Raw genomic sequence first — 72,089 nt, forward strand, 5'->3', positions numbered from 1 at the left:
CATCACTTCAATAAAACTGGTAGGAAAAAGTCTATGTAGATGGAAACCGGCAGAATCTGGCAACCCTGTGCACGGGCATTAGTAGATGAACTGTCTCCTAGGACACATATAGAACATCAATGGGCTGCATGCAGCCCACAGGCTGAAGGTTGCTGACCACTGGAGGACAAAGTCATATTGAGGTAAAAAAAAATCCCTCCCTTCTCCTTGATAAAACAACTGGGTGGAAGCTGCAGGAGCCGAAAATAATTGTCTCCTACTCCCATTGTGGGGCTTTTCCTGACTAGGTGAACACTGTAACAATGTAGAAGACAACAAAAAAGAAACCTTCTTTATATGGGAATATTTGGTCTAGGGTGGGTGGGATTGACTGTATAGAGAGGTGAGGGGTTCCAGTCGATGATATAATGAATAAACACAGATCTCGGGCAGAATCATGATCAGAATCATTAAAAGCTTAGTCTAAATCCAATGGATCAGACCCCTAAGAATGGGTCAAAGATTGGGGCACTCAGATTAGACAAGGCGGTTTGACTCTTAGACAAGGCGGTTTGACTCATGCCCTGTTTATGGAGAGGGATGTCCTGCCCAATGGAATAAGATGCCCTATACAAAGGTCAGAGGATGGTGTTTTTTAAAGGCTGTTATCAAAGACAGTGGTGAACATCGTTGGCCTCTTGTATTTCCCTCTGTTGAATTAATTATTCTACAGGGACTTTTCCCCCTTCCCATAATAGCTGTAATGTCAGATATTGGATAGTAGGTGGGAGGTTGAGAAGATGCAACAAAACTTACCAGCAATAAAGAAGGACTATGAACAGCTACAGAGAAAGAACGAGATTGCTGTCCCTAGGCAGCTGTTTAAAATACAGCCTCAGCTGCTACTAGACTTTTCCATCAGGAGGACACAGAGAGGTTAGAGAGACAACAAAAGAAGCATGGCCAATGGTGGGAGTAAAGGATGTGGGACTTTCACTTATTTCTTGTTCAAGAAGAAACAGAGACACACTATCCAGTGGTTTGTAGATACAATGTTATTCCAGTAAGTTCTGAAACATTTGATATGCAAACATAACTGCCCTCCAACAGACTTGAACCTGGGACCATCTACAGTTTGAGCTAATGGCCAGCTGGCTTTCAGCATAAGCTGTAGAGGATGCTTATTCTTAATCTGTGAAGTGGTCTAGGTGCCACTACATGGGACAGTGAACCGCACATAGGTGTGTGTGTGTTATACAGCATAGAAAATGTAAAGAAGACAACATATTTTCCCTGTTGAACCCATGTTGGCTTTCAAGTCCATTGCTCTAACCCATAGAAAATCTCAGAGCAATGAGGGGCATGATGGAAAACAAAAGTCCCTGTTTACCCCAAAGAACTACATGTGTTTTCTCATCTTTGCCGCCACAGCCTGGATGTGGTGATAACAGAGGACAATTCCTGCCGGAGCAGCTGTTTTGCAAGCACCAGATCCTGAAGTCTTACACAAGCCAAAGTCCTGGGGAATTTTGCTGGTGTTAAGCCCAATGAAACAGACAGTTTCCATATTCTGTAGCAGCAGCAGGCATTTGTTTTTCAGTTATGGCAGTTTTAGCATTAAAACACGAAGATTAAAGGTCTAGGCCCCTTGGGTTTGGCTGAGGAGTGCACACTACAACCAAGGAAAATGAAGGCAGAGAGGTTGGTATGCATCCTTGATCTTTGGCCAGATAGGTGTCGAACTAGTCCTGAGCGTAACACACAGCTGCCATTTGAGATGCTGAAGTTACTCTGTGTTCCAATGGCAAGAGGCCAATGTGACAGGAACAGCAGAACATAGAATACTGCCAACAGGCATTGATCCCTCGGTGACACCCCATAATAGCAAAAGGCCTAGAACTTGTCCACAGATAACAGGCTTTATCAGACATGTACAAAAACTGATTTTGTTGCTATTTCTTTTTTATAATAAAACTGATGGGAGGTGCCACTGGTGTACATAGAGTGGCTGAGTTCCTCACTGCTAAGTGACTAGAGGTGTCCTTTATACGGCAGACATCAGGGTTGAAAAAGAAGATCCCTGTTTGTTCCAGTGCTGGTATCTCTAATGATTTTGTCATGAGACTCACAATAACCAATTCCTGGGGTCCAGCGGGTATGTGATGATATCAGCTGTCATTCTTAAAGAATGTGTAAACTCCTAGCACTCATAGCTACTATGAAAACTTCAAAATGTGACCTCCATGCACCCTAAAGGCAAACAAAAATGATTGCAGATCTAAATTTTTGACAGTCTCATGATTTTTAAAGCCAATATCATGAGTTTGGACCATTTGGGGTTGGCGATACTATGGTTAGTTCAGTCACAGATAGAAGACCCAGAAATCTCAGGCTCACGTTAAGGCTGAGAGAACATCCATGATGCTAAATTATTCTAATCTGAACAGAGTCTTTTGAGGTTTACTCTGTGTTGACCTGGAGTTAGAGCCATTTTCACAGAAGATAAGTAATCCTGACACAGAGTCAGACTCTTATTTCCAGCAGGATCAATCTGAAAGGAGCACATGCTTTTTTTCTAAGACCCCCTCCAACTTGCCTCAGGAACGGTTTTAAACAAGGAAATGGACTCTCCCTGCTGTTGCCCTGCTACACTCTCACCCACAATAAAGAAAAGGCAGGAAAAATCCAGATTCTTGTATCATGTTCCATGTGCTACAAAACCTGCCTTTCCGCGCCATGCTAAATTCACCCTTGTTCTCCCTCAGCTTGGAACAGATGCCGTAGGGGTGTTTGGGGTGCTAAACTGGCAAAAGGTAAGGGTTGTCATGTTTCATTTATCTCTCTACTCCTGCCTTTAACATGCAAATCTTGTCTCTTACTCATGCATATATTATTTATTATTATATCTATTGTGCACAAAAGTCCCAATCATGACCCCGCATCCCTCTGTATTCCATGCTGTGCCACCAACACAAAAGAAGATGACAAAGAACTTGCACTCAGACAGGAAGCCTCTTAACATCAGCAACATCCAACAGAACAGATCCCGCAGCTTCTACTTTTTGTCTGCAATGCTCTAGACAGCTTTAGGTCTCAGTTATGGAAGAAAATCCTTTTTCAGTACAAAGCCATGAGGCCAATACAACACTGGCTTAATGCCAGTCAGTTCTAACTGGGTAATGAAAGGTGAAACCATAACTTCCAGATGCAACTTTGGGGGTTTTCAAATCATTGTCACTGTAGCGTTGCTACTTGGAATTTCTCCCTTGCAGTCCTGAGTGTGCTCTCATATCCACCAATGGAACTCAGGAGGTTGGTGTAGTTTAAAAGATAAGTGAATCTGGCCCTTCCTTAGCTCATTGCTCCTGCACCTTATTGCACAAAGAGTTCTACCTCTTGTCCACAGACTCAGTAAGAGGTCCCAGAGGCATCCTTATAGCTGTCTTTCTCTTCGAGGTTGATTTGAAAGTGGAAAAGATAGCTAGTATTGTCATAATCCTCCTTTAATATCCATCACCATGAGAAATAACAGTATGCATCTCGCACATGATTTATTAATGCACATGTATTAAAGAAACGTGATCATAAATCATGTGCCTTATTTCAGCTGTAGTCCTCAGCCATCTGGTCACTTTGCTTTCTATGGACATTATTTTGTTTCTGTCAAGTCTTGTTGATATATTTAACAGATATTTGTCTTCACGCTTCAAATGCTCCTCTAATTTTTCCTGTCAAAGTTGTTCCCCACTCTGACCCTTTGAGTGGAGGTGAGGGCCTGCAAGAGACCTTAAAATACGTTGACACCAGAGGCTTGCGTTAAAAATTTTTCAAGGTCACAGATTCCCTGTTCTTGGGTTGGTATCGCTGGCACCATTCAAAAGCAAAAACCCCTTTAAAAGCCAGGAAGACACACTTAGGAATTCCTTCCTCTGAGGCATCCTCTCTTTTTAAACTCTCCCTTCAAAAAGAGCTTGAAAACTGAAAAGACGTTTATCAGGCTGTCATAATACCATGAGTCCACAGCTAAAGGCTCGCTGCTCCCACTTGGAAATTCTCAGCCTCTTCCTGTTACTGAAGAGCAGTGGCCAGAGTGGAGCATTGGCAGGGGCATTATGGGTTGTATACAGGACACCTGTGGAGACTAATAAATTCACTTTTAAGACGTGGCACTTCCACACTTGCATTTAATCAGACTTCTGAATTTGAGCTTCAGGCTCTACCCATCACGTAACTGCAATTTTGTAATCTTGAGATTATTGAACCCAAAATCGGGCTAATTGGCTTTACAGTGAAGACAGTCCTATGGTAAAATTGAGTTAAATGAATTAAATTTGATTTTATCTCATAGCGTAGATGCAGCCTTAGTAGTTTGGCTTTGCAGTGTTAGGCACAGACACACACATCCTCACACCTTTTAGGACACAAGAATCACATCATGGTCTTAAACAGGTGACTTTTAACAACAAAAAAGAAAAAGAAAACATGCCGAGTGAAACAGTCCTGTAGCACTTTAAAGACCAACAAACTTATTTATTAGGTGATAAGCTTTCGTGAGGCAGACCCACTACCTGCCACCTAATAAATTATTTTGCTAGCCTTTAAAGTGCTAAAGAACTGCTGGTTTGTTTCGTTAGAGTGCAGATGAACACAGCTACCTCTCTGTTACGCTTAGTGAAACATGACTTGGCTCTTAGGTGTTACAGAGTAAATAATAATTAAAAAAGGATTAAAATGGAGCATTGCTTCCATGGGATTCAGTTTGGAAAGTTGCAGCGTACAGGGGTGGTTACATGAGCTCAGCACAGAGAAGTCCAACAAATCCCAAAATAAAGAAAACAACCTGATTGTGTCTAACTAAAGAATTTCCTGTTGCACTCACTCGCATATCTGCTGTTTCAAGATTTAGTATGTGCCTATGTATTGATGTTGCTTATTTCTCCATGCCTGGCTCTCTGTTTTAACTCTTCCCCTCACCCCACCCCCCGGCTCTGCTCTGGTTATGAAACAGGAAGAAGGGCACCATTTTCAATTCAAAAGCCCACACTCTGTTTCCATTGGTTCCCCTAGCCTGCTTCCATCTGACTTCTTGCTTCCCTCACATTCTAGGGTGCCTTCCAGCTATGTCTACGCTACAGTGTCCCAAAACAGCTGCCTGAATCTATGCAACTCACTGATTGTCTCAAAAAAATTTTTTGAGATATCAGGCATCCCTGTAAACCTAACCGCATGAAGGGTATAGGGATGCCTTGAAGCAGGGCTTTATTTGGGCATGTGGCACTGGTTAGATACTGCCACATGCTGAAATAGCCTATTTCAAAGTAGCTTATTTGCGTAGCTTGAATTGTGTAGCTTATTTCAAGGTTATGCTGTTGTGCAGACATATCCTCTATACCCATTGTCTCTGGCTTTAACCCTTACAGGCAAGAAAATTAGGCTTATGTCTCAAGAGTGAACTAATGTGAAGAGATTTTCATTAATTGAATAGCTGGAATGTCCAGAAAAGGGTATCTCCCCATTCGTTCATTAGCATAGCAGGTTGGCCATTAGAAAAAATTTCCTAACTGTCAGGGTGATTAAGCACTGGAATAAATTGCCTAGGGGGGTTCTGGAATATAACTGGAGATATTTAAAAGCAGCGGGAATTTTCGTTCATATCTGAGCATCACCAAACCAGAAAGGCTTTCCCAAACAGGAAGGAGGTCAGAGGGTAGCTCATACAATTAGACGGATAGGTGGATTGATGTATGAGGAGAGGTAAAGTGTTAGTCTTGTACAGCTGGGTTAAGCAATTAATAAGATGGCAATTTAGTCTACAAATATTTCAAGTTCATACAAGAATGAAGCAGAATTATTTAGATTCCTGCAACTCAGAGCAATGAGCTGAAACACAGAGAGAAAAATTAATGAATTGCAGGAAGTCTCCCTGATTTGAGATAGATTACAAAAGACCCTGAGTAAAGAGCAATGCACAACACACCAGGAGTGAACTGAAAAACACACTGTGACTTTGGGAGTCCCTCTGTTTTGCTTCCCTTGCCTGGGGGAAGCATATTTACATATAGGCTTTTGGTGAAGCTGCTTACTCTTATCCACTGCCACCTGCCACACACTACTCTAGCCAGAGAGGAAGTGGGGAGGCATCTGGGCCACACCCATTTAAAAACCACTCCGTGGCCCCTTCTCATGTTCTACTTACTTTTAACAAGATGAAGCTAGAGATTAGCTTCCACTATCCTGACCACAGGGAAGTCAGTTTCTGAACAGATGAGTAACAAGGACTTGCCTTTAGGAAAAGTGATTTTCAAACCCAGAGTTAATTGAAGTGAATGTTACATAGATCCTGTAAAAAAGTACAGGTTGTACCTCTCTAGTCCGGCACTCAGGACCTGACTGGTGCCAAACAAGAGAATTTGCTGGACCATGGGAGGTCAATATTGTCCTGCACGTTACCAACAATTCCACCGCTTAGTGGGCTCTTAGCAGACACTGAGGGGGCAAATTACAGCTAAATAACAGCACAGAATACTGAGAAACAGGACTGGTGGCTGGTGGTAAACTTTGTGGGACCATGGGAAACTTGGCCACACTCATGATAAGTGGTAGTCTGGCTAACTGAAATCACACTGAATTACTGATGCTGCTAGATAAGAGAGTGCTGGACCACAGAGCTCCAACCTGTACAGCTCTTAAAACGCATGGGGAAGTAGAGGCTTATTGCATAGCCCCAGCAATAATCCATATAACACAAAATCAAATATATACATGTCAAACCAGCATTTCTGCATCAGTATTGACAGTTCCACCTTCCCAGTCCCTACTGTTTCATTGCTCCTAATTTACAGGATTCCAAGAATATCTGGGGAGCCTTAGAGCAGAACTGTCAAGTCCTCACAGCATCTTCCTCTTCCTAGGTTGATGCAAGGAAAAAGGCAGCTGGCTCCCCTCTGACCCAGTCACTTCCTGCAATGGCAGGCATTGGCACAGGCTGGTCCAGCTGCCCCTGGGTTTAGAAGACCCATCCAGGTGCAATAAGAGGCAGCCAAAGAAACAGTTTTGCCTCCTGGTGTGCGTAGTGCATGCCTTCTTTCCCACTTTAGCCCCAGGCTGCAGGAACAGGAGACAACTGTAAAAAGAGGCCCCTGTTTTTGCAATTGTCCTTTGAATATTATCCTGCTCCTGAATGGATGAAGTATGCTGTACTAGGTTCACATTTTATGTAAATCTGCCTTTCTAAAAAGCAAAAGAAACCACCCAAACCCCAACAACACTCATATAGCACAAGAAGCAGCAGCCTGTTTTCCACTGCATGGAGGAACCTCATAGGAAGACAGCAACACCCCTTTAAAATGGTTAATAATAAGCTGCTTGTTTATGTATTTCAAACAACTTGTGCGAGGCACAGTCCTAACAAAATCTAAGAGTCCTTCCCAGACCCTCACTAGCTGATCATTCTGTCCTGAGCAACGAAGATCCCTCTCTCCTGTTACAGCCTTTCAGCCTCACTCAAAGCAAAAATTTTCCAGTGCATCAGAATTAGAAAAAAAGTGCCCGCTCTACTGCCTATTGAAGTCAATGACAACACTCTGGGCTTGTCTACACTACCACCTTCCTCTGAAGGAAGGATGGTAATTAGGGTGTTGGGAGTTTACTAATGAAGTGCTGCCATGCATAGGCAGCACTTCATTAAGCAAATTCTCCCATCCCCCCCAAGGCAACTTTGAAGTACCAGCATGCGTCTAGCTGTGGCTCACCTGCCAGTACTTCGAAGTGCTGGAGTAACGTCGAAGTCCCCTTACTCCTCAAAATTTTGAGGAGTAAGGGACTTCAAAGTTACCTCAGCTCTTCAAAGTACTGGCGGGTGAGCCGTGGCTAGATGCGTGCTGGTACTTTGAAGTTGAAAACTTTGAAGTTGCCTCGGGAGGAGGGGAGAATTTGCTTAATGAAGTGCTGCCTATGCAGGGCAGCACTTCATTAGTAAACTCCCAACACCCTAACTCTCATCCTTCCTTCGAAGGCATGTGGTAGTGTGGACAAGCCCTGCGATTTCTAGCAGGCTTCAGATCAGGTCACTTGGCACAGCAGTTGAGCCTTTGGTCTGCAAGAAGAGAGTGCCTTTAAAATAAACAAACACCCTCCCTCCACCCCCTGCCAAAAAACCCCCAACCCTTATGAACTTTAATAGTGTTCAGCAGAATCCATTCAGTACTGAGGAAAAAGATCTCCCAGAAGACAAATTGTAAAGTTCCAACACCATAGATACAAAAGAACCTAATTCCTATCCACCCTGAAAATGTATGTTGGTTCCACTAGTTATTGATACTATGGCGACCACATACAAAATGCAGGAGCAGCAGTTTAAAAGGAAGAAAGGTTTACTGTGTGTGTGTTCTCCATGGAGAAGCTATTACAAGCCGTGTTTTAATCATCATTTGCCTCCACCTACATTGCTTCATTTATAATATATTTTTTTCTTCTGTTTTCCTATTTGCAACACTTCATCTGTTAGTTTCTTATAGCCATCAAACCACCAGCCATGTAAATACAGTGGCTGACTTTTTGGATGACACTAAAAATTAAACCCCAGCAGAACTGTAAAGCTCAAAAGCACAGATTGTTACAGACTGAACTAAACAGTCACACCATGGAAGTAAGAGTGCAACAGAGATATAGACCCTGCAGATCAGGCAGCAAGTTGAAAAATACACTGAGATCAGTGGGTTGCACTAACACTCAGAGAAACACTTTCCTGTTAATGTATTGAGCTAGGGAAAAGTCACAAACATGACCCAGTGAGAGTTTAGGTCCTAATTTTTTTAAACTTTTTAAAACTCTACTCTCTAATTAAAAACCTGCAGCTGTCCACACCAGCTGTGGTAGAGCTAAGGGGCTGTGGAGACCTTTGGGTTCAGACTGCAGCCTAAGTTCTGGGCCCCTCCCACCTTGCAGGGTGAAGCATGAATGTCTACACTGCAACTCAACAGGCCCTTAGTTTGAGCCTGTGAATGCCCAGGTAGGTGACTGCAGACATGACCAGAGAGTCCAGTTTTTCATAGGTAATTTTGGCTCAGCCAGAATTTAGCTTTTGCAATTACCTGCAGACCCTAATGATGATAATCTGCACTTCTAAAGAACTGTCTGAACTCACGAGTGAACAAACACTCAAACGTCATTTACAGGCACAGAATTGCTCTGTTAAAACTGGAAGCCAGGATAATGTTTTTCACCCCGAGCCTGCCACAAATTCCAAAAGAGGAACCTAAAATTTGTGTAAATCCCACTAAGATCAATGGTGTTCAGTATAGCCCTGCAAATCCACAGATATCTGCTTTATATGTACAGGTATCCACATCCACAGATGTCAATGTGGGTAGCCACAGCTCATTTTTGCAGATATGGATGAGGATTTGGATACAAATTTTGTATCTAGAATGCTGCAAATTTGCAGAGATCTGCTCTATATCCTTGGGTATTCACAGATGTGGATGTGGATATCCACAGGCCATTTTTGCAGAAAGAGTTGTGGATATGGATACATATTTTGTATCTACACAGGGCTGTAGTGTTCATCACAGGTGCAGGAGTGTAGCAATGTGGTTTTCTTTGCAGAATCAGAACTTGGCATGGAAATTGTTAAACACTGATACCAACCTTGTCTGAACCTTCCTATCCAGAAGTCTGAAATAACCATAGAAAAATAAGTATTATTTGGATTGGAGATGGTATTTTTGTTACGTCAATTAGGACAGATTGCAAAAATAACCTTCAGCTTGTCATTGGAATTTGATTTTCACTGAACAACGCACCATATGTAAAATTTACACTTGAATTGATCAGTGACAACAGCAACAACAGTGTTAATGATCTACAAAATATGCCAGTCTGAAAAGGGGTTGGGGGAAGGGAATGTAAGCAACTGCAGAGTGAGGTTACAATCTTGAAATGGCATATGACACACTGAGTTGGAATTTGATGGTAAACATTTATAAAAGAGGTGCTGATACTAGCAAATGTAGCTGTACACAAAGGAAAATAACATTGCAGCAAACTGCAGATATTAAATGGAAAGCTCTGACAGAAAGATAAAAACATCTGCTGCGATAAAGAGAAGCTAGAATATATTATGAGTGTGAGCACAGAATCAGGAAACCAGAGATCAGCAGTGCAGGTACAATGATTTGGGGAAGACAAGGAAGTCACAAAACCCAGCCCATGCTGCAGGACATCGAGGGAAAAATAAAAAAGATGGCAAAGCAAACAGTCTGCAAGGACATGTTAGCTCCAAAGTGTTCATTTGAGCTTGCAAAAGAACAGGCAGGGTCCCAGTTCTGCTTCCATAGCAATCACAGGCAAAATTGCCACCAACTTCAAGAAAAGCAGGTTCAAGGCCATAAGATAGATCTTCTCACTCGGAAAAAGCTGTGTTACAGTGCCAATGTAATTTCAATCCCCATTCACGGGCTGGGTTAAGAGGTAAATCATAGTTCAGAGTCCTAAAAACTACAGTTGCCTGATAACACAGGTGAGTTAACATGGGTTAAAAAACATTGGTTCCGAGTGAAGATAGAGCCATGTGCAGAGCAGGTCTTCTTCATTAGCAAAGGTTTGCCTTGCTTTGGAAACTGCATCATAAAGTCACAGAACTTGCGGTTTGACAGCAGGGTGACAGAGAACTGCTCACATATGATTAGCTGGTGACTGATGACCACAAAGGTGACTCATAGTGGTGTAAATTATTTATATCCTAAAATCCATTTTGGATTATGCAGGAAAAGAAACAGGCAAAGAACATCTTTAATACCAAGGAGCAACCCAGATTCAATCTACATACCCTACTTAGTGTACAGGAAGCCAAACATTACCATACCCAAAGGCTCAGAATGAGTGCAAAAGCTATTACAGAAGCACCTCATAATATGTCAGCTCCATAAAAATGTGAAGCAGAGAAGGCAAGTTTCTCAGCCTCTCCTGCTAAATCCTTTGCAGGGAAGAAGCCCTCTCAAGCACTGAAACGCCATTCAGAACAGAGCATGCCGCTGTCTGCAGACTTGGTCCACACATCCTGGCAGCCATGTGGTGTGTAGGGTGTGGGGGAACTTGATTTTCACCTGGCATAGCTATGCATCCCTGGTGTTTACTCAGCACAGATTCCACCCCCTCCCCCCCAAGAAAGCAGATCCTGGATCTCCTGATGGCTCAGTGCTTAGATGGCTCATGGCTTAGATGCAATCACCTCATTGGCCAGAAAAACAATGAATTCAAACTGCTGGGCTTCCTGTTTTTCTACTTCATGCACACCTGGAGAGCAGCGGAGGTGAAACGGGCCAGAATGGACACAATTAGGGCATTGTGGGATGCATCTGGAGGGTGATAAAATCAATTTAAAGTAATGCTGTTTCCCTTCTAGCATTAATTTGACCTTGTAAATTCAAACTTGGCATTACACCACATCAGAGAGGGCATGGTGAGAAAGTTGACCTTAGCACCCCTTAAAATCAACCTAATGGTATTTCAGTGAAGACAGTCACATTGTAAAATCAAGGTAAGTGCCCTAAAATGAACTTTATGGTCAAGTGCAGAGATAGCCATACAGTGTTCTGCTGTTCCAACAGAGCCTCGCACTCCAGTAGAGCCTGCTATCTAGTCTACATTCAGCTTGTGAGTAACACTGATCTAAACTCCTTTTCTTTCAAGTTAGATAAAAAAGTGGGTTTCTTCCCAAGCTGTGTCTACACTTGCATTCCTCTTTCAAAAGAAGTATGCAAATGAGGCAAATTGAAATTGTAACCGAGGTGCAGATTTGCATATCTGGCACCTTGTTTTCACATTCTTATTTCGAAATAGCTTCTTTCAAAAGAAGAAAACCACTGTAGACATCACTCTTTTGAAGGCAAACCCCCATCTTCGAAAAAATCCTTCTTCCCTTTTCTATGGGAAGGATTCTTTCAAAGACGGGGTTTACTTTCGAAAGAGTAGTGTCTACACTTGTCTTCCTCTTTCAAAAGAAGCTATTTTGAAATAAGAATATGCAAACAGATGCCAGATATGCAAATCTACACCTCATTTGCATTTTTGATTTATCTCATTTGCGTGCCTCTTTCAAAAGAGGAATGCAAGTGTAGACACAGCCTAAGAGAAGATCAATACTGTATATAACCCTCACTTAGCTATTTTTATTTCTCTAATCAATATAAAAAGCATCAGTCACAATTTGTCAGTCTACAAAATAAATATTTTTAAATATATTTTTAACCTGTCTAGCAGTCTTTTTCTGTGTTTTATTACATGCATCTATAAACTCCAAACCCTGATATTTTGTACTCTTCAGATTAACTGTGTACGCTAACATTAGCTAAAATTTTATTACAAAATAACCTGCTATCCCAGCAACCTTCTGGTGGCATAAATCCTGAAACATCATTGTGAGATGAATTAATTGCAGGACTGAATTTAAAATAACTACTTCATGTTCTTATTTTCTCTGAGACAATAATTCCTTTAGACTGCAGACTGTCTTATCATTTAGTTAGGGTGGCAGATAGATGTATGACAGAGCCCCCATTTTCAGCAGCCCTTTCACCTTACAGTAGGAATAATTTAATACGTGAATATTTGTGTTAATTTGCAAGGCTGACCTGCAGCAATGGAAATATTCAATCACACTGGCAGGAACTGCTTACGTAAAGAATATTTTTCTACTGATTTACTGTATACCGGTAACAAAATCTATGCCAGAATTTTACCCAAGAGTGTTTTTTCTTAAATCAGCATCATCTTCATCATTCCGCAAGAGTGATATTATGCAGACATATTATGAGGTGGGTTTTCTATAGCATTTGCACTCATTCTGAGCCTCCAGGGATAAAGATGTATTTTTTGTGTTTAAGTCTCACTGTAATGACCGTGAAATTCAATGAGGGGAGAAGAAAGGTGGTAATACTCAGCAATTACTAATTTATCCTCACAGCCTCCAAGTGAGTGGGGCTGGGAAATTAGAAGAGTTTTAAAGGTGGAGAAATTAAAATGGGAAGTTTAAGTGACTTGGCCAAGGTCACACAAAGCATCAGGGTCTTAAGCAAGTGGGTATGGTAATGATGGCTACTGCTGTATGGAATAGATTGTAATTATATGCTGCTTCCCCTGCCCCCACCAATAGCATCCAAAACTACCTGCTGTCAGTCTTCTTTTTAATACCACTGCAATGTTCTCAATTATTTTCCTTGTCCACCATTTCTAATGCAGTCTTATTTATGGAACAGCCACAGAAGTACTACAAGTCACATGTCAGATTGTGTGGGTGTTCTATAGATGCCACTGTACTATGTAACTCAGAGGTGTCTGGCTGAGTTGTCTTCTTTAAGACCCTTCACTTTACAATTACTAGTTGGTGAAACTAGGATGTACAGGAAAGTTCCAGCAATACTGGCAAAATAACATTGGCAGAGGGAAAATAAATAAACTGAAAGTGATACTTATTCTAAAGGTCAGAGTTATTGGTATTAAAGAGATATCTTCTGTCTATATTGATCAGTGATTAGTTATCAGAATTTCACAGTTACAGCAGCAAATTTCTGGTTCATAAGGGTTGTGCTCATGGAAGTTGTTTTGTTAATATTTCCCTTTTGTCAGGTCCTTTGCCCCTTTTATTTCTTTAAATAAAACATATAATTTGTTTCAATATTAAATTACAATGTCTAATTCAGCTTTCCACCAAAAATGTCCTACCTCCCCTCACAGTCAACAAACTGAATTTCTTTTGGGTGGGATAAATTCAACAAAAAGGATTGGGGGTAGATTATTTTTCTGTTTTTCTATTCCCGTGCCCCCTCCCACCCCTGGCACATGAAGACTTTCAGAGTGCATGGCAGAGAAGCTAAACATGTACTAAAGCAACATAGAAGCTTGAGTCAGATTGATTTCTCATGGAGAAGGTCTGAGCAAACAGGGATGATGAGGTTGTCTTAAAGGCTGCAAAGATGACATCATGGCCATAGACTGATTCTGATATAAGAATAGAATAGAGATGGGGACCCAGCTGATGGAGTTTGTAAACTGATTGTAAATACAGCAGTGATCACCAGATGAAACACAATTGTGTGGCCTAAAACAGTGTAATGGTGCTACCCCCATTTGGCTACTGGGATGTCGTAGTAAGGATTCCCCTTGAAATGTCTCATTTTGATTACAAGTGGCAATTTCCTTGGAGGACTCCTGGTTTATATGTATTTATGCACAGTGTGGAGGAAGGAATACAACATCATTCCAAAATATCCGATTGCTATTACTTTCCTTTTGCCTCATGCAGAGCAATTTCAAACCCAGTAGCTGTGGGAAGAAAAATCCACAGACACCTATTTGTTTACAACAAGCTGTTTCAGCTATGCGTGCAGATTAATCAGATGCTCTGTTAGCTTTGAACGCTTCACATATCAAGAGATTCTGGTTAAAATTCTATAATCTTTCATTAGGTGCTGGCAGTGTCATGCAAACAAGAAGTAGTGACGACTCCTTTTAAACCCAAGAAATAGCTAATCTATCTGGGTTATAGAAATGGGTTTTGAAAACAAAAACAAACATAACATTTACCTTTTGTAGCCAAGAGCAAGCTATAATTTTAAGATTGCAAAGAGAATGGATCAATTTGGAATCATTAACCTATGGGTGTAGCATTTGTTACTGCAGTGCCTTGAAATTTATATAATTTTTCTTACCTAATTATAATCAGTCAGGAGTACAGCAAATTATGGCACTATGATCAACAAGGTGACCTTTTTTTCTTTTGTGAACTTTAGTTAACTCACAACTAAAGTCTGAAGTAAGGATAACTGAGAAGTAATCTTTCTTGTGGTAAGCATCAGGAGAGCAAGGAAGAAGATAGGCAGGTACTTTTTTTTTCCTCCAAATTGCAGCTTTAAGATGTCTCGGCTGAAGCCTCAGTCTGCTAAATTAGGCTAGGTTTGCAAAAGAGTGTTCTGATTGTTAATCATGAAATGTACTATAATCTTCTGCAAGGCAGTTCTAACTTTCTCAATCAGCAGCCTTTTCTTACTTAATTACATGATTTCAAGCACATCTAAGGAGGTGCTGTCAGATTTACATTAAAATTATTTTAAATGTTACCACTGTAGTCATGGTGATGATATATATAAATGGACAAAATGCCAGAGACCTGAGAAAATGTCAGATTTATGGTACACCCACAGCTGCTCTCTGACTGGGAGTTTGTTCAACACTTCTCAAGTGCTTTGAAACGGGAAATGATTTCATTTGGTATAGCAACATAAGTGGAACAAGCCAGTACAATTAGCTAATATCTAATCTTATTAATTAACACATGTACCTTAATCATTTTTATATACAGCTTCTATAATTAATCTTTACATTGGTCTCTAATGTAGGGAAGTATTACAGGTTGAACCTCTGTCTCTGCGTACCCTTAGGACCCGACCGGTGCTGAATGAGAGAATTTGCTGAACCACAGGAGGTGGATATTGTTTAGCACATACCAGTACTGCCATTGCTTACTGGGCTCTTAGAACTCATTTAGGGATAATTTGCAGCTAAGTGATGGTGCAGAACACTGAGATCCAAGACTGGTGGCTATAAACAAATTTTGAGACCACAGGAAACCTGGGCACACCCAGAAGTGATCGTCCAGCTAACTAAATTCATGCCGGATTACGGATGTTGCCGGATGAGAGAATTCCAGATTAGAGAGGTTCAACCTGTATGACCTCTATATTTGGAAAGGGTTGGAAAACAAGCTGGGGAGAGGAAAGGAAATTACAAAACAAAAGGTGTTATGAGATTTTGCTATATTTTTTCCAACATATCATTTTCCTCACTAGCTCTGTCTATCTCATCTGACTTTGCAACCATGTTCCAGTTGGGTATTGCATACTCAGATATAATAGCTCTGAACCCATTACAACTCACCCAAGTACATGCTAAACATGTAGGTTGTGGAATCAGACTTCACATTTCTTGCCATTTGAGGATGTTTAGCCATGTCTGGTAATCATATGTATTTTATTTAGTTCAGTTTGTCTAACTTAGGATGTCTCTCTTAACTCAAGTACTAAAACCTGACTTCATAACATGAAGGCCTGCTCTAAAGTATAGAGTTAGGGTGACATCAGACAGCTTACATCAACCTAACTTTGTAAGTGTCTGCTTTAAAATGTAGCTCCCACCAATATAGTTCGCCCACTACACCGACTTAATACCTTCATCAACACAAGCCCTTAAGTTGATGTAATCAGGGAGACAGTGCTAATTTGGACACTGCATTGCCCACATTGACTCTTGCTGTCTTTCAAACACTGCCCTACAATGCTCCACGCTGGAAGTTAAATTGGTGTAAATGCTCCTAAGTAAGAACATCGAAATGGCTACTTGGACGCGTATCATCTACACATCCTCCAGGGCCAGTGCCATTGACGTTCAACATCGAAGTAACGACAGAGAATGTCGAAAGGAGCCACCCTGGAAGAAAATGCGGAGTGCCACACACACAAGTGCTCCCCGTCAAAATAAGGGACCAACAAAGCCCCAAGCCCTCCCTTAAAGGGCCCTTCCCAGACACACTTGGCCTGCACAGCACGAGATCCACAGAGCCGACAACCAGTTGCAGACCCCGTGCATGCAGCATGGACCCCCAGCTGCAGCAGCAGCCAGAAGCCCTGGGCTAAGGGCTGCTGCACGTGGTGACCATAGAGCCCCACAGGGGCTGGACAGAGCATCTCTCAACCCCTCAGCTGATGGCCGCCATGGAGGACCCCACTATTTCGAAGTAGTGGGACGCGGATCGTCTACACACGCCCTACTTCGACATTGAATGTCAAAGTAGGGTGCTATTCCCATCTTCAGATGGGAATGACGATTTTGACGTCTCGTTGCCTAATGTCGATTTCAACGTCGAAATAGCACACGGTGCATGTAGACACAACACGTATTATTTCGATGTTTTGCCGGCTACACTGAAGTAGCCGGCTACTCTAGACACACCCAGACTGTAGACCCAGGGGTATAGTGGGATGTGTAAAACTGATTCAATTGCTGCAGTGGCTGTATGTCAATGGAACTTAGGTTGAGTTAATTTTGTCATACTGACTTCTGTGAGCTCATATGGGAATAAACAAGAACAGAACTGTGTTCCTGACTTCTTGTGGCTGGTTTCAACAAGTATTTGTTAAATCCCAAGGCCAAGATCCAAGCTGATTTACATTTTCATAGTTTCATTGCCAATGGAGGCAATTTATACCATCTCCCTAATTTATCCAAGAGAGACAAATAATTGATTAACCACTGGCCCTATTTTGGCTGGTCCTGTACTGAATTCTTGCATGGACCCAGTGCCATCTGACATTTCTCTTTACAAAGCCAGCAGTTCAAGTTTAGTGACTGAGCTCTAATCACTGTGTTATGGTAGCAGCTGAAAGTGGTAACAGATCCCATTATACTAAGCAATACACATTGTGGTTTCTTATTGTGTTTACACGGCATATGTACACATTACACATCACTGTGCATTAATCCATAATTCAGACAAATCTCACATTTTATTAATAGAGCATACAATGTCTACCTTGATGGTTTTATGCATGGCTAGTGCACAGCCCTTCAGGCACACTTTACGCTGCATACTCTTGTTGAGTTTTACATGCTCTCTTCTGTATGTTTAAGAATGAGACTTTGTCACCATTTGGCCAGTAAGGTTGACAAGATTTCTGATGGATTTGAAACAGCTTTTTGGAGGGTTTCTCCCCTATTTTTGCAACTGTTATAACTGTAAAATGCCCCCAAGGAAATACAAAACTGGAAGCAATCAAGCCTTGAATTCAAGGGGTAGTTAACACATTTGTGCTTCTGGAAAGAAAGAAAAGTATATGAACCAAGAGCAGCCCTAACAAGTAGGAAACTCCCAAGTAAACAGTGGGTGGAAGAGAAGGGAAAGGCAGAAAGATCCATCATGGGAATGACTACACAAAGTAAGCCATTTATAGTTAATGTCTGCTCCATTTCCTGTTATCACAACACAGAATCCAGAATAGAAAAGAGCTACCTGAGCTCAAGCTGGTGAGTGTGTAGTATAAAATGATGAACATAATATGTGGCATTCACATAATAGATCTTCGAGGAATAAGGACTGAAATTCTGTTTCCTGGTTGCGGCATGGCTCCGTTCATTTGTTGGTCCTGATGTCTCTTTTTTTCATCCTGCTGAACACTGATAAGTATTTGCTTATTACAACCCTCTTGTCTGTCACAAAGGCCATCCGTGCAAGTTAATAATGTACTATTCGATTGGATCGATACCGCTAGATTTTGCCTGTTCCAGATAGAGAAAAGTTATTAGAAAGGTTAGATGGGTTGAGCTAAATTCATTCATTGTGTAACTCCAGCAGAACTGGGGGTGGCAGGGTGGGAGGGGATTATTCCAGGGAGAATTCTGGTCTCCTGTGCATAGGTGCTGTAAGAAATAGCCCAAGAACAGGATTATAGCACAAATGAGAAAAGAGACTAGCTTTTTTCTGTGAAAGCAAAATTAACACTGTAGCAGCAGAAGTATTCTTGTAACAATTAGAGGGCAGACACTGTTATGGCCAAAGGAGCTTTAGCTAAAAGCCCCCTGAGTTAGAAACAGGGTGGTCTTGGTAACACCTTAGGATTTGGGCACCTGCTGACCATCTTCAGTCAAAGTCTCGATTTGCTCAATTTCAGGCAGAGCTGTTTCAAACTTTTCTTGGGTGGGCCAGGTGGATGGGCCAGGTTAAACTGAGGCTGTACAGGACACTATGACAATAGTAGAGCGACTAAAAGAGCACGCTGACCTGATGAGCACGGATCTGGAATGTTTGGAGACACAAGTTCCACTGCAGGGCTGGCCACTTTAAGACCTTGCACAAGTCCCTTTGTCTTTCTGTGCCTCCAGTTCCCATACAGCTCTTTGCTTTGTCTATTATGGTCTCTCAGGAAAGAACTGTCTCAAGTGTTTAGTGCTTAGCACAGTGGGATTCCAATCTCACCCAGGGTCTCTAAGTGCTACTACTACAACAAAACACCTACCATTACTAAGCTGCCCCTCCTGCAGAGGTCCCTGCCCCCCCAGCATAATTGCCGTGGCTTGCCTACTACCTACAATAAAAGACATGAGGAGCTCTGGAGGAAGGAGTCATATTTTCATGTACAAGCTAGCAAGTTTAACATCTATTTCAGAGGTTTGCTGCAAGACCCACAAAGGATTAGAAGTCAAATAGACATTGAGAAGCAACATTTGGGGAGAAACCATGGAATTCTAGTGTATGTAGAATGCCTTAACTTTGGGAAGGGAGAATATGAGATTCGCTTTTTTCAGCATTGGGCCACACTCTTCAGTCCCCCACATCAATGTAACCACATGAAGAATTTTGCTCAGTGCATGTTGAGAAAATGTACTCCCACAATTACATGTTTAAGTGTCAATGGATACCCTGCTTTAAAGTATTTGCTTCACCTAGGACAAAAACAAGTTGAGACATTAATTCATTATATGCACACCTAAAATAAGACACACTAGCCGTGTCTACACGTGCACGCTACTACGAAGTAGCGGCACTAACTTTGAAATAGCGCCCGTCACGGCTACATGCGCCGGGCGCTATTTCGAAGTTAACTTCGACGTTAGGCGGCGAGACGTCGAAGTCGCTAACCCCATGAGGGGATAGGAATAGCTCCCTACTTCAACGTTCAACGTCGAAGTAGGGACCGTGTGGTCGTTGCGCGTCCCGCAACTTCGAAATAGCGGGGTCCGCCATGGCGACCATCAGCTGAGGGGTTGAGAGACGCTCTCTCTCCAGCCCCTGCGGGGCTCTATGGTCACCGTGGACAGCAGCCCTTAGCCCAGGGCTTCTGGCTGCTGCAGCAGCAGCTGGGGATCCATGCTGCAGGCACAGGGTCTGCAACCAGTTGTCAGCTCTGTGTATTTTGTGTTGTTTAGTGCAACTGTGTCTGGGAGGGGCCCTTTAAGGGAGCGGCTTGCTGTTGAGTCCGCCCTGTGACCCTGTCTGCAGCTGTGCCTGGCACCCTTATTTCGATGTGTGCTACTTTGGCATGTAGACGTTCCCTCGCAGCGCCTATTTCGATGTGGTGCCGCGCAACGTCGAAGTTGAACATCGACGTTGCCAGCCCTGGAGGACGTGTAGACATTACTCATCGAAATAGCCTATTTCGATGTTGCTACATTGAAATAAGCTATTTCGATGTAGGCTTCACGTGTAGACGTAGCCACTATAACCTATTATGCAGTGCTGAGCACCATAGGAAAATCCAAAGGTACATTTTAAATGGCAAATCAAGATCAATGTGGTTGTTCAAACAAATCCAGCCACCCCTGGCAAAAGTTAGGAACGTACGGAAAGGATCCTTAGAATTCTTATAGCTCGTGTAAAGAATCATGCAAGAGAAAATCCCTCTGCCAGCAGTTAAATTAATAAAGATGGACAAACTTTAACAGCCAACCAAGTTCCTAATCCATTAGGGTAAATCTTCTGCATAGAACTCAAGGACACAGGCACACGTTGCATTCTCAATTCCATTTGTGCAGGATGTTAGCTATTCAGCACTCATTAATGTCAAGTGATATTTCTATCAGCATGATATATGGATGCACCCTGCTACGTGCGACCAGAATGGTCAGCAGAAATGTAAAACTGGGATGTGGAAAGGGCTTTCCATCAAGAGGCTACCTTCTTTGATCAGCCTGGTAAATGTGGCTAATCCCCCTTTTTAGGCTGTGTGATGGAATGAAGTCTGAAAAGATGAGACCTTTGTAGTCCTCGTAGGAAAGCATAATCAGAAAAGTGAATTAATATTAACAGACATCACACTTAATCTCAGTATCAAGTTCATTTACCAATAGTTCTGTAACAAATGTCCAACAGTGCTCTCTAGTGTTTCACAGAGTTTAGTGGCCTGCCTCCCCAGCATTATCCTCTGATGCTAATGGATAGATCACCTATCATTGACATGCCTGGATTAATTAAAGAAGACTGGCTCTCCAGACGCTTTGCTTTTCCTGTCTAAGCATGCCATGTTCTCATTTAAGGAAATCTTTGTTGCATGTCATTTCCTGGTCTCTCTGCATAGTGTAGTAATAAAAATAATCACCAACAGTACTTAACATGTGGATAAGGTTTTCGTTTGAAACTTCAGAGCATTGTACGTTTTCAGAAACTAGGGAAAATACTCTGGAAACAATAGCAATTGTCAGCAAAGTCTCATTGACCTAGGCTTTCAAAATTTCCCCTGAAGAGTCACAGATCTACTGAGTGCTACCATCTCCACTTAGATTTCTGATTAATTAGATGTCTGCCTGAAATAACATGTAACTAACCAACTCCCTGTGTCTAGACTGCTAAGGAAGTACTATTTAAATATTCCAGGCATTATTTACATTAAAAAGTGATCTGAAACCAGGTGAATATGATGTTTGTGCTCCCCCTGCCCTGTGTCTGAAGAATGCTTGCTATGTTTTATAGTTTTTGTCTTAGAAATATTTGAAACAACATTTATAACCATCTCTGTGTTGCTAGAGACCATTTTAGAGAATCACAGACTTCATGTGAGAGCTTTTTTCAGCTTTCAAATACATCAGAAAGGGTTGCTGGGTCTTTCAGAGAGAGAGGGAGAGTTTGCATTAACACCCAATTAACAAAATCAACACTATTAAAGACTGATTAAACATTGTTCTCAGTTGCTCAGATTTAAGTCCTTTTTGAGGTCATAATACCAAGACAACTCCTGTCCTTTAGCAGACAAAAGACCTGATATTTCATATGTTAAGCAAGTATAAATTACCTATTAAAAATGAAACCCTTTTAAGCTCTCCTTATTCATGAGAATCCAAAAAGCACAAATCCAGTTCTTTAGCTTTTGCAAAGCAACTCTAATTTAAGATCACTTTACCCTCCAGATCCTTCAGTTTCACATCATTAGTCAAACCACTGTTTGTTCCTTGATATTCTACCCCTGCTAGATCCAGCCAGATCCCTAACACTAACACAGAGAACATGTGGCTGTAACAGTCAACCTGCATTGGGCATTGCAGAATATTCTAATGTTTTCAGCTAAAGTACCTCCCAAAAAAATCTAAAAGCTTCTACCCCCAGAAACCCTCAGTGCAGAGTTAATGTTAGATGATCCTTGAAAGTGTTAAAATTAACTTGTATTAAAAGGTAAGATTAAAAAAATCTGAGGGCTTTGTTTTAAATTAGCTGATTTGGTGTGTCAAATATAGGGATCTGGACATATTTGCAGAATGAACGACAAATGAAAAATCAAGACCCTGGTATTTGGCACAATGGATGGTTCGAATAGGAGAGGCAGACCCCACAGAGAATGGATAGATGATGTAGTAGATTGGTGCAGAGCTTGTCTACAGAGACTAAGCCAATCTGCACTGGACAGGGAAAGATGGAAGGAAATAGTGAGAGAGGCATCAGACACCAACGGGCACTGAGCCCACGGTTATTGATGATGATGATGAATATAGGGAAGGCTGAGGATAAGTAATCCACAACCCCAAGGCACAAACAGGTAAACCTAGTGTCTAAAGACATTAATCTAATTAGGAATGTCATTATCAGGAAAACATAATCATTACGGAAGGAAATTAACAATAGGCAAACTGGAAATACTAAAGGGAACTTGATCATAACTTGGTTTTTAATATGAAATGATTTTTAAAAGCCACAAACTTATGATGAGCCATCAGCAATTAGCAAATTAGAAGCATTTGTGCTGCTCAAACAGTGTGTGAACAAGAAAAATGGAATAAAACCACAGGCTATTGGAATTATTTTCCCTATGCTAAATTATTGCCTCCAAGACCTCCATATTCAACAGGCCACAATATCTTAATGTGGGATCAATATTCTATTAAATTTTCCTCATTTAATGCAAGATCTATTCTAAAAAAAACTAGTTACCTGCTTCATGTCATTGAAAGCCAGCTAGGTACTGAACCTGCATAAAACCATGTTACTTCCCATGATGATGCATTTTAATAACCATCAGAAAAGAGTGAAAAAAAGATACTCATGTAACAAACTTAGGGTTAGTCCAATGCTCTCCGAAGTAAATAATCTTTCCATTGATTTTGATGGGGACTGGATCAGGCCCTTAATTTCTGCATGTTGCCTAGAAACCAGCTCAATTTAAAATGTCCTCTTGCATGGCTATGTCATGTCATCCCATAATAAGTTAGTGACAGCTGATGTGACAATATCTAATTGCATTGTAGATGCATGATACATGTTACGTGGTGTGTTAGAATATATTTTCTCTAAGTAGCTAAAACAATGAGCAAGCACTACAGGGGAGACTTTGGCTATGTCTACCCTAGTGTAGACATAGCCTGACTAGTGTAGACATAGTCTACACTAGTAGTAATAACTAAACATAGTCTACACTAAAGTAATAACATTGAAATGAGCCATTTTGATGTGTATCATCCACAGATCCTCTGGAGCTGGTGCCGTCAACGTCCAAAGTTGAAGTAGCAATGGGGAACATCAAAAGGAGCCGCCCAGGAAGGAAACGTGGAGCGTCTATACACACAAGCACTCCCTGTTGAAATAAGGGTCCAAGAAAGCCCAGGATGGGGTCACAGGCTGGATTAGCCCTTCTGGGGCAACAGCAAGCTGCTCCTTTAAAGCTCCTCTCCCAGACATACCCGGCCTGCACAGCACGAGGTCTGCAGAGTGCTAGCCACGCTCTCGCAAACCAATGCGCAGCAGCCATAGACCCTTAGCAGCAGCTGCAGCAGCAGCAACAGCAGCATCTGGAAGCCTTCCAGGTAGTCACCCAGGGAGCAAGCGCTCTGCTAGGTGCTGTACGGGAGGCCACCCAGCAGCTCCTGGCAGGGGGGACCCTCCCAGGGGGCAGATGGGGACACCCTTGACCACTGGGCTCCCCTGTTCCTCCCCCGCCAGCTGCTCTGCTGACTCTGGAGCTACCCCACCAGCTCTGAGTGGTGGAAGCAGCTGGTCTTGGGGGAGCGGGATGACAACATGTGGTTGCAGAACTTCCGCATACACCGGCAGACCTTCCTAGAGCTCTGCCAGTGGCTCACCCCCACACTGAGGCACCAGGGCACCTGGATGCAGCACGCCCTCCCCGTTGAGAAGATGACCGCAATACCTGTCTGGAAGCTGACACCTCCATACAGCTTCTGCTCCGTGGGACACCAGTTTGGAGTGGGAAAGGCCATGGTCGGGGCCATCATCACGGAGATAAGGAGGTCTGGGCATGCACCCCCTGGGGGAGCGGAGGGGCCATGGAGACAGGCCCAGGTGTGGGGCTGGGGCGGGAGGGGTGCCAGGGAGGGAGGAGCTAGGTGGGGAGGTGTCTGGGGAGGTGCCGGGGGGGGACAGGGGGGAGGGGCCTGGGGTACCCTGCACACACACACACTGCCTCATAGCAGACGTGGCCTACACCCTCCAGCCCTGGCTCATGCGCCCATACACCAGCCACCTTAGCACCAGCCAGGAGCACTACAACGCCTGACTGAACCACTCCCTCCAGGTGGTGGAGAGGACCTTCGGCTGCCTGAAAGACCAGTGGCAGTGCCTCCTTGCCAGCCTGGATGTTGGCCTCCAGAACATCCCCCAGGTTGTGGGCGTGTGCTGCATGCTCCACAACATTGTTGAGAGCAAGGAAAAGGCCTTCGTCCAGGGGTGGGCAGTCGATGACAGCACGGGCTTCCCCCAGCCAGCTGCCGCACCCAGTCACCAGGCCCACCATGAGGGGTTAAGGGTCTATTAGGCCCTGCGGGCCCCTTTTGATCAGGAGGACCCCTGAGCACCTCCCTGGCCTTCTCTGGAGGGCCTCCAGCACACCTCCCACACCACTCACACACCCTTCCCCCAACAAGCACACATCTCAGGTTCTGTGGAAAATAAAACTGTGGATTATTGAATACTGATAAACTGTCTTATGTGCACAACAAAAACTGGAACCAATATACAAAGTGAGACAACTATATACAAGGGAGGCAACTATATACAAATGGGGGGCCAGCAGATGGCTTGGCTGTTGGCCCATCAATCGGGTGGGGATAGAGGGGCGCAACCCTTGGTGGGTAGGGATTGTGGCCCCCCCTCTTGTCCGCAGTCCCTGGCGCGGCCGGCTGGGGGCCAGGAGGACGGGCAGGTAAGGCCGGGATGCTTCCACCGGCCGGTCTTCAGCCCCAGTGGGCTCCGGTCCTGGGCAGCTGGCAGGCAGTGTGGCTGGTGGCATGGCAGGTGGCACAGCAGGTGGGACAGGTGAGGCAGGTGGGCCAGCAGGGGGGCATCGGGTGGAGCAGCGGTGAGGGTGGCGGGGCGGGGGGGCAGGAGATGGGCGACAGCCTCCCGGAGCGACCCAGCTATGTTGCAGAACACATCCATGAAATCCTACCACACCGCCTGGTGCCAGGTGGACTCCTCCCAGTCAAAGCGGAGCCACTCCTCAGCCAACTCTACCTACCGCTGGAGAGCCGCCAGGAGCTGGGGGTCCACAGGGACCATCCCTTTGGTCCGGTGGTGGCATGCCCATCCTGCTGGCCTTGGTGTCCCTGTGTGCTGGTGGTTCCTGACCTCTGGCAGGCTCTCGGGAACCACGGAGGGTGCCTGGCTGCCTGGGACCTTGGATGGTGCAGCTGTGGAGAGGGTGAGAGGGAGGGGAAGGCTGTTAGTACTGTGCCCTGGCCTGTGGACCATTCCCCCTGTTACCCCTTGGGTGCTGGGTCTCCATCCCCTGTTGATGGGTGTGGTGTCCCTGTTGGGTGTCCCAATTGCATGGTTCCCCTGCCCCCCAGGGTTAGGGCACAGTGCTGTCCATGGATGTGGGTGTTGACAGGCGCTGATGGCCATGCTGCTGTCCTGTGACTGTGCTGTGTCTGGGCAGTTGTGGGTCGGGGGTCCGCTGGGTGTGTGTGGGGCTCCCAGTTGTGTCTGGTGCCCCCACCCCATGGCCTGGGGGGGGTGTGCCCTGTGGGGTACATACCTGACCGTCCACTGCTGCAGTCGGGGGACCCCCGGTGGTTGGATGCCTGGCTGGTGATCTGGGAGGAGGGTCTATGAGGAGCCCCACCTCCTTGCTGCTGGACCCCCCACTCCACTGTCCCAAGGGGTAGCTCCTCGGGTGGGCCCAGGGGTGTGGGGCTGGCCTCCGGGCCAGACTCTGGCTCTGAGGCCTGCTGGGACTCTCAGCTGCGGTGTCCAATGTGGCCTGGTGGGGAGAAGGTGTCCCAGGGGCCCAGGATGGCCCTGAGCTCTCTGAAATAGGGGCAAGTGGCGGGGGTGGCCCCAGACTGGCTGGCCAAGTCCCAGGCCCAGGCGTAATCCTGCCACAACTCCTTCACTTTGTTACAGAAGTGATCCGGCTTGCAGGCAGGGTGACCCCAGGTGGCCAGGCCCTCAGCCAGTTGGGTGAATGCTTCCACATTTCACCGCTTGCTTCCTATCAAGTGGAGCATCTCCTTTTCACCCCAGAGCCCCAGCAGGTCTCGGAGCTCAGCCTCTGACCAGGAGGGGCTCCACCGCTTTTTGGCCTCCTGTTTGCCTGCTGGGGGTCCCTGGATCCGCTCGGGGGGGAGCCCTGGGGGTTCACAGGGGGCTAGCTTGATGCCACGGCACTGGGTGGTCGGGTCGGGGTCCGTACAGGGGGTGCAGGGCATGTGCTGCTGCCTGCGTGCTCTCAGCTTCCTGCCACAGGAAATCTGCGTCTGTGGTGCTTTAAGGGCTGCTGTGCATGGTGATCATAGAGCCTCATAGGGGCTGGACAGCATGTCTCAACCCCTCAACTGATTGCCGCCGTAAAGGACTCCGCTATTTCGAAGTAGCAGGACGCGGATCATCTACACATGCCTTACGTCGATGTTTAACAACGTTTAACGTCGACGTAGGGTGCTATTCCCATCTTTGGATAGGACTAGCAATTTTGAAATCTCACCACCTAACATAGATTTCAACGTCAAAATAGCGCACGGCACGTGTAGATGCAACGTGTGCTATTTTGACGTTGTGCCAGCTGCTTCAAAGTAGCCAGCTAGTGTAGATGCACCCACAGTGTAAGTCAACTGCAGGTACACAATTCCCACTATGGCAATTGCTCAGCTAGCATTGACATATTTGCACTCCGCTTACTTGGCCATCCCTACTGCAGGAGGTCGATGGGAGGTTGACCTCCCTTATTCCTTGTGTCTTGCGAGGAGTACAGGGGTTGACTGTGACCCCTGAGAAGTTGATTTCATGCGTCAAACCCTGGAAGACTGACCTGGGGTGGGTCAATCTTCCGAGCTAGTGTAGACATAGCCTTAGGGAGGAATTTAAGAGCAAAATCCCCTGTTGGTATTACCAGATAACTCTGGAGCTCATTGAGTCCCAAATACACTTTTGTACCACCACCTGTACTCCTCTGTTCTGCAGAGCATGCTTGAATCCCGCAGCCAGGCACCTCCCTTTCATGGTTTCCTAGCACTGATTCTGCAGCAGTTATTGTGCCAGTTGCCCTGTCTGGCTTTGTCTCTCACTCTTTGACATTTCATGTGTTGCCCTGTGGCTCCTCTGGCTACACAGTCTTTGATTCTCTTCCCATTCTCTTATATACTTCTAGCCCCTTCCATGCTTCCGTGACTACCCTTTGATGCTTCTTCAGCCATCTTCAGTTCTTGGCCCTTTTAATTATGGTGTGAGCTTTTGCCTCTCTGCAGCAATTCTGTCCTCTAGCCATCAAGGCAATGGGAGAGAAGGTAAAGTTAAATGTAAAGCGAGAACAATGGTAGCTCCCATAGGAAAGCTCAGTGGACTTTCTAATTTAAAATTTTTCTTTCATTTTAACTTTGCTTACTATTGACAATGGATTATAGGTCCACATGGAGCATTCTCATTTGAGTGGCAGACAAGTTGCATTCATTGTGTGAGAGATGAACCCCAAACCCGATTTCCGAAGATGTTGACAAAGGTTGATGTTGGATCCAGAGAGAAAATTTGGTTACCTCCAGGATTAGGTGGCTGCTGACTTCCAGTTATGCCTAAATCCCATTGTGGATCTGCATCTGAAATTGAGAACTTGATTTGATAACATATGGGAAGCCAATGCAGTGAACAGAGACCAAGTTTGCTGTGGTAGCAACCCTGGTTACTGAAGGGAATTAAATGTGTATTTATGAGTCTGTTACAAAGGGTTGTGCATTTCAGACACAGTTCATCCTCCTTCCATGAGTCAGCAATAGATTGGTGTGAGGGATTTACATATAGACATCCCAAAATATGGGCTATCATGTTTGTTATGGAATGGAGTATTTTTACTATAGGAAGGCAGTTATGTCTTTAAAAGAAAAGATTTCAGTTAATTCAGGAAGTGCTGAATATAAGCATGGCTACGTATCCAAAAATACTGGGAGTAATTCACAAGTGAAATCATGTGCTTTCCAAATACCTCAGTATCTTTGTGGTGAAGGTACTAAATTCTGACCACTGAAGCATTATTCATAATATTTCTGTAAGTAGTTGCAGGCATAATTTTATTTGAAGTATGATCTCTTTGGGGCAAGGACTGTCTTCTTCTTCTGCGTTTGTAGAGGTCGTATCACAATGGTATCCTAATCCAGGACTGGTACTCATAGGTGCTACTACAAATTTAGGGTATCACAGCAGTGGCTAGTCACAGATCTGGTCAAATTGTAAACCGCATTTGATTTGACCATCTTCATATTGTTTTCTATTCATTTACTGAAATTTTCCTGTGTGCAAGCTTTTGCTAATAGGAATACAACCAGAAGTCCTGCGGCACCTTAGAAACTAACAGATATTTTGGATGCATCTGACGAAGCGGGTCTTGCCCACGAAAGCTTATGCTCCAAAATATCTGTTAGTTTCTAAGGTGCCACAGGACTTCTTGTTGTTCTTAAAGATACAGACTAACACAGCTACCTCTCTGATACTGACAGGAATGTTACCTGAAAAGCTCATTTGTATGCACGTACATTTCAGTGCAAATGCCTGTATGTACAGAGTGGTGCTACTCTGCCCTGGAAGTAATTGTGCAGCCATCTTAGGCATGGAGAGAGTTAATCAAATGAGAGTGATTTTTCAGAAAATCTATATGACTAGGACACGTGTTTACAGAACACAACACGAGAAAAAACTGGCTTTAAAGTTTGCTGTAAACAACCAGCAAATCTCATTCTTAGGGATTTATTGATTTCTTTCTCTCTTCTTCAGTCAAAATAGAAGTCATTTAACACCTGAGATGCATGTGTATAGCTGAATATAGTGCTCTGTTTTGAAGGAAAGAGGAAAGGAAGAGACTTAGCATTTCCTGAACCTCCTTAGCTTGCCAATCCCTGCTCACTCCACTATCCTAGCAGTGCTGAGACCTCCTCAAATTCCTGTTATTCAGTCCCCACACCTGTTTATTAATTTTGCAGTTATCCAATCAGGTAACAGGAAAAATAACAGTATGTAATTTAATTTGTGAATCCCACAGCAGTGTTTAAACAGCTATAATGAATGGTTTGTTCCTGATCCAAAACCTACTGAAATCAAGAGACACCCAGATTTCAGTGGAATATGAATTACATGCTCAGCAAGCAAGTCATAGACTGAAACTTTCATCCCTCTGCTGTGAAACTCAAGTAGGTCAGCAGAAGCTGTCCTTTACCTGCAGAACACCAAGAAAAGAGGAATTCAGCGACCCAAGTGATGGCTACATAAAATTCCCCCCGGCAGCTTTGATGAGGAGTCACAGTACCAGCAGTCACTGAGCCAAGCTCTCAGCTGGCTGATGGCATTCTATTAGTTTCAGTGCAGTTCTGCCAATTTGCACTGGTAGAGAATTTGGCTTATTATTTCCCCTGCCAATAGCGAGCCCAGTTCCACATGCCTGACCCTGAAGAAGTAAGACTTAGGCCCGGTATTCATCGCATGTGGAGCACTTGGGCGGCCACCCAGAAGAAATTCAAATGCAACCCAGCTGATTATCAGAGCACCCACAGCCTCCCGTAGCTGGCAGCATGTTTCTAGTAGGGGTGCACATATGCATATACCTTGGTGCATATAACAATTTATTCTGCTCATGGAAGGAAAAAATTAGAGGAAATGCTGCTGAGGCTCCAGTGACATGTGACAAAAGAAGCATGAAAAGCACTGTGTTGTCTTAGGGAGAACATGCTTAGTACTATGCTTATAGCAGCATACAGTGAATGGGGAGAGATATGTTCTTTAGACTGAGATTCATTAAAGCCAGCGCGCTAAGCAGGAGCTGCCTAGCCTAGCCAATGGGAGTTACCAACATGAGGGGACAAAGATGCTAAGCCAAGTCCCTGTCATAGAGATAGGCACCTAAATGCAAACTGCAGGGAGGCCCTGACCATTGCCAGTGATTCACAAATGGGAGCCTTATTTGCAGGAAGCCTGGGGAGGAGAGGAAGGTGGGAAGAAGGATGACCATGTATCTTTTAGCTTAGTGATTAGGGTACCCGCCCCCCTGTAAGGAAATTCCCCCTCCACTGGAGGGGCAGCAGGGATCTGAACAGGGTGCTGCCACCTCTCAGGTGAGTGCTCTAACCAGAGGACCGTGAAGACTTCTGATGTGGGAGGTCCCTCAGTCTCTCCTGCTGGATCTGGATCTCCCATGTCCTGAGTAAGAGCTCTGAGCATCAAGCTGACATTCTCCTGGCTGTGCTTGCTCTCTCTCTCTGTTCCAAACGTAAGAGAAAGAACAGTCTGGTAGGCTCAAGCCAGCAGGCTTGGTCAGAGATCATCTTTCAGACCAGGCCCTGCCCAAGATTTAGATGGGAGAACAGCTATCTTCAGCCCATCCCCACTAAACACGTTAAATCGAAACCCAAAATATTGACCTTCAGAATGTCAATTTTCATGTAAGTATAGACATGTCCTACTCTTGCTCCCATTCTTTCACCCACTGCCTGCCTTCTCATGGTAACTTGTGTTCCTTTGGGCACAACCCCTCTATCTTACCAAGTATTTGTACATCTCCCTGCACAACAGTCTAGATATTACTGTAACATGAATATGCCACAGCTATGTAGATGGACAACACAAAATGTACCAGGAGTCCCAGAGCCAAATGAGATCACCCTTTTAGACTGCACAAATACAGTATTTGGTGGCATCTTCCGTTACAAATGAAAAGCCTGAGGATAATTTAAAGCTTTAGCAGGTACAAGTACAGGTGAATACCCAATCAATCTTCATAACTGTGCTGTGATTTAGAAGTGTGTAAATAAATGTGATCATCTTTCTTTCATGGTCTATTGATCCAGAGTAGCCAGAGCAGTTGTGATTTGGTTTGTAAATATCCCTGGCAGAACTGACAGGTCTGCAAAAATAATGAGCATTACAGCAAAGCAAAGCAGGTAATTCTTTCCTTTAAGAATGATCAAAAGTCTCCAGTGAAGTTATTTAAATGCTGACATATGAGAAGCTGAGGTACTGGAGACTTGTACAGAAGCTAGCTTCTTTGGAGGTTTTATGTATAAGCTTTATATGATCCAGAGCTAATCACCAAAGAACCAAAAGGATTGGATAAGCTCTTGGATTTCTGAAACATACATGATGAAAATGGGCTGGCTATTCTGTGAGATGCATTTACAGCTTCCAAGCAGCTCATGGTACATGGAATTTTGTTACCAGCTGTAAGATTATTAAATATATGGTTTACAATGTATTTACAGGCCTGTGTTTGCTAAATAGCCCACAACAAACATTTCTAGGTATAAACAAGAGCTGAGACCATGCACTCAAGAAAACTACAAAGGACTTTCTGAACCTTCCCAGGCAAATAGCACAGGACCACAGCAAAGAATCTCTTTGTTGCCAAAAGACAATCCAACAAACCACACTTCTGGAAAATGTGCCAGGAGAGGAGTATAGATGGGGTTTGAGCATTGAGGTTACTCTACAAGTGAACAGACATTGTTGCAGTTTCTTTCTTCAAAGACATTGCTAAAGTGAATTGGATCTTTTGGTTCTTCTGCCACAATAAGAAAGCTTCCTGTTCCTGGGAGGACACAATAGTTACAGGAAGCCACAAATGCAAGCCTTCAATAAACCAAGTCATTTGACCTTCTGGGTTGCACAGACCTTCACTTCCCAACACAGAATATTTCCCAGCGCTGCCTATCCAGGCAGAAGGCAGTCTTATATACTCCTGCTGTTACATGAGCCTTCAAAGTATGCGATTTAGCAGAACAATCAAGCAGAGGTTGGAGTACTGCTTAAAAGGGCCAGTTCACCCTGTGCTTGGGTATAATTACTTGAAACCATAGGAGGTTACAGATTAAAGTCAGGTTTCTTGTCCTTCACAGCCCCAGTGGTAAAGCTACATCCAGGTCCTATGGCATTTTCCTTCTATCTTCAATCAGGAGTCTGCATTCATGCAGGGCCCCAGGGCAGAAAGTCTACCGAGGAAATTGCAATAGCAGAAGTGGCTGCAACCTCGTCTCTAGAAGGCCTAAAAAGCCAATCCAGTTAAAAAGAAATGAATACGTAAAAGTATGGTCCTGACTGGGGAGGAGGCATGACTAGGACAGAAGGGGAATGCTCCCCTTCTCAAGCATTGCCGTTTGCAGAGTGCCTCTAGAGTCCCCACCTGATTTCAAAACATGCAGGAAGAAAACCTTAAGGGCAAGTTGCCGACATGGCATTGTCACTGACCCTAACGGTAAATCCATGAATGCAATACTCTGTGCCAGCTTGGGAAATGGAAAGGCAGTTTGTGCAATGATTAGGGGGCTGGACTGCGTGTTGGGACCTCCTGATTCAATTCTTAGTTCAGCTAAAGACTTTTTCTATGACTACCGGCCTAACACGTCATGCACTCTGTGCCTCAATTTCCCCATCTGTGACATAGAGTGGTGTTATCCCTATCTCACAATGGATAGATAAGAAAATTGATTCCTGATTAAGAGGTGCTTATAATCAGGCTGATGAGGGCAAGATACATACCTAGAGAAACAGAATCAGGGACTAAAATTTGCTTATATGTTTCACCCCGCACAAAAATGTGTTCATAAAAAATAAGGACTACTTAGCCCAGTTACCAGCTAGTCTGAGCTCCTGAATAACACACGAGTCATAAGACTTCCCTGAATTAACTCCTGTTTGGTGTAGAACACATTGTTTCAAACACACACTCCATTCTACTTTAAACATTGCCAGTGATGGATAATCCACCACAATTTGTATAATTTGTGCCTCATTGTTATCAGTACAGGTATTACTTCTCAATAGAAGCAATTCATAGGGTTTCAATCCCACATTTTAATAAAGATATAGGCCCCATTTCAGCAAAGCACTTAAGTATATGCATAACTTTAAGCAAAGGAGCAGTCCCACGTGTATTAAAAACACACATGAGTACAGGCTTAGCTTTAAGAAGTGTGTTTCAATCCCATCGACTTCAAGATCTTACAGCAGTGGGTGTTACACATACAGCTCTTCACCTGGTTCTAGCCTGCATATTTGGATTCTGCACAAATACTGTCCCAAAGCCTGGATCCAGTTCCCCAGGGTTAGCTGGCAGTGAGCCACCACTGTGCTATTTACCTACACCTCCATAGCTACAGGCGACAACTGGGGATGAATCACCTGCATTCCCATCTGTCAAAGGATAAATTGTAGATTTGTATGAAGCCATCTGAAAACAAACTCATCAGGTTTGCAAATGTTTGGTCACAAGGCATATAACATGGAAATGATTTCAACGAAGTTTCATTCTGATTCTCCTGAATTAAAGTGACAAATACAATTCACACAATGCACTGAAAAACCAGGCCCCAGTTCAAAAAAGGAATTGCTTATTCAAGACCAGCACATGCCTAACTATAAGCATTTGACTACATCCTGAAGAAGTCACAAGGATCTGCCTTTTTAGCTGGACAGTTTGAGGCTGCTCCATTTCAGGTCCAGATTCAGGTGCATATTCAAGCATGTGGTTAAGTCCCATTGGAAATGAAACATTCTGTTCAAGTTCTTCTGTAGTCCTCACTGTAGAATCTGAGTCACCACAGTCAATTTTTGTCTCTCAAATTCAAATAATAGGGTCCTTGGTAGGATTGTAGCACATGATGTTACTTTAGCAGTTAGCTGGTAACTAAGATTTAAATTTATTTTAGCAAAGAAGAAACCGGGTGGGTTTATCTCTGTTAGGAAAACTGTTTTAGATTTTCTATTGGGAAGATTCCCTATTTACAATTATAATTTATTATAATCATGGCTAGAGTTCAGCTTATCAGCAGGGGGCACAAATTTGTGGGCTCTGTTCTAGTTGTGTATGTGCAATGATGGTGTGAAGATCACCTCACAGTTCCTTGATCCTAATGAAGCTGCTCCACAATGCTGATCCTTCGGTTCTAGATTAGAACAAAGTGAGAGCTGCTCTACTTTATGCCTTCTGCAAACAACCCTCAGAGGCCAAAACTGCAGATGAGGATTGGGGCATCCTGGCCACATCCCCTTTCCCTGCTCTGCTTGTAGCAGGGATGAGGAATGTAATATGAAGGCTTGTGTTTGTTCAAAATCATAGGCAGATGGCCCTTACGCCTTAAAATAATGTTGACATCATATGGGTAATTACTTTAGGATTTCATTTCAATTTCCTCTTATATTATTAAATGTAGGGAGAAAACAGCATGTCAGCTGTCAACTAAAACAAAAACTTTAAACATTTTCATTGATTTTCTCAGTTATAAACTCTTAAAATATTCTCCATCTATTTTAACTAGCCTTCTTATTTATTTACTCATTGTTAGACCTTTGATTTACACTACAGAATATGCGGTAAAATAGTTGTAGTAAAACAGACCACATTCTGTTTGTTGAAGATAAATCTTAAGGGAGAAGAATTGCTATGAGCTATAAATACAGGCTGCAAACAACATAAATAATTCCTTATACCTGCTCAAAATAATGGGGGGAATTGTGGTACCCCCACTTTACAATTTCAGCTTTCATTCATGGAAGTACCTTTCTCTTACCTCCTCCCACTGACCACTTGTTATGCACACTTCTGATTTTTTTTTTGGACTGCTGAGCAATTTCTGGTTTTCACTTGGCCTGTTTGTTCTTGTGCTATACTTGTTCCCTTTCATGTCTCAGCTTCTTTGAGCTGTCAGCACTTTCCCTTAGCTCCCCATTGCATCTCAGTTTTGCTGTTTCGCTATCATTTGTATATTAGTTGTCTGTATGGTACGTAGCCTTTCCTGCCTAATGCACTCGAACTTCCTAATAGCCTGCCTCCCAACAGGCCCTTGTACATTCTGCACATAAGCATCATAAAATATGTACATAACTCCTGTTATACAAGCAATTGCCTTTAATGTGCTCTGTAAATTCCCCATTGAATGAAAGAAAAATAGAGATTTTCCAAACCCTTCAGGTAGCTTTGAAAATCTCAGCTGTATTGTAGAGGCCCCAAAACTCAGAAATGTTCATGCATCAGTTTTCAAAGCACCTAAAAATGAACCTATAGTGATAATGCTAGTAACACATTCAGGCTAACGCTTACACTATGCTTTCTATTTCAGGATACAAATCGCATGGCCAAACACCGCACTTGAAGTTAGTAGGGCTGTTTTGATCATGGTATTTCATTCCCAGTAAACCTTGTTGTACAAGGGTTACCAGGAAGTTCAAAATAAACACTTATTTCAAACTCCAGTACAGTGTAGCCAGAACTGGGTTCTAAATAAGATTCCTTGAAATAAACTTATGCAATTTGTTCACTGTAAATCGTGCAAGTTATTTTGAGCTAGGGCTACAGTATACCCTAACCTCAGTTATTTCGTTCAGATTTGATCATCAATCCCTTTCAATGGTCTGTGTGTATCTGACACATATGCAGAAAGAAAGCCCTTGGTGATTCTTATTAAACTGTTTTGTCAAGTAGAAAGTAGTCCAGTAGGAATAGATTACAGGACAGTCTCCTCATGGGATCAAAGAAGCTTATATTATGTCTTGCTGCAGTTTTACCTGGAGAACTAGATTACACAAGATGTCACATTGCTTTCTACTGCATATCCTGATCATATACAATTCTTTGCAAAATGGAGGCTTATCTTTTTTTCCCTAGAAACATAATTGATAAAGAAATCTGGGTGTTTGTTCCAACCTTATTTTTATTAAAAATGCTTCTTTTTTTCCCCATAAAGAGAGACAGAGGATCAAAATTGAAATAAATATGCAGGGTAATCGAGTATTAGAGAACAATTGTCACAGCCCTCCCCCAAGCTTTATGAAAATTGGCTTATGAATATCTATAAATTGAAGATGCTTTACGCAAAACAGGCCATGTAACTATGTTTATGTTACAGTCTGCAGAAGCTGTATATCCTATTTCCGTGCATATATCAGTCTTGTATGTGAAATCAGACATAGGAAGTATGAATCTGGTTTTAATTCTAAATGTACTAAGGAAGGCCATTAGTGATACTTTAGCAACTTAATGACTCAGTACTCAAACCAATGAACCATGAATGGTTTTATTTTTCCTGTAAACTCAAACTGTAGCTGATCCTAGAAAGACATTTCGTGGTGCCACATGGTACTTGAATACATCTTGAATCTTGTATTTTTCCATGGTGATGGGAAGCCTGGACAAAGGTGCCTGAACAGATACTTGGTTTTATCTCATGAGTGTTTCACCCCAGAGTGAACACCTATGTATCTGCAGACCCACAGACACAAGGGCAGAGGGAATTGCCCAGGGGTCTGGGTGACTGAAAAGGGCCTGGGGGTCCCCAGCTGGCAGCAGCAGTGTGAAGGCAGACTTCCCACTTGCCCTCACTCTGCATCACTCCCAGAAGTAGCCAACACATCCCTGCGTTGCAGCCCCAGGAAGGGATGGGAGTGTCTCCATGCACTGACTTTGTCCCAAGCATCTACTGCACAGCTTCCATTGGCTGGAAGTGCAGCCAATGGAAGCTGTGGGGGTGGTGCCTACGGGAGCAGTGCACAGAGACCCCTTGACTCCCCCGCTTCCGTAGAAGCTGCTACCAGAGGGATGAACCAGTTGCTTTCAGGAGCCACCTGAGGTAAGTGCCAACTCTCTGACCCCTTCCCCTACCACAACCCAGGAGCTATTGTGGGGAGGCTCGGGGGGTCATTGACGGCAAGGGAGAGGGGAAGGGAACCCACAGCAGGGCCACTTGTATTCACTCGCACCAATGGGGAAAGAGGAGCAATGTCGCCCCAGATCCCTCTGCTGTTCTGGCACATTGCTTAGGGGAGTTACTCGCCAGCAGAAAGTGGAGTGATGTGGCTGGAGGAGCAGAGTGAGCTGGGACCACTTCACTCTGTTGCCCCAGACACTTCTGGGGAGTGCTGTAGGGCTGATCCCTCCAGCACTGGCCCTGCATGCTTCACTAATCCCTCCCTTGGCTGCCTTTGGCTGGGGGGAGAGGCAGAATGGGGGCAGATCAAGGGTAGGGAAGAGTTGGGGAAGGGGCAGGCTTGAGACAAAAGTGGAGCTGTCCGACCCCTTCCCTGGGTTGGGTGGGTGTCCCATGGCTGGTGCTCCTCTGGGACCCACTCACCAGTTGGCCCTGTCCTAACCAGCACCCTGCAACTCTACTCCCTCCAAGACCCTGCACCACACACCTCCTTCCACATCAATACTCCTTTCCATAGCCCACATCCCCTTCTGCACCCCAAACTCCAGCTTAGAGCCCACACTCCACACCCAAACTTGCCCCAGAGCCAGCACCCAAACCCCCTTTGCCCCAGACCTGAGTTTCTTCCTACACCCCAAACTCCCTCCCCAAGCCAACATATCATATCTCCTCCTGCCCTCCACCCCAACTTGCTGCCCAACTCTGAGTCTCCTCGTGCACCTAACCCCTTAGCCCTTCTTCACCCAAACTCCCTCTGAGAGCTGGCACCCCAAACCCATACCGGAACCCCAATCTCTGCCCCAGCCCTAAGCCTGTTCCCCATCCAAACTCACTCTCAGAGCTGCACACCACAACTCAACCAGGCCCATTCCCTTCCCCCAGACTGATGAAAGTGAGTTAGTGATGGAGAGAGGGCTGATGGAATGAGCAGAGGGCAGGGCCTCAAAGAAGGGGCGGGAGAGAAGGTCGGGCAAGGGTCTTAGGTCTGTGCGATCAGGCGGTTGATAACCCTACCAGGAAGACATGTGAAAGCCCTGCCCCTGTCAGAAGAGCACACCCAGAAATGCAGCTGCCATCTTGTTGGGCTCCCACCCGCACAGGCACAGCACTGCCCCAATGTCAGGTGGGCCATGTGTCTTACGTGAGAGAGGGGCCCTTTGACTGCTCTGCCCTGAGACCCAGAATTGCTGTCAGCAGGCCTGTGCATCAGCCAAAGCTCTGAGACATGCTACAGTTTTTGCTTTGCAAGAGTTCATGCAAACACAGACCTCACAACACACACAGTGTCAAGCAGGATGAGAGTGAAGGACAGAGAGAGAGGATATACACAGATGGCTAGAGACGAGTTTTAGGGTCAAACCAATTCTGTCATCACTGGCAATCTGCCTCTCTCTCTCTAGTTGAGTATCATATCTTCAGCACCGAACAGTCCGTTCTCTCAGACTTGAGAAAAAAGATCAGCATTAAGATACACAAGAGGAGAGACTAGATTTTAAGGTATTTGGGAATGACAGATGCATGTGCATTCCCTGGATTCATTTGTACAACAGAGCCAACCTAGTCCCCTGTGTTCTGTCATCGGGGTTGCTGTAGTGGGGAATACAGTTCAGTCAGACATTACCTCTTTTAGAAAAAGAAATATAAGGAATCACTGCATTAGCTTTCCTTTCTACTTCGTTGCCTGGACCTAGTGAAAAGGGATGATTGGCATCAGTCAGATGACAGGGCATGACAAATCACCTTGAGCATTATATTCGTTTTCCCATAACCAAAGACATCAAGATTAATTTCATGTGCTAGGAAGAGTCTCTGCTAAATGAAAAGCTATCTCAAAACATAGGCAGTGTGCACCTTTCTCACTCACTTATTTAAATGATAAGTTACAGCAAAATTTCCGGTACTGCTGTAGTGTGACAGTGTTTGCTTTGTGTGACTTTGGGCCAAGCTTGCAGCCTGCTCTGAAGTTTTTGTTATAAAATCATACTCTACAAAATATACCACTGAAGTTAAGGGTTTGAATAGACCATATACCAGCTAAGACATAAGAAGTTAAAAGTCACCTTTGGTGTCAGTGGAGTTCCACCAAGGGGAACAACAAAATCCACTACCATTATTCTTCCATTGCCGAGAATTTCCTTCAGCGCTCAAACTTCCCGAAAGCAAAAGACCAAAGTACCAGGAGTAAAATAGTTAAACTCCACAACAATAATTAATAAAAGAATTAATGAACTATTATTCCCCTCTATTTGGCACTGGCCAGGCCACATCTGGAATAGCGTGTCCAGTTTTGGGCTCCCCACCGTAGGAAGCAGATTGGAAAACTGGAGACAGTGCAATGGAGGACAGCAAAAAAATTAGGAGTCTGGGACACATGATTCATGAGGAGATGCTACGGGAACTGGACTTATTTAGTCTTTGAGAGCCCTAACAAGCCATAGGTGACAGGCCTGTTCTCTCCTACAGACAACCTCCCAACCTTATGAGGATCCTCACAAACAGCCACAGCCTACACCCCAGGAATACCAGTCCTGGAACCTTTCCTTGCAATAAAGCCTGCTGCCAGCTTTGTCCACATATCTTCTCTGGAAATACCATCACTGGACCTAACCAGGTTACTCACAGAATCACAGGCACTTTCTCATGCTCCTCTACTAACATTATACATGCCATCATGTGCCAACAATGCCCAGATTCTTTGTATATTGGACAGACTTCTAACTCCCTTAGACAAAGAGTTAATGGGCACAAAACAGACATCAAAACACTCCAGATCCACAAACCAGTTCATCAACATTTCAATGGAATGGGCCATTCTGTTAATGACTTAAGAGTATGTGTGTTACTGAAAAAAAAATTTCGCATCTCTATTCAAAGGGAAGCAGCCAAGCTGTCTTTTATATTCAAATTTGGCACATTAACACGTGGTTTGAACCGGGATGGGAATTTTCTGAGTCACAATAGGGGCTCATCTGCATACTTGGCTTAATCTAATTCTTGACCTCCCCCCCCACCCCGCCGCCCCAACCCTCCACTCTCTGATTTGCTCACCTTGATCATTTTTTTCTGATTTGTCCTCCTTGATTACTATTTTTGGTTCTCTGTGCCTTAAATATTGAGTCTGTTCTGGTCTGGCTATGGTCTGAAGAAGTGGGTCTGTCCCACGAAAGCTCACCTAATAAATGATTTTGCTAGTCTTTAAAGTGCTACTTGACTGCTTTTTGTTTTGAGAAGAAAGTTTGTCCCCTCTTTTGTGCAGGAGATCAGCTGTGGTGACAGTAATAGTCCCATTTGGACTTAACATGTAGGACTCTGTAAAACAGACACACATGAAGCTAGTGTCTGACTAAACAAAGCTGTGTGAAGCAAATGATATTCTTTCCAATCTCTCCAGGAGGAGCAGGGGAGACACATTCATCTACAGAACTAAAATTCACAGAGACAAGTTCCCAGCAAGGATTAATTTCCATGTTCTTGATGTTTGTTTGAGTAGGAAAACAGCAGCTGTGTGCAGATGACTGAATAAAATAAGTTTCCTGGTGCTGGTCATTAGTTTTTCCTGATAGAAAAAAATTAATCAGAAACTCTCCACTGTGGTAAGGCAAGATCTAGCTGTCACGTCCTCCTTTGCTTGTGCAGGTGTCCACGCCCCTCACTGAGATAAGGAAAGTTAAAAATACACAATGACTTCCCTGCTATTGCTTGTCCACATAAACAATTGCTGTAGTTGCCGCAGAGGAGTTGTGTGATTGTAAGTAGGAAGAAGGGTGACTGTATGTGGAAAAAGTAGCATCCATAAATCAATCTCTCTCTCTCTCTCTCTCTCTCTCTTATCAGGTGTCCTACACTATAAAAATGCGTGAGAATCTTTGAGTTAATAGGCAGGAATTTCTGCAAGGAACTAGAACATGGAACAAAACACTCCCACCCCCCTTCTCTTTAATCTACTGGCTGAAATTTAGGCTACAGCCAACTCAGTCAATATGATCTCTAATTGTAACGAGATTATGCAAAAGCACTTCATCATCTGGAGATGGAGCAGTTGTGGAAGCGTCTTGTTTATGGACTTGATGAATCACACGAAGCCCTTTCCTGGTGTTGTCTGATGCTAATTGTCTTTTAATGAAGCCTACTTTATTGGTGAAAAAATTCTTTGAAGTGCATTTTCCAGGCAAAAAGCCAGAGCTGCAGCTAATACCTTGCAATTATCACTAATTAATTATATTGGTTTGGAGCTATTGTGTAAAGATCTTTTACTTGATTTTTCTTAATATCAGGGAGATGTACTGGTCTCATTTGTGAGGGAAGCTCTCTCCTCTTTCAAAACTTCTCAAAAAAAGAAAAAAACATGAAACACACAAGTCTTACAATTAAGAAAAACTAGAAGGCATCTGTAAGAAAGCGTGCAGGGCCCTCTTGGCTCCTGCCCATGCTGGGCTAATAATAGTCACTGAGACACCCTCAGTTCACAAGCCACCAGTGTGATTTATTTACAGATTGTTCTCCCACCACCTTTTCACCATAACAGTTGCCTTTTACCATCTTGCAGCAGAAGGGGAGAGCTACCTCCTTGCTTCCACTACCCACCTTTGCCTTTCTTCCTGCTCTCCCAGCTTCCTTCCTCTGAGGCTTTTATACAGACCCAGCCTAATTAGACTGCAGTTTTCTCTGTTCCCCATTTAAGGCCAGGTGGTGAGAGCTGTCTCACTGTGACAACCAGGAAATACACCTTTCCCCTTTATTGAACCAAAAGGGTTGACCCCTTTTTCTGCTATTGGGTGAGGACTACGGGGAATAGTCCTTCATCTTTCTGGTGAGCCACTGGGTCTTCTTTTCAGGGTTCGGCCATGTCCCAACCACAGAAATCATATGACATGGGGGTGGATGCCCCCATAGGTCTACTGCCACCCAGAAGTCTTCACAGTCCAGGGTTTTGGGGCTGGCCCCAGTTTCACCCTGAACACCTAGGACTTCAGGCTTCTCAAACTCACCAAGCAGTATCTGGGTCTCATCTTCCAGAGGCCACAGTACAGGGAGTTTAGTGGGGCCCTTTGGCACCTCCAGCTCCCTGGGCTTCTCTATCTTCCTTCTCTCATCCTTCCTAGCTTGGTTGTCTAGGTTTCCAGCTTCAGAGATCTCTTCCCTCTTCTTTGGGGGCTCTCCCCTCTTTCTTACCATGGCTTCCTTCCTTAACCTCCTTTCTCTCTCGGGCAGGGATTCCAGATGGTGCCCACCATTACTAGGTACAACAGGCCCCCAACTCCTCTGACTCATTTCCAATAGAGTCCCCTGGATAGTGCTGGAAACAAGACATGATGAGCACAATAAGCCAATAATATAAGAGGTTATACAATGACTCGGCCCATTATTTACATGAAACATTTTATATACTAAACAGGTAAATTTTCTTTAGTCATCTATTTAAACGACATATACATTGATTCTAGTCCCACTTATGTATCCATGGGAGTAATGATGCCTTTGTTCGATTGGGTATGATTCATAGGTTCAGGAGGAGCAAAAGAGTTAAAATAAAACAATGAGCGTACATAACAAACATCACTTATTTCTAACACATTGTTCTTGTATCAGGGGCCCTGAGTTAGCAAACGAGAGAAATGTCTTGTAGAGAGTACTGAAAGGGAGGAGGGTATCTCATCCCTGGCAGCTCAGGGTTGTCTCAAAGCCTCTGGACTTGGCCTTGGAGCACAGTTGCTGTGGTTCTTATGTCTTTCTCCAGACTATGAGAAAGCTATGGTCTTGCTTATAAGTTCCTTCTCACGCTAGCTGCATTTGTGAACCATGATACATGCAATAAGATAGTTAGGTCTTATACCAGACTATGAAATTTGGACATAAGAGTGAGAGGTTAGGAATTTGGGATTTTCACCCTACAGGGAGGCTCTGTAAACACGGTCATGATCTCCCTCACTGCCTGGGAATCAGGTCTCTGCCATTGGATGGCCCCTTCCATTAACTTCTGGGAAAATTCCGTGGGCCACAAACTCCCTATCCAGCTCACTGCCCAGAAAAATTGATGATAATTTCCAGCCAATACACCCACCCAATCTAGGATAGCCACCTTAAGTGCACTGCATCTCTTGGCCTGTTCCTCATTCAGAGCTGTATAGGCTGCCTGGGCTTTGTCACTGAGCTAGTGAGCCAGACATGAGGCCCAAGTTGCCCTACCCCCTCCAGCTCAAACGGCTACCCATTCAAAAGTATCTGGGAAGGCATCAGGGTCATCTGCAGGGCCCATCTTACAAAGCCCGAAGCCTGGCACCCTCATGCTACCCTCTACCAGGGACTCACCATCTTCTAGAAGATCTGCTGTTGTATACTGGCCTGTTCTTGGACAAACCCTTGAAGCCTCTTCTGCTGCTCCATTTGCCAGTTGAACAAGGCCGAAAAGACTTCACAGCCACTTGCACCTCTCCCTGCTGCTTCACCAGCCCCTGCAGCGTCTCACTCCCATCCACCCCCCCATCGCTGAGCTGACAAACTCTTGCTCTAACATAAGATATCCCAGACAAACCCCAATGTGTAGGGTGCTGCAGGGACACTTTGGGCTGATGAAATCACCTGAAGGCCCACAGTTCAGTAACCACAAATGCCATTTATTCACAGGTTGTGTTCCTACCACCTTGTCACCATACCAAATGCCCTTTCCTATAGGAAGCACTTCCTACCTTTTCCCTTTCTACTTCCTTCCCCTGAGGCTTTTACACAGACGCAGCCTAATTAAGAAGTAGCTATCTCTGTTCCCCAGTTAGGGCCAGGTAGTCTACCCAGCTCCAATTCAGCTCCCTCAATTGGAGCTGGAATCGCAGGCTGTGTCTACGTTAGCATTACTTTTTTTAAAAGGCGCATGCAGAATGAAGAATAAGGTTCTTTCAAAAACAGAGTTGACTTCCGAAAGAGCCACGTCTACATTGCTTTTATTCTTTTGAAAGAAGAATATGCGAATGAGGTGCCAGATATGTAAATCTACACCTCATTTGCATTTTGTTTTCCTCTTTTGCATGCCTCTTTTGAAAGCACAATGGTAGTGTAGACACAACCACAGAGGGCTGGCTCAGGGAGTCCTGCTCAATGCCCTTCTGGAGCATCCCACCGTGTCTCAAGGTCATCAGCAGGAACACACTCATCTGTAACATCGCTGAACATCTCCCACTGATGTCAGCAAACTGTCATTTTCCACAAGGATGTGTCTTCATTTCTGTTTAGCAGGAGTGGGTTAAGACAAACATATTTTAAAATGCATCAAACCCCTCATAAAATTGTATTTTTTACTTCTGGAAATTTTAGAGGGAGATAGTGAGGCTAAAGGCTCCATTAAGCAACAATTTAAAGCCCATAATCTACACATTGTAAGAGAGAACTTACTGCTAAATCCTGTAGGCAGTGAGATTTCACTCTGGTAAAAGAGTTACAAATAGTTTTGTATCTCTGCATAAAAATTGTAAAACCAGCCTGCTTTAGTTCAAAATTTGAAGTTCAGCCCAGATTCATCAGAAATTTTACTAGACATTCATATGTAACTGCTTATAGGTAGACTCAAATGTGGCACCTCTGAAGCACAGTGTATGAGCCACTACAATATGAGCTAAGAGCTGGCTGGCTCTCAGCTGAGGTTGTAGAGGAGACGCATTCTTTCTCTGTGAAGTGGTCTCGGTGCCACTACATGGGACAGTGAACCACATCTAGGTGCATGAGCTACACATGCACATTTTAAGAGAACTTACACTGATTTATGATTTAGCATCTGAGCCCTGCTAACATGGGAACCCACAAGGAAAAAGGAAATGAGGGTGCCCAAGAAACACCTGGCATAGAGACCTGAAGGCAGACACTGAAAAAGATGGGATACACCTGTTCAGAACTGGACAAGATCATCCAGCACAGGGGACACTGGAGAATGCTCATCAATCGTAGAATCCTAGGGCTGGAAGGGAGGTCATCTATTCCAGCCCCCTGCTTCAAGCAGGATCAACCCCAACTAAGTCACCCCAGCCAGGACCTTGTCAAGCTGGGATGCAAAAACATCTAGGGATGGAGAATGCACCACCTCTCTAGACAACAAATTCCACTGCTTCACCACCCTCCTGGTGAAGGAGTTTTTCCTAATGTCCAGTGGCCTATGCTCCAAGTTGTAGAAGGGGAAGAGGTTTACTACTACTATCTAAGCCCTGCTAAATGTTCTACTCTAAGACATATGAATCTTGACTATTTCACTTCAAGCTTGATTTGCATTTTTGCGTTCATTCAAGCATCGAAATTCCTTAGGGAGATTGCAAGCTCTATGGGACAGGAGCTGTCTCTGTGTTCAGTGTTTGCTATAGTACCTAACACAACGGGGTCTTTGCTCATGTCTGAAGCTCCTAGGTACTACTGCAATACCACTAATAAATTCCAGTAATTCTGTATTCAGTTGGTCCAACCAGTCTGTCAGAAGCTCAGTGCCTGGCTTGCCTGATAGTGCTCCCTGTATGTGCATATCTAAATTCAGCATGCCTTGGCAACAGCTGAAAAACATGCATATTTTCTCAAGTTCTCTGTTCTTCTGTTAACTGTAATTTTATGTCTGACACAGAAGCAGGTGGACTCCTGATGTGAAATAGTGCTCTTCTTAACATAGAGGAAGATTATTTAAAGGTGCAAAAGAGAGTTAGACATGCAAATCCCACTGGATTTCCAAGAGAGTAAGACCCTAGGTTCATAATGTGCCTTTCACACTCCTAATCAACTACAAGGAACAGCAAGCAATGCTGCCCTTTCATTGCAAAAAATAACAGATGCCGTCAGCAGCTCCTGCTTTTGAAATCTTTGAGCTGTCTCTGGGAGTCACTCTCATCCCAGAGATGTTTGAAAATAGAGCTCCAATCTGTTTGCAGCCAGACTCCATGAGCAGAGAATCTATTTTCCATCCTTCCACCTCCTCCCCAGCACTGTCAGCTTCAACACCAGATGCAAGAACTTCAACATTTGAGATGTCCCTGGAGATCTGGGGCTCCTTAGAACTCTGGGGCTTCCAGAGCTGTTTGTTTAATATTAATTAACAAACTGAAACAAACAGTACTGACTATTGTTCTCTTGAGAAAAGGGATCTGAGAAATCTGGTGTTAGCAGGTTCTTATGTACAATAGGCTTTATGCTGCAGTCCCTTCTTAGGCTTTGTCTACATTGCGCAGCTTTTAGCAACACACACAAGGCTGTGTCCATATTCCTGCTGAAAAAGCACTGTTTGCACAATCACTTGCAGGGGGAGAAACTTTTGTCACTAGGGGGAGTGGGGATTTTAAATGTGTGAATGACAAAAGCTTTGTCCCTGTGATCACCAGCATGTCAGAAGAGAACCTACCAGAGGCATAGTATAGTTTTTGACCAGGCTGCAGAACCATTGACATGATCTTTGCTGCTTGTCAAGTCCAGCAAAAGTGCATAGATCAGAACTTGGATCTGTATGCTGTCGTTATAGACCTGACCAAGGTGTTTGACACCATCAACGGAGAAGCCCTGTGGATTATCCTGTCAAAACTTGGCTGCCTGAGAAGATTCGTTAACCTCATACGCCTGTTCCACGATGAGTTGACTGGCTTTGCTCTTTCAAATGGCAAGTCCTCAGATGCATTTGAGATATCCAATGATGTGAAGCAAGGGTGTGTGCTGGCCCCAGTGTTATTCAACCTCTTTTCCACCTGTGTCCTCAGCCACGCAATTAGGGACCTGGACCATGGAGTCTGCATAAAATACAGACTGATGGGTCGCTTTTCGACCTTCATCATCTCAGTGCTAAAACCAAGACGCTTGAGAGGCTCATCCTTGAACAATTTTTGCTGATGACTGTGCACTTATGGCATACAAGGAATCTGATCTTCAGCTCATCGTCAACAAGTTTGCTGATGCCACTCGCCTCTTTGGTTTGACCATCGGCCTAGGAAAGACCGAGGCACTGTTTCAACCTGCTCCAGGATCTGCTGTTCTCCCTGGTTCGATCATTATTGAAGGAACAGAGTTAAAAACAGTAGAGAAGTTCAAATACCTTGGCGCTGTGATAGCCAATGATGGCTCCCTTGATGAAGAAATCAATGTCAGAATCTGCCAGGCCAGCCAGGCACTAGGACTTCTAAAAGCGCAAGTGTTGAATCAGCACAATATCCGACAGACCACTAAACTGAAAGTATACAAGGCTGTAGTCCTGACCAGTCTCCTGTATGCTGTGAAACCTGGACCTTGTACAGAAAACATATAAAACTGCTGGAGCGTTTTCACACATGCAGCCTGAGCTCAATACTGCACATTCAATGGCAGGACAGAGTTACAAACCTGGAAGTCATGGACAGAGCAGGAACCACGAGCATCAAAACCATGATTCTGAAAGCCCAGCTTCGCTGGACAGGGTACATCATATGAATAGAGGAGTCGAGAATCCCTAAGCAACTACTGTAAGGTGAACTCTCCCAGGGCAAAAGGAATCAAGGTAGGCCTTGCAAGAGATACAAAGACTGCGTGAAGGCCAACATTGCTCGTGCTGGTTTAAAACCAGATCAGCTAGAGCAGCATGCAAAAGACCCAACAGGCTGGCATGCTCTCATATGACACACGTATGACAACTTTGAAGAGCAGTGACGTGTACACCTCATTGATGCTCGTGCAGCAGCCACATCAACAGCAGCAGCCACTCCAACAGAACCAGGTCAATTCCCTTGCTCCCACGGTGAATGCCCATGCTGCTCAAAGCTTGGTCTCCTCAGCCACATGCAAGTACACAACCAATGAGTCTGTGCAAGCTCAAGATGTCATTGTCAGACATGACGGACTACCTACATGATAGTAAAGACAAACCCTTAGGCAAAACCTTCAAAGGCCGTAATGAGCTTTGCATAAAAAAGGACAGCAAGATCAGATACCAATTGGCTGCCCCAGCACAAGTCCTAGCCTATCAGCTGGGTTCCATTTTTTTCAGTCCATTTTGTAACATGTGAGATTTGATTTGTACTGTTGAACTTGTTCAGTGGTGGTGTTCTGACAACATTGCTGCTTTGAGATTTCAGTGCTGCCTAGAGATTGTACCAGTGTTACTCAGGTAAATGGAAGGCCAAATATGATGAACAGAACAGAAAGAAAGCTGGACCCTATGCTCAGGAGAGAATGGTTGCCAAGTTACACCACCTATTCAGTAGCGGAAGTCAACCAGTAGCTATGGATTTCACTAAGGATTGCATTTAAGCCTATTCATTCTCAAGCCTCCCATTAAAACCTACATTCTTCAGCAAGAGAAACAGGACGCACAAAAGGGGAGAGATTTGATTCAATTCAGTGCAGAAGACTGTGTCTAGCACTTCATTTCATTTGTGCCTGAGTGTGATCTCTGCTCACACCTGCACAAGAACCCATCCCTCCTGCATACTGTGCTAGGAGTTCCCCAATCAAGACCTCACTCTTAACCTTCCATTACACCAGTCATCAAGAGCGCAAAGCAGACATACTCACGTGGGGCAATGTCCCCTCACTTTCCAAGAAGCTTGAGTCTGTCACTAGCTGTGTCTGATGGAAGAAAACTTGGCACCTGCCTACACGCCTGTCCCACAAAAGCTCATCACCTAATAAATCATTTTGTTAGTCTTTAAAGTGCTACATTTCTCCTGCTTTGTTTTGTTGGAGTGCAGACTAACACGGCTACCTCTCTGATACTTCTCTCCCTTACGGTTAAATAAACACACAAAGTGCAGTGACAAAGGTGAAATAGAATCCTGGGTTTATGCAGACTCTGCAAGTAACTACTGAGTCTGGTTTTTGGCTCCCTAGACACTCTGAATTCAGTGTACTACCCTTAGAGAAAAGTTTATAATTCCCTGACATTCTACATGACAGCACCAGATGGCAGTGTGAGAGGGGCTAGTCATTCAATCAGTTCTTTGGTTTTCATGACCTTCTAGTAGACTTATTGCAAATGTAACCTCATATGATAAACACAACAGTTAAATAATAGGTTCCTTATGCTTTTTCAGTTTCATAGCTGTTCACTGAGGTGCAGAGAGCTTCCATTTCTAGCCAGCATACATCTTCCTCCTCCATCTTGTAACATGTTCTGACCTCCTGAAGGATCCATATAGCTTTGCAGCAAAGGATTTCCATGAAGGTGAGGATATGTCTACCGGTAAGTTTACAAATAGGGCTTCAGTGGCCCTCCAGCACTTCAGAATGTAGTAAGCAACCGTCTTTTCTAAGCACCTTTCAATAAGCTAATTATCTAGGCTTGGAAGAAACTGACTTTGGAATCAGCAGTGTGTACCAGTGCGTGGTTTGATGCTGTTGCTGGGAAGTTTTGCAAGACTCTAACTTGAGATGTTTGGAAGGATTTCCAGCTGACTTGAAGATCTTTGCATCCCTTTCCCATTGCAATCCAATGCAGCAATGCCACTGTAGCATGGAGTTCCTCATGGATTTTTCAAAAGTGCACCAGATCTTCTTGGCCATTTTTCAGAAAGAACTCTAATGCTTAATGACAAAAGCCCCCCAGATTAACAGTTTCATACAATTTTCATAGATGCTAAAACACCAATACTAATGTAAAGAAGTATGAACTTCTGTACTGTATTTCAACACTGCAATTCCAATTTAGCTCATGAGAAAATATCCGAGAGCCAGGACAATTACAAAAGAAAACCAAAACAAACAATCCTGACCAGATGACTAGAAAATGTTCCTTTCCACTATATATCTAACATTAAGACGGCATCACAGCTCTATAGGAGTAGCAAATGGATTGTTTGAGACACAATTATATGATCCTTTTAGCTTCAGTGTTATTAACTTTATTAATGGATCCAGATATTCAACAATTTGGCCTTGAGTCCAACAATTGCTGAAAACCCACAAACCTTGTTAAGATCAACAAATGATTTAGGCTATGTATCAATCACCCTGATATCAGATTGCCAATGCCCGCCATGCAAGAAAATAGCACAGTGTTGGCTAGTTCTCCAAAATATTTCCTTCTTCCCAGAAACACCACCTCCTTATTATCCAGGGTTAGTTCTGGCCAACTTCTTTTCATCCAAACCCTCTGTCTTCCAAGCACTGATGTAACTTGGAGATACAGAGCTGATCGTCCTCAGTTTTCTACTGTCGAGGGACTCACTGGGAGTGGTTAGTGTTCAGCATACTTTTAAGAACTACTGTCAGAGAGATAGCCATGTTAGTCTCGCTCTTCAAGAACAACAAGAAGTCCTGTGCCACCTTATAAAATAGATATTTTGGAGCATAAGCTTTTGTGGGCAAAGACGCACTTCATCAGATGCATAAGTCATGAATCTGATGAAGCAGGTCTTTGCTCACGAAAGCTTATGCTCCAAAATATCTGTTAGTCTATAAGGTGCCACAGGACTTCTTGTTGTTTTTTAAGAATGAGGCCTGCCCTCTGTACAGCACTCACTGTCAGAGCTCTCAATTACTCCCTCTCTTCTCTTGCAGTGTGAGGAATCACAGACCATGTCAAAGAAGATTGCTGTGGGACAGGTGATAAGCATTACTCGTTGCAGGAAGCCCCTGCAATTATCTTCTCCTAACTGACGCTGGATTGCTGCTGTTGGCCTTTTCATTTCTGCTTTCAGAATGCGAGTGGGCTGGTTATGTGGAAGAGGAGCAAGTGTGCAGGAGTATGCTAATGCTAATGTTAAAGTACACTTTTATCTTGATGCTTTGAAGAACAGGGAAAGAGTGACTCTACAGGCTGCTCGGAGCTTGGATTTGTTGTTGTTGAACTGTCAGCCCAGTTATGACTTAGAAAGTTTGTAACATGCTACAGTGTTCACGATGGACAACCCTCAAAAATTCAATTACACAGTACAGCAACAGCAAGAGCTGAATCTCAGAAGAGAGGCCATTGAGAAGTCAGTCATAATGTAATGCAGAGGTTCTAACTCTCATTTGCACTAAGCCCCCTTTAGATCACTCTGGCAACTCTGCAGCCTTAAATGGGATGTCCACGCAGCAAGCAGAAACCCGCAGCAGCAAGTCTCAGAGGCTGGGTCTGCAGATCTTCAGATTTAGGCCCAAGCTCAGGCTGTGAGAACTGGGGGGAGGGGGCAGGCTCAAGCCCAGGAGTGCCAGCCCAAGATCAAATGTCCATGCTGCTATTTTTATTCTCACAGGTAGAGCCCAAAATTATAGATCAGTGAAGGGTAAATAGGCAGGTAAGTGGGCCTCATGAGTGGTCTGCCATCATTTCAGTGGTCCCTAAGGTTGTCATAAGCAAGACAATCTCTCAGGACAGGGTAATTTTGCTAACTGCGCTTGTGTACTTACATTTTACAGGGTTGTGCCGACTGAACTGTAGCCATGCTCTGATAGGAGGCAGAGTGATCACATGGCTCTGACAGTCAATGTTATGTGCAATCAGCACACAACTTGTATCATGTGCCCTGGCTTTAAGTGTGTGGTACTTTAGTAACACTGGTAGGAAAAAAAAAGACTATACAGATGGAAATCCGCTGAATCTGTCAGCCCCATACCTGGGCAACAGTAAACAAAATGTCTCGCAGGCCACTCAGAGCAACCCAATGGGCTGCATGCACTAATGCTCCTGCTTAACTTTACACTTGTTAGCAGCTTCCCTGAAGCAATAGGACTACACACGATACAAAATAAATTAGCTTTTGCAGGATCTGAGCATAAATCAGTTTCCAGAAATGAATTTTAAAGAGAACCATGTAAAATAGTTGCACTGAATTCTAAACTCCCTACTGCTGGAGATAGTAATGTGAAAACATTAAAAAAGAGGCTATGTTTTCCTGGAAAAAAAAGGCATTTTTACCATTTTCAGTACAAACAACAACAGTTCCAAAATGCTAAATTTTGAAATTTTAAATTGTTTGGCCACCTGGCACAGGTAAAATTTATTCCACACACCCCACATATTTGATTGCAAAATTTACAGTAACCTCTGCAAAGTACCAGATCCCCAAATATCTTCCCCACCCCCATATCACATTGGAACACTGCACCCCAAAGGAGTTTTTCAAAGTCAAGCTCCATCAAGTTGAAGGTGCAGCTGGAGATTGTTTGGGATGGAGCCACTGACCTCAGGCACTTTGTGTTTTTCTTTGATGATGCAAAACCATCATAGATCTGGTTTAGTTGACCACCAGGAGAGGCAGACCCCACAGAGAATGGATAGATGATATAGTAGATTGGCATGGAGCTAGTCTACAGAAACTAAGCCACTCCTCACTGGACAGGGAAAGATGGAAGGAAACAGTGAGAGGGGCATCAGACACCAATGGGTCCCGAGCCCACGGTTATTGATGATGATGAAAGGAGGACTCATAGCTGTTCTAGTCTCTGGGGCAGTACAAAGTCCTTAGAGAGGACTGGTGACCTTTGTTTCTTTTCTAGAGGATTACAGATGTCATTATGTATTATGGCAACTTTAAGCCCTGCTGTCAGATTTTCTCTTTGATGTGACAATATGATATACACCTATCACTCTGGCCCTGACAACACTGACTACAATACAGACACACACACACATGCACATTCACACATACACTTGTGTGCTACACGCATACCTCTAAAAGTCCTATTGCCATCTGTTAATCTTCAGTGGAAGATTTGGCTGTATATTCTGTATAAGGATTAAGGCCATAATGTTATTTGCTGACATTCCAAAAATACGCTATTTGTTATTATTGTGGTCCCGTATCTATGACTGTAGAAAACAGTTGTTTGGTAAACATGCTACATTTGGTCACCTATAATTTATATCACCTTCATTGTCAACATTTTTGATCTGTCACCTGTCTGGAAAAGATGTTTATTTTAAGGTTTTGGGAGACAAAAGACAAAATATTCAAGCAACATCCAAAGCCATCTGTTTGTCAATGCCAGTTTACTGACATAAAGGGAAGGAGTTTTCAGCTGTTTCTAGTCACTGAATGTAATCTGACTCAGCCTATTAGCTACATTACTGTGGAAGATTGACCACTCAAGCTCAATCTGGGGCACTGTTTCATCCATGCACAAAATGGTGCTTTCCAGGATCAACACAAGACACAAGGATTAAGGAAGGTCAATGGCAGGAGTGTTCCCATCGACCTTTTTCTGTGAAGACAAGCACAGAAGTCAACTGCTGAAAAGTGGGATAGCTAACGGCAAATGGCATGGCTAACTTCGCATATCAGCCATTGACTGCTGTCTAACGTACACATAGCCTTAGCTGTTCTTTAACAAATTAATATTTTGCTAGTGCTTAAGCTTTGGAAAAATGATTAAATTATTTCCCTTTCAATATCAGAGGGTCTTTACGTGCTTGAGATTTGTTGTGTCCGTTTGTTTATTTATTTTCTCGATCCAACTAGACATGTAAAAATGTGGTACAATTTCCCAATACTGGTGTAAACTAGTAAGGAGATCACGCAAAGGAAAATAAACAAACAAACCTTATTCCTACTAATCAAAACACACAGCTTTTATTGGTGGAAATGAAAGTTAAGGGTTACAAGAAACCCACACAGGCTTAAAAATGTTTGTTAAAGGACATACCAAAAAGCAAACAAAAGGCATGTGAAATGAAGAACTAGAAGGAAAATACACAGAGTGTTTGGAAAAACACTCTTTAGTGATTGGATGAGTCATAAAAAACTTTTACCCACGGAGTGTAAACAAGCCATAAGATTTAGCATTTTGCACCTGCTAGTTCCATACACCTGTTTGTCAGCACTGGAATTTGCATCAGGGAATCATTTTGCCAAATCATTGGTGGAAAAAAAAATACTCATTCATTTAAACTTAAGACAGTGCTGCTAAACCTGATCTAAAGCCCAATAACACCAATTGGAGCCTTTTCTTCTCCTTCTTTGGGGGTTAGACTAAGTCTTTGGCATGTGGGCAAGTATATTATCCACAGGAATTTCTCACTTTAACCAAATCTTCTTTACTTTTCATTTAGATTATTTAGACAACTATATGATGACAAACAGAGCTGTCCTGTCCAAAGGACAAGGTGGGGCAGCCGTCCCAGGCCCTGTGCTTTTGGGCACCCTGCAGCAGCCCCCCTAGCCATCCTATGAAGAGAAGGGGCAAGGATTGCTTGAGGCAGGGAACGAATGACGGGGCCAAGTGGTGGCAGCAGCATCTGCAGGGGGTCACCTACCCTTGTCTTCCCCCCGACTACCGTCCACACTCACCAAGCAGAGGGAACAATAGGCTGCTCTGCTGTGCCACAGCCTCCTGGCTGCTGAGCCACATATTTCCACAGGCTGCTGGGAGGCCTCTGCTCCCAGTCTCCCGCAAAGAAGCAGGGCTCAACAAGCTGCGAGAGTGCAGCAGAGCGCTGTGGGTGAGTCGGGGTGTGGGGAGGGAGGCTGAAGGAAGATGACCCTCTGTGGCTGCTCCTGCTGCTGCCATCCACTGCCTACCCCAGGTAGTCCCCAGCCATTAGAGAAGGGGCCAGGGGTCAAGGTAGGGTGGAGTAGGAAAGGGGTATGTGATTCAGGGGGGTGGTGTCCAGGGCCCTGTGCCTGGGCACTGGGGGGATGGGGTTGTCCTGGCCCCTGCTACACCTCAGGACAGCCCTGAAGACAAACTATGTTAGAGTCACTGCAACTAAACACTTCAGAAAGTGAATCTCTCAGCAACATTTTTTGCCTACATTCATACTACATACTTACCATCCGACCAACACTCCCTTTGTAATCCTTTCCACTTGCGCCTTTTCCTTCTCTGTCTTGTCCATGAGGTTATATAGAAAACTTTCCTCCAATTTTCATCTGAGGGGACTCACTTGTCACACATTTCAGGTTCAAAGAAACCTAAAAATGCAAGGAAGAGGGAAGAAAGAGGGGAAAGCTGTTGAATTTCCCCTGGTTTCATGGCACCAAAAGGCTGCCAAGAGTCATTCAGAACCATTTTCATGCAGAAGATTTGCAGACTTCAACCAACCAGCTTTCTTCGACTGTGTATCAACTGTTTAAGGGAATACTAATGCAGAAAACTTTTATATTGCTCTAGAAATCATAACAAAAGATTTACAGAAATTCTTCGCTCCTCCTGGTCCATTTCAGCAGAGCACATTGGCTTCATATCTCCTGTCCCCATCTGCCTTTTCAAAGGTTAATGTGCTTTACATATTGGTATATATTTGAAATCAGATCATGTCTTTAAACAACAAAGCTCTTATTTTGATTTAGGCTTTCTCTCTCTTATCGCCATCACATTACTGCTACGACGAAATTGCAACCACATCAATGCAAACATTAAACCTGGCATTTTTAAGGGCCTGATGGAATTTAAGTATCTAATTCCCATGGATTTCCAACTTGTGCCCTTATGCTCCATTGCAAATCCCACCTGTCAGCACTTTGCACAAAGAAGCACATGGCAGGGGGAATGCGCAGACAAGCCATTGTAAATGCCTTGATACTTGGCATTAGTTTTGCAAGTAGTGCTATTTACCTCTCTCATTGATGCAAGCATTTAAGTCTCGAGATAAAAATGTTGACTTGATTTTCCCTCCCCTTGGCTTTATACTGGCGTAATGCCACTGATGCGGAGTTTCTCAATACCGCCAACATAAAAGCTCATAAATCACAAGGCTGGCCCCCATGAGTCATGAAATTGACTGAAAACACAAGGGTGTTTAAAAAAAATTCCCTTGGCGTGTATTTTTGAAATTTACTTCCTGGTAGATGAACTTTGGGGTGCACTCTGATCACATTTTCAAGCTTTCCTTAGCAATCATAAGGGTTAGAAACTTGGGCGCTATGGTTGTTTTTCCTTTCATTTTTAATGAGCGCTCTGATTCTCATATAATCCAGGCACTGAAGCTTTAAAAAATATTAAGCAATTTTGAAAAAAAACAAAAGAAAGAGGGGGCAACACTGGCTCCTGATTCACACCAGAGCAGTGGTTCGTAGTCAGTCCACAGAACACTAGTGTTCCACAACCATCTTGCAAATGGGCCATGGTCTTGAGGCTTGTTCCCATCCCCACAGCAGGGAGCCCACCATGGCTTTCCAGCCCTGTGCCCCACCTTTACATCACAGCTACACTTCTACCGTTTTATGCTGCAATAGACTAGTACAAATAATTTAATATTTAAACCTCGGGTTTTTTTTATTTGTCCGCCTTGATTACTATTTTTGGTTCTCTGTGCCTTAAATATTGAGTCTGTTCTAGTATGGCTATGATCTGAAGAAGTGGGTCTGTCCCACGAAAGCTCACCTAAAAATTATTTGGTTAGTCTTTAAAGTGTTACTTGACCGCTTTTTTGTTTTGTTAATATTTAAAGTAGAGATAACCAAATGCATTTTGTTATCATGGATGGTTGGCTGATGTTCCACAAAAAGGTTCACATTGAGTGAGGTGGGCCACAGGTCAAAAAGTTTGCAATCACTTCACTAGAGTGAGTGACATCAGAAAGCAAGCCCATCATTTAATCTCTCATGTTCCTAATTCAACCTGCCCATTTGCTCTCAACTCATGATTAACAGTGTCCTCTCTACAACACACTTCTGTCTTTGGGAAGAATAGTGTACCCTCTGCCTGCACATTTTTTCCAAGAGATTTTTCTATTTGAGATCCTGTCCTCCTCTGCAGTCACTCCCCAAATGTGTTTTTCTCTCCAACCCATCTCGGCAAGGGCATCCCAGGTTCTCACCTCCTGGCCAGTGCTTGTCAGTAAGCGACATGTTGCATATGCAGCTTTGAGAAAACTCAAATTGCAGAAGCAGATTGCAGACACTGTTTGACAAGCTTGCCAAGCTTTTCCCTTTGCTCATGTCTTCCCTGGAGCTTTTCATCTCTGAGAAGGGGGCAGGCAAGGTACTGCCAGGGAACACCAAGTTCAAGCACATCAGAAAAGTAAATGGAAGTTAATAGTTGTCTTAAATTGTTAATTAAAAGTTAACACAGTGACAAGGGTGCAAAGAGTTAACACGTTGGCTACATAATCCCATAACATAAGACAAAACTCTGCAACATGTTACATAGCCACTTGTTGGGGGAAGAGGACTAATATTAATAGTCTATTGACATTTTCCCTTTGCACACTGTCAAGGTAGCGTGGTTGGTGGTTTGGGGTCATGTCCTACTTCCCCTATGCTGCCACTGGTTGCCAGAACAGGACCTGGAGCAGCAGATTGGAGCATATATGGAATGTGTTGATACAGCTTTATGTATGTAGCCTTCCTTCCTTCATTGGCTCCCACAACTGATGAGCAACGACTCCCTGACTCACTTCTCCACCTCTGGTGTGCTTCTGCTGAGATAGCAGATAACTGCTATACAAACCATTTACTGCCGCTCCTTGATTGATATGACAGCCAATCCACTCGTGAGGTCATATCAAGCCATAAAGACAGAAGGTTGCACCAAAATGATGGGAGACAAGCTACTGGTTAAGAAGCCTGAACCATACCTCTGTCATGCCAGTTCCATCAGGAAGGGCTAATTGGTGTGGGATGAGAAAGCCCAAGACTAAAGGGCAAAGGGAGTACAGCTGATGGCTTCATTAGCTATGGTGCTATATAAGGTAGGCAGGAAGGAAGTAGGGGGCTGGGGAAGGAAAGGCAGGAGTCAGATAGTGAAAGTCTGTGCCTGGGGGGAAAGGGAAGCGGCAATGGTGGCAACAGACTTGCCAGGTCCCTTGGCAAGGTGGGATTGCCAGCTCCACACTCGCTGAAGGGACATGGCTTTGGGCAGAAGAGGAAGGGCTGGGGCAGGGCAGCTCTCAGTGCCAACCATGGCAGATTTCTTCCCACAGTCCTCAGAGTCACATGGAGCAAGGCATGGGACTTTCTGGTGGCAATTTAAAGGGTCCAGAGCTCTGGCTGCCACTACCATTCCTACAAGTGGCAGTAGCCAGAGCTCTGGGCCCTTTTAAAGTGCTGAACCCTGGGGCAACTGCACCTCTTCTTCTCTGCCCCCACCCACCAGCTGGTCTGGCTGTGGCCTCTGCTACCTCAGAGGCTAGGGGTACCTGGGGCTGTAGATCTGAAGCTTTGTAAATAGAAGGTGGTGGCACCTGACACCCTCAATAAGAAGCCTGGGTAGTCACACCAAGGATGAGGTATCCACTCCAGCTGGCTTGTGAGCATAGAAGTGGCCAAAAGCCAAGGGGATTTGACTGCGCCCTGTTACATGATGACACACAGGAGTGCCGGCAAGTGTCTGGACTTTATTTCCTGGCCTCATTTGCTCCCGATGGGGCAGGGTTATAAGAGGCTGCTTTCCCCTCCCCACTTACAAAGCTGGAGACAAGATCCACAGCCAACACTCATTACTGTAAATTACTCTGTAAAGCTATAGGCTTGGCTGTCATTCTTCTGGCTTTATACGTGTTTACTCACCTCACCAGGGAGTTGTAGAGATTAATTAGTCCGTGCTGGGCCACCGTTTGGAGACTGTAAAGCATCACTTACCCAGGTTCAAGCCATATTATTAATAACGTATTCATTCCATGCAAGATTAAAAAGCCCAGCCAATTCCTCAGCCAGTGCAAACCAGGGATGCTCCTCTACTATCAACTGAGCCATGTCAATATAGACCAGTGGAGGATTTGTCCCATTGATTCTGGATGTGCTCTGATGTTTGGTTTCACACTGTTCTGCAGTCCACAAACCACTTTGTTGTTGTTGGGATTTAGACTATTGAATAAACAAGCAGGCAATTGTTCTGTCTTTCAACTCCATGGATTTACAAAAAAGATTAGCAAAGCAATTAGAATAACAAAGCAACTCTGGGCCGAACGTACAACCCACAGGTCTGTTTTTCCCATGGCTTACACCATGTCACGCTGCTGTAACAACACTGGAGTTCCTCTGGATTTCCTCTCATGCAAATGGAGAATTAATCCTGCTTTGCGATTCCAAACAGACATTTGTTAAATACAAATCAGTGTTCTAGGACTATAGTCAGACTTTATGATTATCAAGAATGGTGGAAAATATGTCATTTGACATTTCAAATGAGATTGCACTCAAAAATTTCTCAGCAAAATACAGAACAGTGATGCTGTTTTGAGATTTTTAAAAAACTGAAACAAAACAAATACACATAAAAATACTAATTCTCAAGTATCCAAATACCTCTGAGTTATCAAGGCCATATCTGTGGAGAATATACGCTAATTCAACTGCCTTCATCTATGTGAACTTTCACATTTACAAGGAATACCTGAGGTGAAAAATTCAATACTGCATTTTACTTGGAAAAAACTGAGGAAAAGGTCATTTATTGGCCTTTTTTATTATTAACGTTTGCCATACTAAGAGCCTTGAAGCTTCCGTCTAGATTCATGGTTTCTAAGCAGCTTTACAAGTGATCTTCATTATGTGTTTTAAGCTAAAAATATTCTTAGAACTCGGCATTATTCATGTGAAAGCAGAAGCACACATATTTTTTTGAGTTCTGAAGGGAAGAAATGTAATACTCCGCTGCTTTGGTTTACCTCCATCCATACCTTCAATGAGTCAAAGTGAAGTGACTTAGGTAGCAGTGGGTGGCCATAAATTAATCTATATCTAAAGTGTATGAGCAACCTGCCTCATTTGGCACTTGAGCAGGATTCATCTCCAAATTGGGTCCATGGGCTGGATCATGAGTTTCCCTGGCTTGGGTCAGCACTGACCAACATGAACACTGATCCATAGGATCCACTGACTAATGCAGAAGAATAACATTGAATTCATAGTACCAGAAACAAACCCTTGATAAACGCCATTATAAATTGTTAAGAAACTTGAATATCAAGTTCTGAGTCAAAACACCGCTGAAATCAGTGGGCTCCAGTGGGTGTTGGATTAAGCAACAGGAAATAACATTTAAAAGAAAGACAATTCTGATGAAGACATCCAAACAAGAGAAGTTTGAAGCCTGTGCTTACAGAACTTAAACTATGGAAATAATGCTATGTGAACAGGACTGTTTTTTGCTCCTCAATTTGTTTCTCACCTTCTCCTACTGCTGAGGCTGAAATTATAGTAGAAGAGGGCTGTAATCTCAACAGGGAGTGTTCTTGGTATTGTGACCCAAACATTTCCCATCTTCTTAAAACAATTCACCTGAAAATTTGTCTCACTTTCATTGTTCCAAAATCCAAGAGCATGATGGAGAAAATCTTCTCTCCTCTGGCTGCTATTCTGAATTGCACTGTGTGTTTCTTATAGGCCGTGTATACACTAGCCCCAAACTTCGAAATGGCCATGCAAATGGCCATTTCGAAGTTTACTAATGAAGTGCTGAAATGCATATTCAGCGCTTCATTAGCATGCGGGCGGCCGCGGCACTTCGAAATTGATGCGCCTCGCCGCCGCGCGGCTCGTCCCAATGGGGCTCCTTTTCAAAAGGATCCTGCCTACTTCGAAGTCCCCTTATTCCCATGAGCTCATGAGCATGCGGGCGGCTGCAGCACTTTGAAATTGATGCGCCTCACCGCCGCGCAGCTTGTCCCGATGGGGCTCCTTTTTGAAAGGATCCCGCCTATTTTGAAGTCCCCTTATTCCCATGAGCTCCTTATTCCCATGAGTCCCCTCATTCCCATGGGAATAAGGGGATTTTGAAGTAGGCGGGATCCTTTCGAAAAGGAGCCCTGTCGGGACGAGCCGCGCAGTGGCGAGGCACGTCAATTTCGAAGTGCCGCGGCCGCCTGCATGCTAATGAAGCGCTGAATATGCATTTCAGCACTTCATTAGTAAACTTCGAAATGGCCATTTGCGTGGCCATTTCGAAGTTTGGGGCTAGTGTAGACGTAGCCATAGACTCATAGACTATATGGGCAGAAGAGTCAGTTGTGATCATCTGACCACTGCACATGGCATGCCACATATATTCACCCACCACCTCCTGAAATAGACTCCTACCCTCTGGCTGAGTGATTGACTTCCTCGAACCATGGTTTGAAGACTTCAAGCTGCAGAGAATTCACCATTTACACTAATTTAAACGTAGGGGGACCAGATTTCCATATGCCGAATACGAGACACCTGATAAAATTAACTGTATTTCAGCAAGCTCAATGGCAATCAGTCAGAAATATGCAGTACAAACATTCAAATTAACGCCGAGTTGACTTAGCCCCCGTTAGAAAGATATAATTTGTATTTACCTTCTGCTCTTTAAGGCTTTAGAGTTCATACAGGGAAAGGTGACACAAACACATTCCAATGTTCCTCTCTCACTTGGGGAAATGACTCAACAACCTTGTCTACCCAGCACTCTTTGCGCTCCATGCCTGCCTGGGCCCAGAGGATGGTCCCTCCTCTGTCAATACCTTGTGCCACATCTTCACGAAGCAACAAATGGGAGGGGCACACAGAGTTATATGCTCACCTGCCCTAGATTTCAGCCTGGGCTCACACCAGAAAATGGTGAGCAGAAGCCTTTTGTCATGCGGGGAGGAGTGGGGAGAAGAGATGGGAGCTACTTACCGCTACAGTGAGGTAGGGGAGGGGAAGGAATGATCTGACACACATCTTTGCAGAGATCGTCCTCCCACCTACACCATGCTGCTCCTGTGGCTGGAAGCAGCTTGTCTCTTCCTGCCCATGCATTCCTGAAAGGCAGCTGCTAGCCATCGATATAACCCAATTGACTCCTGTCCTCTGGGCTACCATGTGGGCAGGAAGGGGTTAAATCCTAAGAATGCATTGTGCACCATGGCCCAGGGAATCTGATTGCAGGGGTTTCAGCAACCTGGGCCAGAGAGGTAGCACAGCATGGGAGGGTCCCTAGGGGAGGAGACAGCCCCATGCTCCCTAGCAGCAGAACCCAAGCCAAGGGGTCGGGGGTTGGTAGGTGGGTGAAGACCCACTGCTGCTGTTAAGCCTGCAAGGTCAGGGCTTGAACAGGCTGGAAATTGCTCTCTCCCTTCCTCCCTACTCCAGGGCTTAGCTGAGGTGTGGCAAAGCTTCCCCATGACAGCTCTATGTGGGACTTTGGCATATGCAGAGATTGGCTCCTCCTGGCCAGTCCCCTGGGTCTTCAGGTTTCCCAGGGCACTGGCCCAGCAAAAGTCAGTGGGGGGACTGGAGATGGGAGGAAGGAACCTGCTAGCCAGCCTGTAGATGACCTTAGCACTCCAACCAGGGGCTGGTTCTCCACACTGTGCTGGGAATGGGACATTCTGAGCTCAGGGCCCCGAATAAACCCAGAACCCTGGAGCAACTGCGCCACTGTGCCCTAGTTAACCCAGCATTGCTCTTCAGTGCTGCTTTCACAAGGTAAGTTTTCCATTCCTCTGATCATCCTAGTAGCCCCTTTCTGCACCTGTTCCAGTTTGAATTCATCTGTTTTAAATATAGGAGACTAGAATTGCCCATGGTATTCCAAATGAGGTCTCCCCAGTGCCTTGTATAATGGAATGAACACTTCTCTGTCTTTAGTAGAAATACCTCACTTAACTCAGATAACCAAGATGAAAACAAATTACTGTACGCAGAAGTGATGCAAAATCATTTGGTATGTTGGAGACATTGCTATGTTTCATTCATGTGGGTGGTTGAAAATTCCAGACATAGGAGTGGGAGCTGAGCAAAATAAAATAAAAACCTGGAATGGGAATGGCAAATACACAGAGCCTCTTACGGTTAAAAAAGGAAAAGAAAGCACACCTAAGATCTCTTGCTTACGTTAAAGAGATGACCAGTGGTCATTTTTACCTATTTGATCATCACATATTCCTCATCTAATATCAATAAATAATTCTGTCAGACAGTCAACTCAGCCTGTCTACATATATTCCAAAATGCAACGATGTAGAAAATAACTATGACTTATTAGCCTCTTGTTCAGTATCGGCTTGGTTGGTCTGACAGAACCCTGAGCATAGAGTAAACAGCTCCAGAATTTTTGTCACACAATGTGCATGGTGATATTTATTTTTTGGTCAGACACATTCAGATATGTGATTTCCAAAGAACGGGCTAATAGCCTCATTCACTACCATGGAAAGAGAATGAACCTATTATCATTTACGTAGCTACTGAACATATACATTATACATGTATCCTCTTTTAGAAATTAAGATCATGACATTTATAGGCTGCACTAATGTAACTCAAAATTAATTCCAAGTTATGACAATAAATCAAATTTCAAGTAACAAATCTGGAGTCAAATAGAAGTTGGCAGTTTTAGATTTGGACAAGTACCTCTGAAGATAGAGAGATCAATCTTTTCTACTGTGTGACAAGATATGACAAACACTGAATATGGTGTTGAGACTATCGTACCTACTTTACAAATGTTATCTGTATTTTTGTCAGCCAGACTTTAGAAACAGGAAAACTTTGAAATTACCATTTTAAGATGTGCCAGATGTTATGGTCCCAAAACCACTCGTTAATCTTTGTAAAGCAATAATATTACCTGCATTTGCAGATTCCTGGCTTGCTGGCTGGGTTTCCTGTGGAATCTGGAATCCAGGGAATTGATCTCTTGGGGATGATGCACGTAAAAATCCCAAGGCTAGTCACGCAGATACCCAGCCTTCCAACCATTGCTGCATGGAGATTTGCATACAGTCTATTGAAGACAAGGAGAATCTTGTGTGTACTAGAAATCCAGAAAAAGGTGCCTTTATTTTGACATAGATTAATGAAATGCAGTTGAAGGGATTCTGATATCCATATTCAATTATACATAACGTCAGCTGGGAGGGTCATGTGATAGAGCACGTGGCTTTAGTCCCTAATGTCACAGGTTCCTTTCCTCCTGCCAACCCAGGTCCATCAGCCTTACATATAGGTTTTAATTTTTTTGATCATGGTGCTTCTTTTACAGTAAATCAGTTCTGGTAACAGTACAAAAATCTAATCATTATTCATGAGTCCTTAGTTATCAAACCATTTGATGATATGCTGCCTCAGTGGATCTCAATTAGAGCACCTTCTGTTACTTTTTGACTTCCAAGACTCATGACTAACTGGACTAACTGTTCAATATTCATAGTTAACAGAAGTCAGTGTACCACAACTATTCTCAGGTGAATTGAAGAGCTGGTACCTTTGCATTGTTTTCTTGATGAACATCATGAATGAAATCATTACTGCTGTTATTATCTGCTACACTACCTGAAACTTAAGTAGAGTCCCTTACTCATTTGGACTGCCAAACATGCTTATGATGGCAGTGCGCCAATGGCAGAAAATCAGCATCTCAGACTAGCTACTTTTTTATTGAATCATACAGGACAGTGATAATACGGATTACCAATCTGTGAAGATTTCACAATCAATAATTACTTGACCTTACTCATATTCCTCTCCCACTGGCCCTGGGTCATGAATTGCCCATGAATAGATGGCTATATACAGTAAACTCTTTCATATCCTGCATTCTATCATCTGGAACTCTGAAATCTGACATTTTAACCATAAGCACTTTTTAGTTACATTTCCATAGGTTCACTATAGTGAAAGCAAATACAAATAAATATATCAAACATAGTATAAGTTTACATTGTACAATACTACAGTTGTTGGTAAATAAAGTACTCTGCATACATTTTTGTTTTTAATATCTAATCTCGTTTTTCTTTAGTATTATGCATTGCTAGGTGTACCTCTCTATTATGAAGAATATTTGAATATCCAGCAACCACCCAGTCCCAGGGCTTCCAGGTATGAAAGAGTTAATTGTACTCAGGTGTATTCATTATTCAAAACGATTTGAAACATTCTTCAGTGAATAATTCTTGGTCTAAATGTGTTTCTCAAATTAAGAATCATCATGATTTGAAATTCAAAGTCTGTGCTGTGCTCGTAAGTTACATAGGTTACCTGCTACTTTTTTTGACCTTCCTGGATGGCTTATGTAAGTAACCAACATAAGGAAAAATACCCAATCAAAGGTAAAAGACTTTCTTTGTTCACAGACCAGAACCATGCTATTCTACTTGGCCTGCAGGAGGAGAAGGGGTGAAGTATAAAGCCCATATGTCAGAGTTACGCTCATATTACTCCAGGATACCAAATGGAAGGAGAACTCCATCCGCCCATTCTTCTGAGATACTCTATATCTTGACAGCAGACAGCCTGACTCTGCGCCATTAGATCCAAACAAAGGTTTGCTATTGACTTCCCTTGTAGTAGGATAATGTGCAACATCTGGACTTCTGCATCTATTTCATGTGGACAACTCTTTGAGAACCTCCTTATATTCTTGGGCTATGTCTGGATTACTGAGATTTGTCGACCGAAGATTTTGTCAGAAGATCTCTTCCAACAAAACTCTGTCAACAGACCACAGCCTACCTGCTAAGTGGATTGGCTGCTCCATTGGCAAATGGCCAGCTGGAAGCAAAGCAGACAGGGCTGCCCAGTGTCCCAGAAGCCCATCTGTAGACAGAGGGCCCCCCAGAATGTCCAGACTGGCTTTCTGCCATTATGCCTCATGGGGAGCGGGATACAGCTGTCAGCAAAAGTGTTGCATTCTGTTGATATACTGTTGACAGAACATCTTGGGAATCTGGATGCTCCCCGGGTTTGGTTTTGTTGACAAAATCCTGTAGTGTAGACATAGCCTTGATGACTAATTCAGTACCATTACCTGCAGCATATCCCCGGGCCACTTTGTGCTTCTTTATCTGCTGGGGTATACGTGCATGCAATATGAGGACAAAGCCCATTGAAAACATACAATCAAGGTAGTTAGTTAATTTATTTAGCAAGTAGCATTGCTTCTTTCCTTGTCCTGCTGGGCAGAACTTACTCAATAATGTGCCATTTCACATGTAATAAAGGACATCTGTTAGAGGGGACAGCCTCCTCTCACTTTTGAATGGGGATTTCTTTAATAGGGAAAGATTATATTACCCAGAACATAACACTGATATTTAAAACAGATCTTTGTGTGCACCTGATATTGCATGGTTTGTTCTCAATTTACCATGAGATTATTCACTGTCCATAAATATTTCAGAGGAAGATTTCCTTGACCTCTTATTTTAATGCACTTTTAGGGGTTTAGGAAATGCTATTGATAATACTTAATTCCACATCTTTCCCCACATTGGTGCACAGCCCTGGCAAATACATGCAATTTCAAGATTTAATTTTGAGTCACTCCTCTCCTAAAAAATGTTAATGCCGTCTTCCCCCCCAGAGAGAAGTCTTTTGCAATAGTATTCTCTCTGTCCTTTCTGAAGTGAAAAGACTGCTCCCAAATTGCTAGCGGATTCTGTTTATTATTATTTTATTATGCATAATGTGGAAAATATTAAATAGATCAATAGAAAAATGAAGCTGTTGCAAGATAATCTCCATGGAATCAGAAAAATTGAGTGGGAAATAAGAATTATTTGTAGAGAGAACAAGCAAATTAAATTTACAAATCTGAGATAATAAAGCATGTGGTTTCTCTTCTGTGGGTTCTCTAGTCTAGCTTTACTTAATTGCATTCTTTGTAAGTCATATTGTTTCATTTTTTTCCAATGAATTTTTTTGTTGGGAGAGTATATGGTGTAATTACTAGGCTCCCAGCATTATCTCTATTTTTATTATAAACTGTCATGATTTTGAAAAGGAAAAATTTCATGCACTGTATATTGTCAATCATCGGCCTTTATGAGATGGAACAGCATTCATTTTGTTCTAAATGGTTTTTAAGGGGGGAAGAAACCTTTTTTTCGTGTTCAGTCATTTTTAAAGCTATATTTCAACTTACTTTTCATAAGAGCAAAGTCACAATTATGATCATCCTTTTGAAAGTATATTTATGGTGTCAATTATAACAGCTTTTCATTTCTCCTTTATGTCCAGAATTATACACAAGGTTGTATCCAAGGGAAACAAAAGCAGAGCAAATAGTAATATTTTCCTAAATTTCAAAGATCTGTTTTGGTTTTGGAATCTTCACAGTTAAAGACAATGCTATTATTCCCAGTTAATATTTAAATTGAAAATGAGTGTGTGAAGAACTTAACATGTCTATCATTAATTCATTTTGCCAAAAAAGTTAACACCTGTTATTAAGTCTGACACTTTTTAACCTTGAAAGCTAACAAAGATTTATTATGTTTATAGATGGCTGTGACCATATATATTCATCATATTACACAGGGCATAATAGATGACACCAGAGTGAAGGCAAGGCTATTATTTAGCCAACAGCCAATGATATCATCCAAAATCAAGAGACCTGGCTACAATTCAAAATCCTCCATTGTTTAATACATGTTTCGGATTCTTTTTCTCAGAAATACTATCATTCTTGAAGTGGTCTGATTCTGCATTCTGTGTTCCACTAAAATGCCACCATAACATTTTGTAATAACAATTAATCAGTTAATGGACATTCCATTAGTATGAGCCAAACAGAGCCTGAAATGTCATTGTAATAGAAGAACTTCCCATGCCAAAAGATGGCAGATCGTAAGTAGTCATGCTAGAGTCAAAAGGTTTTGGACCTGATTCTAATCTCATTTAAATCAAATAAACCCCTGGCTAATTTAATGCAGTCATTAGAATTGCACTGACTTTGTGATTCTTAAATAGCATCAAGTTAATTTTGCTATATTGTTTTAGCTACACATTTTCGGTGTCTGTTTTAGCCTGTATCAGACTGGATTGCTAGGTTTCAAAACAATCCCCATTGAAGTCAATAACAGTCCTTCTTTTGACTTCAGATGATTATGTATTGGGTCCTCAAATCTAAATAACACTATACCTTTAAGATAGTGAGCTAAAATATTAAGGCATTGTGTGATGCAAAGAGTGTGATTTGGAAATTGATGAGGAGCTGACCTCCAATTTGGAATCCTTCAAAAATTTTACTAAAGTGTCTGAAATTTGATGATTTTGGCTCTTTACTCAACATTATTATGGAAAAATATTATAGTTAACCAAATCTCTGAGACTTTTGTTGGTTTGTGTTTGTCAGCTGATTCCATTGTGTCCATGAACATGTCTCTGCCTGTCATCTTTGCCATGACTTTTGGTGCATTGTAGAGCTAAGATAAACCATCAGAGTGAATAATTTATTCAATAAATGTGTCTATTTTGACACGTTTCCATATTGGAGCAGACAGCAGACAATATAATCTAATATGCTCTGCAAGTGGTCAATATGAGAGGCTTCCAAGAAAGGTACTACTTTTCCTGCCATAGACAGAGCTAGGATAATCCGCCAACAGGAAATCATCCACCTGAGCCCCTAATTGTTTGAAAGTTTCCTGCAAATAGTTTACTATCTTTAAAATTGTTTGCCAGATATAAACATAATGACTTGCTGCCTTTAGTACCAAGCAATTAATTGCAAATATCTAGTAGCCAACATTCTGGTGTTTGATCAGACAGTTATAATGGCTGTCATCTGTCATGATTTGATCATCAGGCCCATCTCATCTGAGGTTTTACTTAAAGTTCCAGTTCGTAGAGACAAGTGGTCAACTCTTTCAAAAGAGCATGTCCACACACAAAAAAGCAGACTGAAAAAATAGGTCTGCTCTTTTGATAGAGAGCATCCACACGGCCCCTGAACGTTCAAAAGAATGGGCCAGAGACTGACAAATCCAGAGCCATGAGGACGGCTCTTTTGAAAAAAGGGCCCCTGAGGCATCTACATACTTTTTTTCCAACAGAATCTTTTGAAAAAAAAGTGCGAGGGAGAGGGCTGCCAGAAAAAGTGCTGCATTCTTCCGATTGCCTATTGAAAGAATGCATTTTGTGTGTAGACGCTCCACAGGATTTTTCAAAAGCGCCACAGATTTTTTGCAAAACTCGCTAGTGTAGGTATAGCCAGCGAGAAAACAGATTAGTATCATGGAAGGGCATTGTGAAACTCACCTTCTTCATTGGTGTAAATTAGTGCAACCCTACAGATGTCAATGTACCTATGCCAATGCATAGCAGGTGGCTCTTATATGTAGCCAGAATATGAAGAATATTTTTCTAAATTTGTGTGAATGCAAAATTGGCTATTGACTGGTGGCATGATGCCTGGAAAACCCAAATATGCTAGTTTATGAGCCTGATACTGAGAGATGCTGGACACCTATAATCTAATTTGACTTCAATGGAAGTTGTGCATGATTGGCATCTCAAAAATCAGGGCTGGTGCTTGACGAATCCATGATAAGAAAACTCTACAGATTTCACACTGCCCACAGTTGTGAGGGTTAATTACATTTGAAAGGAACCTGAAAGTCGCACATCATAGGCGCTGTCTTGGTGAAAGTTGTTATGATTTTAAAACAAATACATTTCCTGAAGTCTGCAGCTAGAGCTTTTCATCTTTTTTCCTAGTAATTGCTTGCATACATCCTTCTGAAGCATAGACAATTTCTTGGTTGATTTTGCCTCAACCCAATTAATGAGTCTTCCAGCTATAGCTTGGAGAATATGCTTTGGCCCCTTTTCTAGCAACACTATTGCTAATGTAATTAATTTAATTTTGCCACAGCAATATAAGAGTGACATTTCAGGTATGCATATTCTAATACATTAGTCTGATCACATCTTTTTTCCTTGGGCCACTGACGAATATTCTTTTTCTGAATGTTTGACTATATTGAAATTTTTATGCAGTCTTATAAAGTTTGGTACGTACCAGTATGTAATTATATACACACTGCTCTCATGGCTGAAAGCCCTTTGGAAGCATCCGTCTATCATCTCTGGTAAGAATATGAATTTTTCAGAAAGATTTGTATTAATCATGATATAAAAAGACTCTGCCATGAAGCCTCTGGGGGTTCCATGCCAGTCCCAAGCCTGGATAAAGGAGGAGGGTTGGTCAGATGAGTGACGATGCACTGACTGTGAAACAACAGTACAAATGAAAACTGATGCCAGTATGACTAAATGATAAAAGATGCCGGCTCGGACGTTGCCCAGATAAGCTAGGTCCATGACACCAATCGAGCCCTCGGGGTTGGGTCAATAAGTTGGCTACCAAAAGAAAATTACAAATAACGCATACGTTATCACCTGGAACATTGACCATCTGAATTCTGAGGGTGACTGGAAAATTAGAGCTGCTTCAGCAGGATATGGAGAGATACCAATGCGATATACTTGGACTGGCGGAGATATGTTGGACAGCAGTAAGAGAGATGTGTGGTTGCAAAATCATCTGATCAGGGAACAAATTGAATCATGAGGCAGGAGTCAGATTCCTTCTTAGAAAAAGAGCTAGAGGAGCATTATTAGGATACAAACTGGTGAGTGCAAGAATGATGGTAGTGAAATTCAGAGCAAAACCATTCAACATCTTGGTCATTCAGGTGTATGCCCCCATGTCAAATAGTATGGAGGAAGAGACTGAGCTATTCTATAAAGATTTGACAAAGATGCTGGAGGAGATACCAAAGAGAGATATGTTGATCATTGGAGGAGATTGGAACATGAAAGTTGGAACAGATAACAAAGGTTGAGAGACTGTCATGGGAAGGTTTGGATACGGAGAAGAAAGGAACAAATGATGTGAGAAACTACTAGAGTTTGCTACAGAGCATGAGATGGTGATCTCCAACACAAGACTCCAACAAAAGGACTGTAGGAAGTGGATAGGTGATCAAATGACGAGAAGTCCAAGAACCTGAAAGATATTATTTTCATAAGAAGAAGATGGGTAATATCAGTACAGCAGTGCTGAACTTTCCAAGGAGTGGATATGGATTCGGACCACAGTCTAGTGATTGCAAACATGAAGATAAAACTCAAAAGGAAGCATAAGACATAGTTTAAGAAAAAAGAAACATGGTGAAGCTAGGCGAGGAAGAAATAGGGAATGCATACAGAGCAGCACTTGAAGAGATGATTAGGAATGCAGGCACAGAGAAGCTGTGTCTACACATGCACAAAACATCGAAATAAGTGGCCCTTTTTCGAAAAAGTGGGAGGAGCGTCCACACGCGTAACACCGTCTTTCGAAAGGAAATCGAAAGAATCGAGCGCAGATGTTGAAATCTGAACCCCGATCCCAGATCAGGAAGATTGGCCCCTTTTGAAATAGTAAATTGAAAGAGTACATGTGTAGCCACTCCACAGTCCGCTTTTTCAAAATATGGGTCCACCATGGCACCGGTCAGCTGGAGCACAGGGCTGCTCCAGCCGGCAGTGGAGGGGCTTTATGGTCCCTGTTTCCAGCTGCCTTAAAGCTGCACACACACAGGAAACCTACGGCAGGAAGCTGAGAGTGTGCTAGGAGCAGCCTCTGCACGTGTTCTAGCCCCACATTCCAGCACCGCAGCATGGCCAGCCCCCCAGCCCCCCCAATGCAAGCCCCATGGCCCCCACTCCAAGCCCCCGCAGGGCTCCCAGGGGAGAAAAAAAGGGCCCCCTCCTGGATGGAGTGGCAGCAGGGTGTCCGTAATGAGGGTGTCCTCCTCCAGGAGCGGTCACTGTGCCTCTATCATGGGCTGGGAAAGGCTAGGCAGCACTCAGCTTGTGCAGAGCAGAGGGTGGAGGGAGGGGCCCTTTAAAGAGGGTGTCTGGCTGCATCCCCAGAAGGACTTGTCGACCACAGGACCCCGTCCGCGGTTTCCTGCCTCCCTTCTTTCAAAGGAGGGCTTGGAGCCGTGTGGATGCTCTCTTTCAAAAGACCTGTGCTGGCACTTCAAAAGAGAGGATTGGAATGCCGATCTGATAATGGCTTCAGGTGCTCCCTTTCGACGGCCGCTATTTTGACCGCCGAACTTCGATTTTCGCCCTTTCGAAAGGGCACTAACATGTAGACCCAGCTAGAATGACCTAGACAAGAGAGTCAAAGGGATAGTCATGGTGATAGAAGAGGCAACTGACCAGACTGTTCTGGAAGAAGATAAGATCAATAAGAAGTGGATTACGCAGGAGACGCTGAAGTTGGTCCAAGAAAAGAGAGAATTGAAGATCAGAAGGGATCTTTCTGAGAGGGTGGAACAGCAATATATGGTGAAATGCAATGAGGTAATGAAAGCATCCAGAAGGAATAAGGCAAAATGGTTAGAGGAGCAGTGTGAAGATATAGAGAGAGATTACAGC

This window comes from Carettochelys insculpta, chromosome 11, assembly GCF_033958435.1.
Source record: "Carettochelys insculpta isolate YL-2023 chromosome 11, ASM3395843v1, whole genome shotgun sequence".
NCBI classification, from domain to species: Eukaryota; Metazoa; Chordata; order Testudines; family Carettochelyidae; genus Carettochelys; species Carettochelys insculpta.